The sequence below is a fragment of the Plectropomus leopardus genome, chromosome 19 (genome assembly GCF_008729295.1).
Source record: "Plectropomus leopardus isolate mb chromosome 19, YSFRI_Pleo_2.0, whole genome shotgun sequence".
Taxonomy (NCBI): domain Eukaryota; kingdom Metazoa; phylum Chordata; class Actinopteri; order Perciformes; family Serranidae; genus Plectropomus; species Plectropomus leopardus.
In genome coordinates this window covers 10356736-10428824 of record NC_056481.1, presented here as the reverse complement: position 1 = coordinate 10428824, position 72089 = coordinate 10356736, and the positions used below count along the sequence as shown (strand labels likewise).

At 38.5% G+C, this 72089-nt stretch overlaps 1 protein-coding gene across 1 annotated transcript; it reads right to left on the bottom strand.

Annotated features, from left to right (window-relative positions):
- Positions 1–25223: 25223 nt before the first annotated feature.
- On the bottom strand, positions 25224–67019 carry LOC121958757 (paired box protein Pax-2a-like). The gene is made up of 10 exons (XM_042507865.1): positions 66977–67019; positions 65337–65502; positions 64543–64740; positions 59192–59271; positions 57568–57687; positions 46095–46270; positions 41717–41831; positions 28867–28968; positions 26516–26602; positions 25224–25458 (listed from the first exon to the last, which is right to left on the bottom strand). The coding sequence occupies exons 1-10, from the start codon at positions 67017–67019 to the stop codon at positions 25337–25339; spliced, it is 1209 nt and encodes a 402-aa protein (XP_042363799.1). The 3' UTR covers positions 25224–25336.
- Positions 67020–72089: the final 5070 nt, after the last annotated feature.

The following is a 72089-nucleotide window of genomic DNA, read 5'->3' as shown; positions in this document are numbered from 1 at the left end:
CGTGGTAAGGGTTAGGACAAGACTGTGTTTGATGTTTGTCAGGTCAGTCAACTCAAGTGACTGATGACGTGTGACTAACTACTGATGTGACAAAATAAGTCTACTTTGCTTTTGGTTTCACATTGGACACAAACACTCCTGAGTCAAAGTCCATTTGCGTGTTGGGCCTACCCATCTCCTCTCCCACCTGCCTAAAGAGCATTTCTAAATATTTACACTATGCCCATTGCTCTGAATGTCTAATAATGATGTATAGTTGGCTGAAAGCACACTATGTTTTACACAAATGCTCATGGGTGCATTGTGCATCTAACATTGTGCACTGTTAGCTGCTAGTCACTGGCTTAGCCCCCTCCATGTTGGAAACTGTGTGCAGGCAGCCCCAGTCTAGACTCTAAACTATATGCTCTGGATGTTGAGCACTCCTTTAAAATAATAATTGAAACTGGCAGGTTTCAAATCCGCATGAGATTCAAAAGTTACAGTACATACGCATTACACTGTTTTCACAGGTTGTGTGGGTCAAAAGCTGATTTCACTGATGTTTGACAAGATGGCACCTTTTATTTTAATTTTAATATTTGGAGCTAAATAAGTAAAAAAAAACAAAGGATATTTTATGTGTCAAATATTTTATAACCAACTCTAACCCAGCACATTTTTTCACAAACGTGTTGCATTAGTATATAAACCTATGTACATGCATCAATATGCACACACACGGACTATATATGCATTCATATAGGCACACATTTGCACATGTATTCATACACACGTACACTCATAACAGCCAAACAAACACAAAAAGGACAAAAAATATGTATATGTCCATATATTATAAATACATTAGAACTGGTTCTGTGAAACTGGGATGCATTGCCCCGTGTCTGTGATACCATTTATTTTGAAGGGCACTGCACTGTAGCTCAATCCAATGGACAAAAACAAAACATTCATAATGACTTGCTCATGACAATAACACTGATTTCATCTATTAGAACTATTATGAGTTAATTGGTGCTCAGTTGCTGCCTTCATATCAAATCTCTTGTTCTGTAAATATGAACTGCTGACTGAGAAAAAAAAACGTCTCTCCGACTCCTGTTGGTAGCTACAGGAGGGATAGGTACAATTTTGACATCTTCCACCTGCATGGTGTCAGGAACTTTTCACTCAGAAGTTGTTAACATAGCAGGAAGTGTAATAAAAATAACATTTTTATGTAGAAGTTAATGGGGAGAAAAATCTTTTGAATGCACATTTTTTATGGTTACACCAACAAGATCACAGGGATAGAATATAAAAAGTCTCTCCGCATGTGCCATTTCAAAGATATTATGTGATCATTGTAATTTAAAACATGTTTAAACCTTTTTAAATTGTTGTCATGATGATCCTTATCCCAAAATCCAGCGTAAGTCTAAGACTTTGCAGGAATTCATCTTAAAGCTTTCAGTTTAAAGTTTCAGCACTCTAACTTGTGGTATAAACAATGTTTACTCCCTGAGAAGCTGCTTGAAAATAAGTGCTGGAGGAGCTTCCTAGCATCGCCACCATAAATAATTATCTGCTATACATTTCATCACTCCCACTCCTTTCCTGTCTCGATCAATCCTGAGCCGAGGAGCCTTGCATGCTGCTGTAAAATGACTGGGAGCTGATGGATACAGTCCCCAGCAGAGCACGTGACCTGTCTCCATCGGCGCTTATGGCACCACATTTAATCTAAATGTAGTCCTTGACAACAGGAGGATCCTCGCTTAGCTGTGTGGGATCTTGCAGTTGGAAATGTATTATATATACTATGTTCTTACTTGTGGTTTTTATTCTGAAAATGGACACTGTTTTATGTCATCTTAATATTGTTTAATTTAAAGGGTAACTTTGGTGTTTTGCAACCTGGCCTTCTTTTTCTCATGTTTTTGTGTCTAAGTGACTAATGGGAGAAACAGTTTTTAAAATAGTCCACTATGGAGAGAGAGCGCTGCAGCCGGCAGCTGTCAAAGGCTGCAATGTAAGCACTTGGGGCATTTATGCACCGTCAAGTTAGGTCCATTAAAAGTGCTTGTTTTTGCTGCTGACAGGCTCAGATTATTATTCTGACATTATATAAAGGATCCTTGAAAAGACAGACCTTTTTGGAAAGAGTAATTTCCTCTTTGTTTAATCAGGAACAGCCATGAAATCTCTATCACTAAACCGAGAAGACTCTATTTAAAAAGTGGTCATATTATCATTTGAAAACACACTTCATTCAAACTCAACAGAAACTAAATAAAACAAATAAAAAAAGCCTTGGTTTGTCTTTTCACTGTTCCAACAATAAACAACTCTAGAGTGACATCACTTTTCTTGTGCCGCTTTAAGATGCCTTTCAAATGTATTTAGACCTTTGAACCCTGAGCAAATTAATGCAATTTCTTTAAAAAAAAAAAAACATGGGGAAAACAGGCATTAAGCAACTTGTTAAGAAATGTTCCACAAAATGCAAGAAATTTGCAAATTGCAGGTTTAGAAAATTATTTCGAACAGGTAGAGAAAAATGTCTAGGGAAAAAGAAAAAAGCTAGGGAAAAACTATACTTATAATTATCCCAATTAAACATTTAAAATGATGTTACAGAATTATTAGAAGTTTTAAGCTCTTTTTCCACTATTTTACTCAGTTAGATGAAAACATACGCTGCCACCCGTAACAGTTTTTAAAAATGGAGTCTGGTGGGTTTGGAGATAGCATTTTCAGGGCTATTTCTCGTTAAATACACAGGATCTTATTCCTTAACACAAAAAAATCTTAAGGAATCATTTTTATAATACTGTAAGACACTTAAAAGAACAATCTGAGCCTGGCACTTGTAATGGATATATATTGACAGTGTGTAATTGCCCTGAGTAGTTACATCGTAGCCTGTGTTGCAGTTCTCTATAATGGACAAATTTAAAAAATTGTTGTTCAAATTTGTCACTCAGATACAAAAACATGGGAAAATCACGTTGGAAATTTTTTTTAAAAATCCCTTAAACATCCAGAAAGGAAGAAAACAAAATGTCATTTCAGGTTTTTATTATTTTATTGCTCTCAGACTAATAGTGACAAAGTTGTTAAAGTTGTATCAGTGTTGGCTCTGAGGATGCAGGTGGGAGCTGACCAATCCCGTGCCAGCTCTTCTCCACTCAGCTCCTTTCTCCAGGGCAAAGCGCCGGCCTGCTGAGAGCACACATGAGCGGTCCACGGAAGGGCCGGGATCCCGACAGCTCTAACCCCCCCGCCGCCATCTCATCCGTCTTGCAGTGTGTTGGCACTGTGAAGGGTAAACTGGGCTGATCTGTGGGACAGGCTGGGAGGGCACAGGAGAGCAGCCTTCCCACCGGAGCCCCGGACCAGCACGCTCAGATTAGAGGAAATTTGTTCCACAATATTGTGGCCTCCTGCTTTCCAAGGCTGGGCCTGCACAGACGGCAGAGGCAGAGATTTGGGCGGTGGCCAAGCCTTTTCGTCGGGCTCCTCGTTCGCGCCACATGTGCCGAGCTCGACTCCCCGCTGATCCTTCTAGCTTTATAGCCTCCCTGCCTGATGGAACAAATGCTACATCGCAGAAAATAAACTTATCTCATTTGGATGACAACACATTCCCCCAGGTTATAATGTTGCACCATTTTGAAAAAGCAGACAGGGTCAATTGTACATTTCCAGCTCAACCAGGGAGTCTTTTGCTGTGAAAAAGCTTGTCTCGCCACATGCCTGACAGTGAATTTGGAACAATTTGCCTTATTGACTCCCTTGGTGTTTAGTATAAAATATTCCTCTTGTTTGTTGCTAAACATATATATTTCGTCACAGATATTTCACATCTTCTTTTTGTGAATAAGAGGGAGTTGTTTTCTAACAGATATGTTTCAATCCATTACATCAGCCAGTGTTGTTTTTTCAGAGTGGAGGATGCATGACATGATTGATGACCTCAGTAGATTATCCCCAATACAAAAGCCATCATTGAACAGCAGGGCTGCCATTGTGTGTGGGATGTCTCCCATTGATTTAAGTAGTATATTTTCATGATCTATAAAGAGGCCAGCTGGAGAGAAAATTGTTTGCTCTCAAACATTTAGTGTCTATAAGCAATCACACTCGTGATTAGAAAATGATTATCACTCTTTGATCTCCTTTATGTTTGTTTTTTTATTTATTTTTGGAACAAGTATAGTTACATGCTTGTGCATAGTTAATTGGTTACAGCCAACCAAATTAAGTTAAATTAACCCAAATTACGAACCCACTTACTCCAGTGGTATTCAAGTAGATGGCTTTGTTTTTTATTTGCTGAGGTTTTGTCTCTTAGGCCTAGTCCAAACAGACGGGAGTATTTATCAAAACATTGCTTTTTTTCCATGCATTATTTTGGCATTTTGACAACATGTAAACTGTGTTTTAGGTCATTGAAAATCTGTATAAAGTGCCAGAAAACATGTTGGCATTGTACATTTTTTGCAAATAAGGGGTATGGTGCATTTGCTTGTTATTATGTAGTGGATACTTTCAAATACCTAAACAAAGAAGCTGCTGAAATAACAGTGATGGGTCGCTACAAAACACACATTTGATGCCTAAAAGGCCACTGGTGACAGAAATGTCATGATTTAACTCCTATGTTTTCTTTTCTTTTAAATTTTTGGTCTTGAACAATGGTCTGCTGTGGTCTGGAGCTCGGCAGGGATCTTGCCTAGGTGACACGCCATCCACTATCCCCTCCACAAAGTAAGCTCATTCACTTTGTCACTTGACAAACCCTGTTAGGACATGTATAATCTGAAAATGTTACATGTTTGTTGTCTGCAGGAAAGAGTATACCAACATTACCTGCTAGTGGATGGGCTGGCAGCCAGAGAAAACTGTGTGTACGGTGTTCGAAAAACTTGTTTTCAAAAATATCCTTGTACATGTGAGCTAGGCCTTGACTTGCCTCCACCCCGAAATGAATGTGGTTTCCTTTGTTGCACTTAAACAACCTTATCTACTTCAAAATATGCTTATATAACACTTTGAATGATGTGATTTGAATCTTAGAAGGAATCAACCTGCAGAGGTTCGTCCACTCGTCTGCATCCTTTCTTCTGGTCTCTTCAGCCAGTCCTCCCATTCATTCCCAAACAACCTTTTAATAGACCTCTTCTGTCCACTGAGGACCTATTAACCACAGATTTGTTTTCATCTCTCTGACAAGCCAAGAGAGGGGTGTACTTTCCACACAAAAGAGCCCAGAAGAGCCATGAAACAAAAATGTGAATAAAAAGACCAGAGGATATCATTATATACAAATTAATTCTCTCCTGAGCTGTAGCTGCCCCGTCCTTTGGCTAAGAATTGGACTGTCTTAATTGCTTTATCGCTTAGCCGTGTGCTTCCCAGCAATCAAGTGGCTTCCGTTTAATTCAAGTGCCACCAAGATGGGGAGAAAGTGGCCTCTCCCCAGCCCTGGAGCATAATAGACAGTGTAGAGTGAGGATACACCCTCCAAATTGGAAAACATTGGACCATAGATTAACAGAAATGAACACCATTAGCCTGGCGATGAGGAAATCATTTTCCCCCTCAGGTGTTTTGGAAGGCGCAATGAGACTGTGGCTGTGGTGGCAACTCTGGGCGATCCACATCTTTTTTTTAGTTGACCCTCGTGAATATTCAACAGCCGAGGGATTTTGTATCAATTTACAGTTTTAATAAAAGTCAGACAAGGAGATTTTGTCAAAACATAATCCTGATTAAAGGAAAAATATTAATTAAAGAAGGTATCTCATCAACAGATATGTTTTTCATGACAGTCTACTGGGAAATCCTTTGAGATAGTTTTATCTTATAGAGAGGAGAAATCACTTACCACTTACCTAATTATTATCCCTATTACCCCAGTTTATACTGAGAGTTTTACACAGGCTTATTGCTAAGTGAGACATTTAACTTTTAAATGAATGAAAAGTAATGTCTAGTGTAACACATGCTCCAGAAAACACATAAGGACAGGACACTGTAATTCATTTTACATGTAAACAAAACAAATATGTACCTAGTAACAACCAAATGATGTAAGTTCCCCCACATTACATTTCATGGTAACAAGCTCCAGAAAATACTACAATAAAAGAAAGAAAAAACTTAGTGAACTGGTGGTTCACTCTTTACACCATTATATTTTGTGAAAAGTGAACATTTCAATGGAACGAAAAAAAAAAAAGAATAAAAGTACGTTTTGGTCAAACTAAATTTCTGGATAAACTGTCCCTTCAACACAGTTACGGAGGCCCAGCAGAGGAATTTGGAAAATGAATATAATAAATTATTAACACAACTAACAAAAAAAAAAAAAAAAAATAAATAAAATACAGAGCAGAGGTGACTTGTAATAAATTAAGTAATATTGGCGAGTGGAATCACTGCTACAGTAGGATGTTGAGTTAATGTTAGCAGGTTAACCTAATAGTTTACTTTCCGACTGGAAGCTAGTTTGCCAGTTTGTTAGCTCGCTCTTTCTGAGTGAAATAAAAATGAACCGCATCATGGGTCCCTTCCAGATGTTAATTGTTGTAAATGTATGGCTTAAATCACTCTTGGCTGATAGCTTATGTTATGTGGGATGGTTAAAAAGGGGGAAAAATGCTTTCTATTCGGCTATTTGTAGCAATTGACCCTCAGATGTCAATCAACCGCTGCCATAAGCCAGCTCAGAAATGTCCAAAAAAGGAAAAACATGCACAATAGATATTTCCTTACAGTGACTGAACCAAACCTCTCTAGGATGCATGTTTCGTGGCAGCAGCCTGATGTGAAGCTGCTTTCTGATAATAGCACACAGCAGACATCTGCAGACATGAGACTGTTCACTGATCTTGATCAGCAAGGGCTGTTCTCACACTTCTGCAGCGCTCGAGATGGAAGTGACTGACAGGTGCATGAAATAAAATCCCTCAACACCGAGAGCTTGCATTTTATTTATTTTTTTAACGTGGCAACTGTATATGAGTTTAGCATGAATTCAATCTTTGTCCAAACCTTTAGGTTCAGGAAAGTTGACAGGTTTTGTGTCCACATGTTTCTTTTTAGTATGTCTGGCAAACTCTTCCTCTACTATCCCTTCAGGTTAATCAGGTGTAATTTAAAATCCAAAATTCCTGACAGTACATTTTCTAATGTTACTGCCTGTATGTTCTGCATGGCTGTTTGGATCAAAGACTGGTTATCTCTTCTATTGAGCTGTTCTAACCTCTGTCCACTCTCATTACAGCCAGGCAGCGGTGAATTTCCTAAGCAATCAGGACTAACGTTCCCGGGCAGGTATAGACTACGACACTTTAACGAGTTAAAATGCAAAGCCAAGTAGAACATTAAATCAGAGTGAATGAGACGACCGAAACCTGGAGTCATCAGGCCTCCAGGAAGAGACAAGAGACACTGGTTGACATGTATGCACATAAATACAGCACAAGGAAGCACATATGTTCGAGTCTGGATGAATGTAGGCCTACAGAATATTTCTTAATTAACATAATAATTCCCTAATCATGAGTTAAGCTATAAATTATAATAATTTCTCATATGCAACCCAATTTTTCAAACTGTTTGTGCTGCTGCCACTTATACATGTATTTACTAATTAGCCTACTTCTCTAGCTGCAGCAGTGGCAGGGTCCGCCATTCCCATGCACAAACTTCCGATAGCAATAGGTGGTGCAAGTGGGTATTTGCAGGCATTTTGTATGTAAGCGCAATAATATAATTTACTGCATACTGATGTAATCTGAAAGAGCAGAACAGACCGTCCTGGGCATCTTTAAGAGAAGACACAGATGTTTAAGTATAGCTAGAGGGATTTATAAGAATGCGTTTAACTGTCACCATGGTAGTTATTACAAATTTGTTATTTTGAACACATTGTATTAAGAGGTTGTTCTTAAATGTTGCTAAATCAGCTGGAACTCATATTTTAAGAATTTTAAATTTAATTGCTAAAACTCACCAAACCTTAACCACTTATACTTATACTTAACACTTGTAACACTTATACTCATTTTGACACACAATGATGTTTCGGTATGGGGACTGCAGAGGTATGGCGAGGTTAGAGCAAGAACTCATTCAACTTGATCCATATTTCTATTTTTTTAAAATCAACAATGAATATAAATGAATGAAGCTTTATTTTTTATATTTGACAGGGACATGTACATGGTTTTGCTTGTGATCTTGAACCAGATTCCGTCTGTTCAGGAGCCTTCTTTAAGTTTTAAACCTTGTTTACTCAGAGCTCAAGTTGAACTCAATCAGATTTGGTCTTGGACTTTACTTTTTTAGTCTTCATTTAAACAAAACATTATAAATAACATGGCAGACTCCATGGTTGAGGACCTAGTATGTAGATATAAACGGCTCATTCTATGGTTACAAAAACACAACAATTCTTTCAGGTAATTTTAAATTGATGAAAACATATGATTATTACCATTTCTGCCAAAAGATGTCCCTAAATTCTACACTCTGGACCTTTAAAGGTGAATGACGGAAGATATTTGGTTCCTGTTTGTAAACACATTCGCCAGTGAAAATGAAAGAAAAAGCCAAACCCAATTTTTTTGTGTTTGGAGAAGCATTTGACACCTGGTTGCTATTTTTTTATAAAGCCCCAACCTCACCTGAACGCTACACATCCATAAACATCCTGAGCACAAAAAATGAGAGGAAAATAACAAAATACAGGGAGAGTGCCTGCAGACAAATACACAACATACACACTTGCAGTGGGTCATAATTAATTATCGGGAGGTATTACTTCTTTAACATTGTCTTTAACATTGCTTTAATGTTTGCTGCACATTGAAATTATTTCTCTTATTTATGCTTATGTAAATGCATCTGTTGTTTGCTTGCAAACTCTAAATGTAAGTTATTGCTTTAAAAGGTGCGAACCAAAGAAGGATTTCATTCATTCTGAGAGTTTATTGTCCCATAACGGTCTGTAAGCTTTTTCAGCAGCTTTTCCACTCTGACAAATTTCTAAAAATCCTGACGGAAACACTGAGTACTCGTAATTAGTTGACATGAACTCCTGTTTTGCCTGCAGCCCCAATAAAAGCCTCAGCCAGCGTCGTGAATCTGGGTTATGCCTGGTATTCGGGGTAAACTGTGGGTTTTTCGGTGGGGTGAGGTGCGAGGTGAGGGTAGATCTGAAGAGTTTCGACGCTGAGACGCACCAGCTGTGTTTATAGATTCCCACTGCACCTGCTGGGGTTACAGAGCAAGTGCACTGAGGGATTAAGCACTGGGGCACTGGGAGTAGAACAAGGAACAACAGATTCATGTTAAGGAAGCATGTCAACACCTCCCTGGTGTCTGTGCTTAAGCTATTCATTGTTGCCGGTTGCTACGTAGGTTTCGAGCTTATCTGTGCTTCGTTTTTTTTTCTTAGCTGTTAATCAAATATATGCCCAGCTGAAGAGGAAATGTGCCACCATGCTCAAAGAGGAATCTCCACGGAAAGACATTAAGATGGAGATGGGGAAGATAAAACCTGCTGGACGTTTAAAGTTAGTGTCCATAGACATTTACGTTTTGCTGGAGTGTGCTAGTTCTTGATTACAATGTTGACATTTTACTCTGAATTAACCTGATTAATGTCATTGAGCGTAAAAGCCCATAGCTCAGCATTTCTCATGATCACAGGAGATGGATTAAGAAAGAAGGCTTTCAAATTGAATATACCTCTCCCTGCTCGGCCTGCTAATTGTGCCATTTACCACTACTTGAGTCACTGACCGACGCTATTTAGTCAAACTAATGATGATGCACAGTCCGAGCCATCCCTTGATAATTAACCGAAAGCTCCATCTCTTTTTCTGTATTAGTTTTTTTTTGTGAGTGTGTGAATTAACAGGTGCATGCAAAAACATATCGAGCTGCGGTCACTTTGTTCCTTTAAATCACTTGTGGCATTGTTAGCTGGGAAATGACTTTTTACTGAATCCATTCTCTGTCACTTGTTATTGATTACGCAAAGTAAGAACTGTTAACGTTCTTGTTTTGAGTGTTTAGTCAGGTGAGCCTGTTTATTGAGCATGCATTATCTACAAGAAAAAAAAAATCTCACTCACAAAGATATTTTGGCTGTCAGTGTTTTGGGGAATATTAGAATCTGCATGTTTATCATCTCATTATATTGTTCTTTTTTGCTGTTTTTTTGGCTGCTCTTAAGGTTCCACTTGTGATTATTTACATGTTTTTTGTTTAGCTCTGACTTTGTGACATATTTTGTGTTTTATGTTGTTTTTAGTATGTAACTCAGTGCTATTGCTCCCTATCTTGGTCTTGATACTCTTTTAAAAAAGATTTTTAAATTTTAATCTTAATGTGGCTCTGTTTGTGTAATCACCACTAGCATCTGTCATTAAAGGCCAGTGAAATTAAACAGGAACAACCCTAAACCTGTGCTCCTACTAACAGCCAGTTATTAGTTTCTTTTCATCATGACCATGATCTCCCACTTACTAAGTTTATTTAGCTTACACTTAACAGACCACACTGAAGCAAAGCTTAACCAGAGCAACACAATTGCCAGAATAAATGTTGGCATTGTGCATTTGTCCAAACCAAAGATATGTTGCATTTGTACATTTCACATGCAGCGAATATGTTAAAACTTTACATTTTAATGTTGTGACATTGAAGTGATTAACATGTGGTTAGGTTTAGCCACAAAAAAAACCTTGGTTAGGGTTGGGAAAACACCATGTTTGTCTTAAAATACCCGATTTGGTTGCTGCAAACACGACTGGCTGTTGAAATACACCTGCTTTTTTTGGTCTCAAAGCGTGTCTGTTGCTTTCTGCTGTTTGGCAGTCACCTCACCTATAGGTGCCACGCCATCCACTATAAATCCCTCCCTCTTCCTGATGAGAAACACAACTCATATACATGTAATCTAAACTACATCATGTATAAAACGTACAAATATAACATACTTGTATCCATGGTTTGGCTTTTTGTCATGTTCATACGGGTCACTGTGGACAACATCCTACACGTAACACACATTTTTCCATAAACAGTCATTACATGCACATGCTTGCAGGTTTATCTACACTTTATGGCTGTCTAAAAATTCTGGCTCCATCCAGGCAGGGAGAAGAAAAATCAGCTGTACTGTAATGCTTTCCCTGTTCTGGCCTGATTGACTCTGATATCACCCGTGCCTCTAAAACAAAATGCCCATGTGTCCCTGTAAACACACAGCATTTGTTCTGAGGCAGAGTGGCTCTGCAGAGCTCCTCTCCGGCAGCACTGAGCCTGACCGAGCCAGGGAATAAGTAAATGAATAAATAGGCTGATGTTGAATTTTCCCCTCACTTGCCTCCACTGACACAAATAGGATCTACAGTAATTTATAATGCTGTTAGAGAGGCGGCTCTCTCTCTCTAACCGTGGTGTCTGTCACCTCGCGCAGGAGGCCTCTCAGAGTGGAGGACCTGCAGCACCCTGACATCCTGCTTTGCTATTCCACACACACGGCCCAAAGGCTAAGTGACATCAAGCCTCATTATTGTCATCACATGCCACATTTGTAACTGGTTAGCGAGCAAATTGTGATAAAATAGGCTGATGCCCCTTCTGAGCGTCTCAGGCTGCACAAGCTGGACTTTCCATAAACCCCATCGTGTGGAAAGAAAAGAGGATGGAAGGTGCTTTTTGTAGCAGAAATAAAGGTTTTCTTCCAGCTTGTGCACGACTGATGTAACAGCTTCATATTAAAGGGATTTTTTTTTTTTTGGGTGGAGTTGTATGGTGTGCTTATGGACAGTATTTTGCATACAGTAAATGTCAGCAGGCACATGCTCAGTTTGGAGAAGCTGGCTGGAGTCTGACACAAAAGCTAAGCAATGTACCCCTGCTGGATGGGAGTCAACGACAAAATGTATTCTGGTGACCTAAAAAAAGTTCCACCTAAAAAATCAATATTAGTTTGAATGTTTGTTATATTGAGAGAATTTTCACTGCTCACTCACAAGCCATTTGAAATTACCTTTTTTGCCAAAATATAGGAAGAATGCAGGTAGCGACTTAGAGAAGAAAATACCAGAAAAAAAGAAAAAATACAAGAAAATCACCTAAAATAGCAAAATAAAACCCCAAACAAACAAACAAAAAAATATTTATAAGGTGCTAGAGTGCATAAAACAGCATCAAAATCGAGCTTGTTTATCAATTAAAGTGCTAGTGGAGGATACCTCGCAACCTCTGACCGAGATCCTAGCTAAGCCCCTAATATCCTTAAATCCTAGAAATGTCCTAAAATCCTAGACTTGTTCTAAAATCCAAGATATGCCCCAAAATCTGTGAAACATCATAAAATCTGAGAAATGACCTAAAATCTGAAAAACGTCCTAAAATCCTAGAAACGTCCTAAAATCAAAGCGATGTCCTAGAAATCCCAGAAACAGTATATGGGGCTGCTGCAACTGGCCCCTGCCCTCCTTTCATTTTGCAAAAGTGGCCCCAAAGCAAAGCATGTTGAGTATCCCTGATCTAGAATAACAACTAGTGAGCTGTAGTTCCGTAGGACCTATAATGCTGGGATATTTTTTTTATTACACCAGAGGCTGTGCAGTGCGCTACACTTTATATGCACTCTATATGCATGACATCTCTATGCTGTCTCTGGTGAGCTCCTGCACATGTTCATATATACTAGTCTCTCAGTCGTACCGCTTTTTTTTTCAATCCACGCGCGGAAATAATGAGGAGGAAAATCTCTTGCTTACATCAACCTCAAATTGGCGAAATGAAAATCTGTCTTAAACAAAGGGAAAGACCCCCATGGCGTCTGGGTCTACAGTTTCTGTCACATATATATTCCTTGGAGGTTTCATGTGACAAAACACAGAAAGTTGCTTTGTCCCTCCTCTTGTCACGTTACACCCCTTACCCATAGTTTTTTTTTCTTCCCTTCCTGTTGTCTGGCTGTCTGTGCTGTCAGCCCATAGCCTGGCACCTGCTCTCATGTTCCTAATTAGTCTCATTTAATTAATTATATACTGCAGCACATCTCCTTATTTCTGGCTTCCTCTAGATTTTATCGCCTTTGTTTCAAACTTGCAGAGATCAGCTCTCAGAGAGACGGTTTCACTCACTTTTTCAATGATCAACTCACTGCAAGCTGTTCATTTAAAGTGTGTGACTCCCATGATGATGGGTGGACTGGATTAGAAATCTTAAAAAATTCCCTCTTTAAGTTTCTATCTACATTCCTTCTTGTAAAGATGCTTTGTAATGCTGTTAGGGCAGGTGAGGTTGTTTTTCTGTGGGTTGTTGTGTCATCTTGGTAAGGAATACCTGAAGCAGCATCCCAGCTGCCGCTTGCATCCTCCTGTTACACCGGGATGCATGATGTGCTAAAGAAAAGGTTTCATCAAATATTTACCACCTGATCAACACCACACAATAGGGAAAGATCAAACCTTTGACTGAATAGGTCAACCACAGACTCATTGAGTTTCCAGCAGAGAAAACACAACCGTATCTGCTGAAGCAAGACAGCTCTTACAATCTATTTTTTAATTATTTTACAAAAATTTCTTTTTTCTTCTAAAGACGTCGCTAGCTTTCTTGTGAAAGCACCTGCGTACCTTGAGTTGACATCATCCTTTAGAGCAGTTTTCTTCAAACTGACCCTGGGCTCCACATTTTGAAAAGAAGGCACTAACCTGTGAAAACTGGGTCAGTCATTTATGCCACAGATCATTAGAATCAGCTTGTAGTTAAGGGGTTAATGGTTTGTATGACTCTAAATGAATTTTTTTTTGTAAAAATAAAAAAAGAAATTATTTGAAAAATAAAGGGACGAAATGAATAGTGAAGTATTTGGGAATTAATTTTAAGTTAAGTGTTTTCCTTAGTTGACGTGAAAATGCATTATATTGCAATAAATAAAATACATGCAGCAAAGACCTACATGCAGGGCAATGACAAGGTGTACAGTTATTACCATCTTTAATCCATTTAGGCAAAAAATGTCTATAACTAAAAACTATTCAAAGTCTGAAAAACGTGTAGGCCTTTATTTTCCCCAAATCGATCAGCAGATTTCTTATTCAAACAAAACAAAAACAAAAAACAAACAAGTGTAGTTGTAAGTAACAAACTACAATTGCTCTTCTTATTGTAACAAAGTCATTTTATTGTATACATGTACTTTGTAACAACTTTAAAAATAAGCCATTTACTTGCAGCCTAATTAAGTTTTTTTTTTTTTTTTTTTTTAACATTTTTTGTAATTTTGTAAAATATAGTTGTCTACTTTGTTGCATTTCACGTCACTTCCGTTACAGTGTATCAAAATGAAGAATTTCGTCATTATATGTTAAGGTTAGCGTTGTTATACCTCCTCGGTACAGCTCAAAATCCAAACCAAACCTCAGTTTAGTCGTGATTTAATGCTCCACCCACTCAGCGCGCTAAGTGACTCAAATCAAACACACCCACGAGTTACCTGAACAGGTGCATGCTGGGTATAGCTAACACCCTAGTATGCTAAACGCTCGCGCAGGATTGTGTAGGTGATTTCTGAGTTAATTTAGTAACCTTTAGTCTTCAGTGAGGTGTGTAAAGACTTTCTGCTTTTGACTGTCAATGTTTATGGCTGTGGAGCCTCCTTCAGCCCAAAAATGTTTCAAACTTTGAGGAGCGCAGTGGGAGAAGAGAGGCCGAAGCGGACTGGTTCTACTGGGACAGAGAGGCCTAAGCGGACTGGTTCTACTGGGACAGAGAGGCCTAAGCGGACTGGTTCTACTGGGACAGAGAGGCCTAAGCAGACTGGTTATATCATTCACCGAAAATAAACGAGCTGAGCAGCTGAACCTGGAGCAGACTGAGGAAGACTTCGCGTAATTGGAGAAACATAAATGCCAGGTGAGTACAACAACAACAAACTTGTTTGTCATCGTTGCTAGGCACTTTAGCGTCGCACGCGCGCGTGTGCGCATTATTCATTGCAGATGTGCAAAAACTGTGTTGTGCAGACGCTGTTTTGTGCTTTAAGGTTTGTGTTCATTGCTGCTAGTTTTTATTGTTGATACTTTGTGCTTTCTGCTTTGGTGAGATTTTATTCTGCTTTTCCCTCCAGAAATGTAATCTATATATATAGAGAAAGAGTTTAATATCGCTTGTTGTAACACCTGCCACAGGTGTACACTTGTTTGGCTCTTTGTGGCTGGCTTGTTGTGTTGAGTTTTCTCTCTTTACTGGTTAATTCTGGTCCGGCAGCATTAATTAGGGCAGTTGTATATTTGATATTGATCCATAGAAAGTTATTGTAGGCCTAGCTGTTGTTTGTTTGAACATAAGAGCTCTGTGGTGTGATGTGTTAATGCGCTGTGTTTTGTTGCTTAAATGGGTTATTTTCTTTAAAAGGTCTGCCATGTCTTATCACCATCATATACACGTTTACTTGACTCACCTTCTGTTTGAAAATGTAACGCAGTAACTTTACTCAGAGTAACTGACCTACTTTTTTACCTTGTCTAACTTTATTTGTACTTGAATTGAAAGTAACAGTACTTTTACCTGATTATGATAGTTTTCTCTTTACAACCTTGCTGAAGGCTATTCATAAGGTACACCAGGCATTTGTTAATTCATCAAAATGTGTGAATGATGTAAGTACAAAATCTAAACAACTTGCCTGTGTTTGCCGTAACATCAGATCCATATGTTTGGAAATGAAAGAAAGAATATTAGATTACTGTTCTCATCATGGGGGTTGGGACCCTAATAAGGGGTCACAATATGAATATTAAGGATTATAAGCTAATAACCCAGGTAAAAATGAGAAAATAACTACATTCTCTTACTAAAAACCATTTCTATTTCACATACTTTTCTCTAGACTCTAGCAGATGAATAAAAGGGGGGGGGGGGATCTTAGAAACCTCAGGAAGAGCAGCTGAGGGAGGGATCCCTCTTTCAGGGTGGACAGACATGCAATAGTGTACAAAATGGATTAACATAATAAAATTACAGTAATCCGTGTAAGAAAAAATGATACATAAAAAGAGAGAGAGAGGGAGAGATGCACAGAAACAACAATGATAACAATAATTGTAGAAATATGTATATTAATAGTAGTTTATGATAATATGTATGTTATATGTATATGCTAAATGCTCACAAACACTGGGTTAGATGCATTATTTTTCCAATATTAGTATGCATTCTTGGCGGGGTGTTTATGGTTGCGTTTTTTCCGTGTCAAGAGGTCATGAGAGTTTACCTGACTCCGCTTTCACTGCTGACAGTTGATCAGCTGACATATTGTTGCCTCAGTGACAATCGAGTAAAAGCTGTCGCAACACAAATATTTGTCAGATTTGTGAATAATTTCATTTTCTCCGGCTTTGATTCGGGAGGTTTTGTTTCTAAAAGGACCTGTTTATGGAGAGGAAATGACAAGAAGTCGAGTTGACAGGCCTGGAGTGAGACAGTTAAATGCCCCTTGCTGCTCTGGATAATTAATAAATAAAGTACCAGGGGAGTCCTGTCATGGCTTCCTCTATGACAGGGGCTGTCTCCAGTGCGCTAAAGCATTAAATGACCAATTCCTGTCAGGCTAACTTCCACTGCACTCCCTTGGCACCCTCTCTCTCATTCTCCCTCACACACACACACACTGTCTCTCTTTCTTCCAAAGAGAGCTACTTTGCTCTCTTTGCTCTGAGTTTTTCAGCGACTGATGGCTCTAGTTCATTTCTGCTGAATTAATTGGTCCCTGAATGAATTCTGTTGACAGGGCAATTCATCATGTGTTTGGCCTGACAGTGACTGGGGTGTTGGGAGTGAGGTGGTGGTGGTGGTGGTGGTGGTGAGGGAGGCGCGAGGGTGAGGGGAGCTGCAGGAGAAGCTGGGGTTACAGAGGGGAAAAGGATGGGGGTTGATGATTCTGCCCTCTCTTCTACCCGCTTCTATTATTCCCTCGAACAGGAATAGCCTGCATCAAATTCTTGCTTTCCTTCCTCACTTCTCGCTGAATATTTCCCAGCTCCCCCTGGTTGCAAACAAACACGCCTGGCTGACAGATCCAGCTGATTAGGGAGCTCCTCTGTCTGCTTTGGAGGATATCCTCATTACTGGCCAGTCAGGTAGCAAACCCCGTTTAGCCCGGGACTGCCAGCGCCTGTAATGTGGGACCTGATACATTCACTAAATTGCACCAACAAGGACTAACTTTTAAACCTGATTAAGTCATGGTGTACATTTAAATTCAGTTGAGCCAAACTTAAAAACTAGGTTAAAATGAAGAAAGATTAAATTTGAACCTCTCTTTATTAATCTCTCAGATTAGTTTTTGCTCTAAACCTAGATTAAAGCATCCAGAGATAACTTTTTTGTTGAAACATTTAATTTTGATTGCACAATGTAATGGCTATAGAACAATTTTAAAAAAATTGGTTTAAAATTGGTTGCTATTAGCAAAGCTTTCACTTTGTAATCCTGGTTTTCTCCGGGTATAATCTCCCGAGAAAAATGAAGGATTGATTTACAGCACAAAAGTAAGTGCATCAACTATTGTGCAACAAAAGCAGAAGAGAACTGTGTTGTTTGTCTGTCCAGCTCCAACACTGGCTATTTGCAGCAAAGGAGTAATTTAGCAGTGAACGAGTGATTTTCTAGTTGTTATTACTAGTCGTGAATTGATTGATTCAAGGGTTGATGTGTGTGTGACGTTAGTGTAACAGTTACTGTAGGGAATATGAAATGAACATCACATTATATGAGCAATTATTTTAATATGTGTCATGAATGTTAGGTGCAAAGTTAGATGAGCACTGCCACATTAGCTACAATCTTGCAACCGTCTTGCATATAACCCCTACCCTGCAATTTGAACCTATATTTTGGCTGAGTTATTTGTCAAAGCAAATGAATGTAGGTGATCTGTGATGAATGGACTCCATGGCAACGGTCAAAATCAAGTAACGCCGGGTTTCTTTCGTTTATTTCATTTTAAAAAGTAAAATATGAATATATCTAAAATAATTAATAATAACTTAACCTCTTCAGTGAACATGTTTTTTTATTATTTCTTCGATGTTGTGTGTGTTGATGATGTTGTTTAGTGTTTATTGCTCATCTGAGGATAGTTGAGAAGCTCTGAGGAAAACTGAAAGTGATCACACTAGTCTTCGCTACAGTGGCCTCAATAATAATGATACCACTTGGGTATGGGTAGAGTTGAAAAGTTGAAAACTTATTAGAGATGTAACGGTATTAAATTTTTATGTCACGATTATCGTGACCAAAAAAATCGTGATAATCGATATTATTGCGATAACTTTGAAATGTGCTGGAAAATGTTCAAAAAGTACTGATACACACTAAAATAGGGGGGAGGGATGGGCTGCACGTTCATCGTTGCTTATTATGTATGTATTTATTCATTAATTTAAGTATTTGTGTGTTTATTTTAATTTCAGTATGCTTGTCCCTATTGATTAAAATCCATTTAAATTTTGTTTAAATAAAAAACTTGGCTTTACTAAACCAAGATTATTTATTTGCAACGGCCCTCTTTTTAATTTTAAATCTAGATTTACTCATTTCAAACCTAGTTTTACTAAACTCTGACTAGAGCTAATCTTAGATTAAATTAATCCTTGTTGGTGCAACCCAGCCAGAGAGGTGCACTGCATTAGGCTTTAATTGCATCATGTATCACACAATAGCCATTAGGGTAATTATTTACTGGTGAAGGGTAAATGAGGTTTGGCGCTGGGCTGAGCCAGCCTGGTTTTTGGCAGAGGTGTGGCGATCACCTATACGCTAACAAATCTAATCACTGGTCATTTGCTTCATTTGGAAATATCCCGTCATCCAAACTCCACTTTAACCCTTCCCTGTTTTTTCCCCCCCCATTTTTTCTCACACTTGCTTTCAGTCAAGCAGCGCACTTATTATGTCCAATCAATCAATGCTCACTCATTAGGAACCTCCCCTCAAGTATCCTCTGGATGGCCTCACACAGCAAGAGTCAAAAATTGCCTCATAATTGCTGCTCAGGCATCATAACAAGCTAGGCTGCCCCAGTGACACGGCCATACAAACAGGTCTAACACAGGAATTGATGGATACTGTGGAATCGTATTATATATTGCCATATCCAATTAGATACAGCACATAAAGCAGCAGATCCATTCCCCTCTTTTCATAACGTCCAAACCAGATATAAAGACGTGAAATGCATTTTCATATTTTCTCCATACACACACACACACACACACACAAACCCTCCTCCCCTCGTCTTGGTGTGTCACTGCAAATGATAACATCCTGAGGATTTATTGTACATTTGACACACCAGTAACCAAATTATAATTCAGTTGCTGCAGCATATTCATAGAACCACTGTACAAATCGCACAGAGAGAGCGTTCAGTCAGCATGTATTAGTGCGCAGCGGCTCCGAAAGGTCAACAGTTAGATCTGACACTGTGGTTTCAAGTTATGCATGATGAGGTTCACTGTTACACTGTAATACCTGGAATAGAAGAGCTTTCTTATTACTGTCAGAACTATATTTCAATGCACATCCTCCCACATGTGGCGCTCCAACCCCTTTCTTTTCTGTTTCTTTAAAAAAATGAATAACAGAGTATTTAATGGATCACACAGTTCTGATTTGTTTTCTTTAATCCTAATAGTTTAAACCATTTGTGCCCAAAGTGCAGCCAGGGGGCCAATTGTGGCCCTCAGGCTGAATTTTAAATGGCCCTTGGCTTGTTGTAAGGGTGCTGTTGCTTGCACATGCATTGTCTTAGCTCAAATTTACAATTTAGGTCCCCACTGTACCTACTTTAATTACTAACACTGCATTGTCTAGCATTCCTGTTTACAGTGTAGTTTAAAAGATCTAGAGATCTAGACCTACCAATCACAACACAGCAGAGTGACACTGCACTATGTAAAATAAAGCTTACATACTTTATTAAAGAAATTGTTCCAACAAAATTAAAAAAAAAAAAAACATCCTGTCTAAACTAACTTTTTAACAGTTTGTTATCATTTGTAATGGGGTGGGACCTAGGGTGGCCAATCAGATTTCAATCAGCAAGATTACTTTGCATTTATTTTCATTAACCTTGTGATGTGAGGACAGTCGTACAGCGATTGTTGTCGCATTGTTGATTCTTGAGCTTCAAGTTTTCAGAATTTTGTACATAGTTTCTTTTTTGTGTGTCCACAATGGAGAATCGTGTTGGGCGCGGTTGAATAACTGAATGTGTGTGGGCAACCCTGTTATTTCTAACTGTAATACAGTGTTCAGCTGGAACTGACTGCCAAATAGGCTGTCCTCTCTGTTGTCCACGCTGCTCAAGTGTTTTCCCAGTACAGTCGAGGTCACCTGAGGCCTTGTATGCTTTGACACAGTTGTATCTAATAGTATCTAGTTTTATCTAGTTCTAATAGTTTTTAGAGTTCAGTAGTATGGAGGCTCGTTGTTGATACGTGAACTTCAGGTTTTCAGAATTGTGTGCATAGTTTGATTTTTTTTGCATGTCTTCTACAATAGAGACAAACTGTTTCATATGTACATATTTTTGTCCTGTGCAACTTTTACGGCATAATGATTCAACTTCCTTATGAGCAATCTACAGAATGAGGTCTACACATTAAGATAATTACTACTTATCCAATCATGAGTAATAAAATTAATGCCAGGGTTAGATATTGAGCAAAAAGTTGAACATTAAAAGAAGAAAATCACATCTGCGGGCTGTTTTCATGCATAAAATGTGCCGTAAATCAAGATTTCAGCACTTGTGCATTAACTTGATTACTGAACTAGTTTTTCATCTAAATGAAAATGCCTCTATGCAATACTTAATGCTTAATTTTTTAGAGTTTTTTAGTAGCAAATACTTAATTCTATGTCAATCTGAGAAAGGTAATTGTGCCTTGACTGCTGATTTTTAATTTAAACTGAGTGTTTGATGAGCAAAGACAGTGACAGGTGCTGATTAGAGCCAATCACGTCACCCCACTGCTCTTCTTATATACAGTAAATAATATATATATTTATATTCCAGAGGATGCTGTTGTCATCTGGCATGCTGCAGTCAGCTTGAGCTTGATTGACAGATACATCCAGGTTCACAGTTTATTGGTTTCGGAGGAGAGAGCCAGATATGCCAATTTAGACAGGAAAGTGACAAAAAAGTTTCCATCTAAATAGAATAATTCTGCTTCTGGGAATTCTCAGCTGGGGAGAGGAAAGAGTCAAGCGCCCCCCCACTTTTTTTTTTTCTCGCTCCCCCTCCTCTTCGTTTAACAAGGGCTGTGAATGACAAACATATACGACAGTTAGGGGCTGACAGAACATCAGCTTTTGATGCTTCACAGGGGAGCTATGAAATAAACAACAGGCAGAGATATTGAATTACAAAGCAAAAAGGGGGTCTCTCCTCGTGGACCCAGAGGCATCAGAGTGCACCAAAGCTCAGTATGTTTTAGAGGAGCTTATTTTCTATCTTCACATTCTTAAAACTTGGAAGAAAATGCGCAGTAGAACGATAAAAACACGGGTATTCTGCTGAAAAAATGTCATAATATTTTCATTTAATATCATATCACTGCTATCCATGCAGGACCAAAACTCACTTTTTCCATTAAAACAAGATTAAAAACAGTGTTCGAACCAAGAAATGGATGTCTGAATTAACAAATGAAAAGCTCGACAACTGTATTATACGTTCCCATTCTGTCTGACATCATTTCGTATGTACACGCTGCTTTATCGTGTTCTCCTGCAGCCCCCAAATCCTTTGCAAATCGCACAGCGCTAATCAGGACAGTGTCCACTTGTTGTAAATCAATAATGATATAACTAAGTCATACAAGGCGGCAACGGCGGAGGGATTACGGAGCGAAGAAAGAGTGAAATAAGCTCTAAAAGGGATTTCATGCATAAATCTCTCCCTGCAACTTAGCACAAATTGAATTCAGGCACACTGCTAGAAAAATTAATTCAGCTTTACAAAGCGAGGAGAGGTTAAACACTTTATGTGCTGCTCGGTGATCCGAATCATGGAGAAAACATTTAGAGGCATTCTCACTGTAGCCCCCACCGTGCACCAAGTGATCTTTATACCTGAAAAACAAACACATTTATCTCGAAATAGTCTCATTAGGTACCTGAATTCATTCTGCCATTGTTTATTTCAACTGGCTTTTTTGTTATTTCTCACCTTGAGCAAAAAAGTTGCAGACATCAAGTGTATACTTAACATGGTAACACTTAATTTTAATCCTGAAAAAAAGAAGATGACGCACACTTCAGCACCTAATACAAGAGTATTTTGTATTAAATTAAATTATAAAATACTCTTGACAAAGGCCCAGGGTGACTGAAACATTACTATAATCAATAAATTGTGATTCTGAGGAAGAACAGTGTGCAAGATTTTCTTTTTTTCAAAACTCAAGTAATACTCACCAATGCACCTGCATCTGAGAAGTAACTCCTTTAAAAAAAAACCCTCCCTATTTCATCCTTTTTTTGTTATTTTATACATATAAATACTTGGTGCACTATACTGCAGTTCTAATCAATAATAATCTTTCCTATGTTGTATATTAGTGAGACCATTCTGAGTCAAAGTGACTGAAAACGTGGTTTATTTCTCTTCGACTCTTTCATTTTTTTTACTGGGGAACATATCTCAAATATGAATTATATCAAAATATGCATTCTCAGTCATTATCAAAATTATTTTGAGGCATTTAGATACAATTGAAGCTCCAGATTTTAAAGATTAATTAAATGCAGTGGTAGAGATGGCAAAACAACAATACAGTCTTGAGGTTCACCTATCAAGCATCTTTTTAAAAAAAATAATAATTGATTCATAATACAAAACAGCTGTATTATGTTAACTATTTTGAATATTATTTTAAGATATTTTTGTGTGAGAAGCATTAGTCAGGGCGAATCCAATTTTAGCTACTTTGTATACTAAAGGAAAGTTTAATAACAATGTATCATTTTTTATGAACTGATTTTCTTTTAATGTGCAAGGCTTATCCACAAATTAACCTTAATATAAAAGAAATAAAAAAAATGTACCGTTCATGAGTAATTGTATCTTCTGTCAACCACTGGTGTTAAAAAACACCTTTTAGGTTTTGATATACTAGAAGTTTAAATAAAGTTTTACCCGTAACTTACCTTTATATCGGCAGATTAATAAAAATCTTATGAATGATGCATTTTGGATTTCGTAACAGTGACCAAATTGTGAAAGTTAAGGGTTAAAATGTAGACATCTATTGATGATATTCTAAATATACTGATTATAAATCTCGTTATGCTACAGTCCAAGCTGACGTCTACAAGTTGCTTTTCTGCTCAACTGACAGCCGCAAATCTAAAGATACTCAGTTTCCTATCATAAGCACCAAATGCTCACATTTATAAATAACTGACTTAAAAAACCATTTATCAGAAATGCTGTCACTAATCGTCTTTCTATCAGCTAATCGATTCAGCTCCTCTTCAGATATTCAGAAACACCATTCAGCCCTTTTTTTTGCGTAAAAGATTTCAGACACTTTTATTATTGTACATGTGAGACCAGCATAATGAAAGTGATAATACCCATGAACATGAAAGACATTTTTTCTTACTGTATTTACAGAGAAGTGTCTTCACATCACACACAAAAAAATCCTCCTACAAAATGAAACAATTTGTAAATAACATAACAATTAAATAAACTCCACCTACCTTTAGGTTTACAGCTGAATATGCATATGATGACCATCTCTGCACTGCATAGAATTTATACATATACTTTTCCTCATGAACAACGTGGGTTTTACCTAATAATAACAATAATAATAATAATACTGCTCTCATGATGCATATAGGCGGCCTGTAAATAAACATTAACAAGAACTAAGTCTTTGGCAAATGCAAATACATTCACGTAACAAATGAAAAAAAACCATCGTTTCAGCTTGATTCGAAGAAAAAACTTGGCCTGAAACATGTGAGGGAGCTGAAGTTAGGAGGGAGCATGTTTAAGGCATTTAGCTGAAATCGTCGCCCTGCTTTTTGACGTTATTGGAGTCGCCAGAAACAGAGTGGATCTGGCATCAAACGAGACGATATGATACTGGTTTGACTCGGGATGGCTGTTATATCCTTTTTCTGTGGTTGAATGCCAAAGACTTAATCAACTTAAATAAAAGCTGTGAGAACAAAGTAGTGCACATCAAGGCGGTGACATGATGGGCCTTGAATTACAGGAAAAAAAAAACTGTGAGACTGTAAGTGCCATTTCACACTGAGACTTATTAGACTTACAGTTTTAATGAAATAAAGCAAAAATATGCATCATCATTTTTCTGCATAATAACGCTCCAGTGTTGCAAACCTCCAACATAGTGCAAAAATTAACAAAAAACAGGTTTTGCCTGATGACCTCTTGTATCCTGACAAATAAGAAATAGTAAAACACTAGCCAAGCAGTCTGCAGTTCAGTTGTTACGAATTATAAAAACGAAATAAAAAAATCATTTTTTAAGAATATATTTACTAGTTTTCTTGAAATCTTGCAAATAGCGGGCCATGGTGATATATTGTCATGGCTCCCTCTATTCTCAGACGGATGTTTCTTTATTTATTTCATTTTCATTTTTACATCTTGATTGTGTATCACAGAGAACATGTCCTAATCTTCTCATGGCATCAAAAGCGATCGATTTTACTCATGCTGGATGTTTGGTCGGTGACTGTTCAGATGGATAAAAACAACGTTAGCCTGCCACTGCCTGCGTGTGCTGCTGCTAATCTCCTCTGATCTCACTGCGCTGCCATCTGAATCGGAGTGGGAGACGAATGGAAACAGGAAAAAACAAAAAAGGCTGCTGCTACATTTTAAGCTCCGGACAGCGTCCCTGCTGAGAGCCGCCAAGAAAAGGAATGTACAGTATTGATCCGTGATGGGATGAAGACTGTGACGATGCCACGGGGGGAAAATAAATTTGTTTTTAGTCTTTTTCTTTTTTCCTTTTTTTCTGCAATTAGTCAGTTTTCATTGTGTGTGTAGTGACGTCAGTGTCTCTGATGATCTTCTTGTAGTTTTTTTTTTTTTTTCTTTTTTTTTTGGCTTTGAATGTCCAAAAAGCTGCGGGGAGAGAGGGGAGAGAAGTCGTCTGGAATCCTCCCAAAAAAACGTTAAGTTTCTCATTGTGTGAGCCGGGAACATTTTATGCGCAGTTGCTCAGTGTCCAGTGGACCATGCCGCTCACACCGGGGCAATATGGAGGCTAAGCCCATGGTCCTGCAGGTTGATTTGGTTTCCATGGTAACTAGTGACGGTCATAGGCAGTGGCAGCAGTGGGAGGGGCGGAGCCTCTCGATGCGGCACTATAATAATAAGGGGAACCTGAAAGTTAACAGAAGAACGAACCATTTGAAACAACAACAAAATGTAATATACCAAATGTATTGTAAGGTACTTTCATGTTGATTATGGCAGAAAAGCTTCTCTTTCTATGGTAAAAACTTGTATTTATACTGTAAAATATGGAATCAAACTCCAAACTTAACCTTAGATTCAGCAGTACAAATATGGCTTTACCATAATAGTATAAAAAGTTCTGCTGTAGTTATTACGGTAAAATTCTGGCAACCACAAATGCCATTTTTTCCCATTAAAAACAAGTTGTTTTTTTTAAAGATTATTAATACGCTTTTGTTTTACATATTATTCTAAACTGAAAAGCTCTTTGGCAAACATAGACTAATGCTGTTCCGGTAACCTTGCCTTTAGCAAATGTTTAATGAAACATTAAACATCATATAAAAAATTTAAATAAAACAGAATACATACAAATAGCTCCCTGAGGTTTTTCAAAGTAAAAGTTCCTCCCATGCTTACAATTTCTTTGCACTTTTTAATTAATTCATTTATTGGCGATCATTAAAATAAAGAACTGATACAGATAATAGCAAAATGCCAAATATCGTCCCCAAAAATCAGCCAGGCCGATAATCTGTCGACCCCTACTGGATAGCATCTAGGACCAACTTTAGCACACTTGGTGTACTAATCATGACAGGGCTCTTTCTTTTGATGTAACCTGTAACTTCACATATAATAATGCAGCAAGCTGATGATGCGCTCCTGGCTTTAGAAGTTATGACTGTAACTAGTGAGATAGTTAGACGGACATGCAGCTGATAAAAGCAATGTTTAATCCATTCCTTACACTTCTCCTCCTGTGATTTTGGTTTTGGGAAGCTTAGAAAAACATCCTCGAAGCTCCTAAATGGCAGCGTATTGCTCTTATGACAGACCAAAGTTTGAAATCCAAAGCTGCTGTGCCTAGTTACGGTTGCCAAGGCTACAACAGAGCAATTGCTTTTGGGTGAGGGTTTTAGCGAACGGTCAATTAATCTAGTTTCTAACTGCTCTACTCACTTAGTAATGCTGGGTTGCTGAATCGCCAGGCGTCATTGTAGGTTGTGTACTGTGGGTGACTGTAGGGGTTCCCCGAAAACTCACTCCCTGCAAAACAAAACAACAAATCAATTAGCATTTCAATGCGTCAAGCCATTACCCCGTTCACATGCAGTCATTTCTCGTCATTCAAAACAGGATGCAATTTGAGGGGGAAAATGATAGTCATCGATGTGCGACCAGTCAAGCAAGTAATTTATTTCTTTTTCATTTCACTTAAGTTATGCAACACTGAACAATACAGGATGTGACACTGAAGGCGGCTTTCCCTGTCCCATTTATGGATATCTACCCATTCTTCTTCCTCCACTATATTCCAAACCGGTCTAATAAATACAGAGTGGTAATAAACAGTTTCATGCATACATTTTTGATATGCTGCAATAAATCCTGCAGCCTTTCTTGGAGGAATTTTTTTTAACATCCCCAATCTGAATCCCCTCCGGTCTGAGCTCTGGTGTTTGGTGCGACAGAATTTCATTGCAGGGGGAAACTAACTTGGAGCATGTCAGCGAACACTGCTGTTGGTTCAACACGTTTCTTTCTTTTACGAGACAATAAAGGCGAGATTTTATATGAAGCTGGTGAGAAATGGCTTTGCTTTAACAGTGTTTTTGCGCCTGTCACTAAATCTTAGTGGTTGTGTGTGGGATGAATGGGTTGTAACACAAAACCACAAGCCATGGGATTAAGGCCCTCATCTTTTGCTTTGTGCCACATAAGAACAAATGGCAAGAAAAAGTATGTTTGACTTGATGCCCTTTTCCACTGACATGATTTAACAGTTTTATTAGTTAAAATCCAAAAGTCAATCTGGACTGCACTGAGACTGGGTGCTACCGGCTTCTGTTTTTTACTGGTAGCTGTTAAATAGACTCAAATGTTAGCAGAAGTACGTCAGAATAAATGTAAAGGATCTATATTTTCAAAATAATGCTTTGTAAGAGAGGCAGAAAGAAAGATAAGAGTGCATGACTACTGTGTGCCAACGTTTATTTAGCCTGAGAGAGCAGTCTAAAGGAATTGTTTAGTAGCAGAAATTTTTGAAAAAATAAAACAAATCTGCATCAATATACTTTTTGTTGCAAAGCCTCGTGGGATACAAGTGGCTGATTTAGAGAAAAAACAAAAAAAAAGTTTTTATTTAAGTAAGTGTAGTTGTTTATGGGAAAATATGGCAAAGTTTGCAATTTCAAAGGGTCACATCACCCAAATTCCCTCCAATTTTTGTACAAATTGAACTTTTCAATAATTTGAACACTACATACAAAATTAAATTCACCTTAATTTTTATGATGGGGGAAATAAGGAGATAGATATCTTTAAAATCTGGACTAAATAAAACTGTAAAACTGTCATTCTTGTATCATGAAACTATGCTGTATCGATTTTTTCCATCACCCCTAACTCTTTAAAATCCTTTCACTAAAAGCACTATCTCCTTGTTCCATTATGTAATTTTGAAGGTTCAAAGAACTTATTTATCTATTTATTCATGTATTTTAAGAACGCCCACTAGCTAACATATGAAAACAAATGGCACAGTTAATATAACCCCCTTGGTTGGTCTGAGGTGATAACGAAACTCGTCATCATAAAGGAGAAAAGAGGAACAGCCAGAGCTTGTGATGGGTTGTGTGATTGGTAAATGATATGCAAACCCAGGACACACTCCACTGGTTTCCCCCTCCATGTGGTTTAATCACACTGAAGCAAAATGCCGGCTGCGGTTTGGTGAAAATGGTGATGCTGCAGCTGAAGAAGTGTATGAGCCCGACACCAAAACTGCATCCCTGGCAGTGAAACACAAGCCTGACCTCCTCAGAGAGACAGCGATTTGAATATTTACCAGGCTCCCATGCCTCTGCCTTTTGACCCTTAACTGTTTGCTGTGAACCTGAACTGCAGGTTAAGTAGAGGAGGGGAAGGGGATATGCTTTGGAGCACAAAGGCTGGGGAGGGCTGGCAGTGCTGTTTATCGACGGCCGGTGCGAATGGCCACGCGGGGAGATAATGAGCCAATAAGGCAGAGGAAAGCAGGAAGGACGGGAGAGCGACTGTCGTCTCTGCTGTCTCTGATCACTTATTCTGCCTGTCTAATCCAATCATACACACAGAGATAATATAAGGATGCGCGCGCCTTTTACTCTGCAGGTCAATATTTATCGCCTCTCCGTGTATTTTGTCGCTTTTCACTCTGCTTCTAGAGCTTCTACACCTGTTCATTTTGAGGGCAATGCCACCTGTAGTTAGACACATAGACCCCCCTCCCAGTGACGGTGTAAGGCAGCCACGTCATCTCTTTTACTCACCAGGAACCATTCCAGCGAGCGTGGAGGTCGGGTAGCTGCCCTGGCCTGTGGGGGGAACGTGAGGGGGGTATCCAGGTAGGGTTGTGTTGGCCATATCCCGACCTGGAGAGACAAAATGACACAAAACAAAAAAACACTTCATCAGTGCTTTCTGGTTTTAATTTGGGACTTGAAGCTCTGCAATCAAATAAAACATTTTGAACTGAATATTGTAGTGGAAGAAGACCCTTCAGTAAAAGTAACAATACAGCAATAAAAAATGATTTTATTACAAGTAAAAGTCTTCCAAATAGAATTCCACCTTAAAATAAAATATATCATCAAAATGTCCTTATTATAAGAAAATAGAAGCAAAACTTCATCATACAGATTGTTCCCTTTCTGTGGAAGCCCAATCTCTGCCAATGTGATGAACGAAACGTATCCTGTTGCTGTGAGGAACTTTCTCAGAATAATGACTAAGAATCATAAAATAATCAGAACATTCTCAAAATAATAATGAAAAGCTTTATTTATCATTATTTTGAGAAAGTTACTCATAATGACTTTAAAGTTTTTTACCTGCGTAAATGGGCTTTTATTCCTTTCAGATTGTTAGTGTTATATATATTGAGTCACTTGGATATTATTCTTGATGCGTTTAATGATGTAGCAGTCGGAGATGTAGCTAATTTTACCAACTATACTGTTTAATAAAATCTATTCAAATTTGTCATATTTAACTGATTTTATATTTGAAACCTGAATCTGCTTAGTAAAAATATAACTGGTTTAAAAATTTGTTTTTTTTTTTTAAAAAAGTAGTCATGTAAAATATACAGTGTTGCCCTTGGAAATGTTGAGATAAAGAATAAAGTACAAATATCTTAAAACTGTACCGAATGGGAAGCTATAATGCTCACGTTCATACTTTTGGGTTTCTACTACATAATGTTTACATTGTCAAAGTTCAAGACATGCATTATTTTCCTTGTACTTTCTGTCACTCTCTGTCTTCACTCTGTTTGAGCACTTGTCTCTTTAAGTCCCCCTTCCTGAAAAACAGCCCAGTCTGCTCTGATTGGTTTGCGTTCCCTGTATCTCGATGACTCTGCACCATCAGTGCAGCTGACAAATGACTGCCACAGGGGGAAAAATCACCAATAAAAGCTTCTAAACCAAAATATTCACAAATGGACATGCTCCAGTGGGAATGTGATCCAGAATTGGGGAAAAATTAATAAATTCAGCGGCCAAAATTGAAAATTTCCTTGATGTTAGCATATGTAGCTGTGAACTTGGATCCTGGGAATGACTGCAGATAGCAGCACTTTCTACCGTGAAAATCACCAGTAAAAGCTTCTAAACCTCACAACCGCACATGCTTCAGTGGGAATATGATCCAAAATTTGGGTTAGCATGTAACTACATGCAGCAGTGTACGTCATGTATTGCAGGAGCGTGCCTGAAGCAGATGACCATGTAAATAAATCCATCCCAAGCTGATGTCAGCTTCTGTTGATGGTAGAAAAAAAATGTAAGAAACAGTATTTAGAACAGTCTGAAGGTCTGAGGGTTTTGCTCACAGTAATTTATATAGTTTTATCTCATTATTTGAATCTTTGACCACGTTTAATATGAGCATCCAGTTACATTACATTTAAAGTAAGGAGACTCTATTTAAATACACTAACTTGAGTAAGTGCGCTTAGTAACTTTCCATCTCTGCTTTCAGGGTTTAACATCAAAATGCAATCCACCCAATGCACTTAGTTAACACTTATGGTATTTCGTATGACATCATGTTACTATAGACATTGTGACTCATCACCACCACCACCGCAAGTCAGTCCGCACAACAACTCGATTTTCACTGCAGTTTAGAGACACTCGACAAACATGTCAAGGAACGTAGTATTTTAAACCTGTTACTAAACTCCGAAAAGCATCAGTCGGCCTCTCTAACAGTTGAATGAAAAACAAGATAACAGCTGCTGCTTTGATGCAACTGAATACTGGCCACATAAATATGTCTCCTCATTACACAGTTCAAACTTCTCTAAATATGGCAGCCTCCCTCTTCTCTTGGCACACTGGCCCCTCTGCAGAGCGTCACCCGTCAGGCAGCAGATATTCAGCTCTGTAATTGAGAGTGACGGTTGGGTTGTCCTCGCTGGCCACAGGGACGTTTGCACAAAACGGCACGTAACCCCCGATTTGCACAGGGGCCGGGGTAAGAGAGGCCCCTGTTATATTGTCAGCTGTGAGGGCCACTTGGACTCAAAGGGAAAATCATCTCCCAATGGAGCATTAATGAGGGACAAAAAATGCACCATAAAACCACAAGAACACTGTTGTGCATGTTGTTGCCTTTACAGACAACTCTCGAACATTTAACGGAAAACTTTTCACCGTGATGATAAAAAAAATTAATTGCATTTCTCTTGTTCCTTATAAAAAAAAGTGTGCCTTTAAGTCAATTCACAGCCTGATGGAGTGTAGAAGTAATTTTTACATCCGTCAAAATGTTTTTCGTCACAAGATCCGAATGGTCAATGTGATTACTTTTATTTTTTTTAGTTTTGCAAAAACATGCATTTATACTTCTCTTAATTAGGTATTGTATGTACTCTTTTTTACTGTGTGACAGTGTTCTTAGTTATGTTGTTTGTATTTATTATTGCATGTTTATGCGCTGTTCTTTGGCCAAGTGTCTGCTGAATATATATTAAAATCAATAAACTAAAGGAAAATTAATAAATGACGATATATATTTTATGTACCCGATAGAGAAAAATCCCAAACCAAAGTGTGTCTGACAACTTTGGAATGTGCAAATAAACATATTAAATAAATAAAAGAAACAAATTTACAAAAAATAGTTAAAAACATGTGAAAGTAAAACCATTATTCTATTCCCACACTTCTCCTCCCATGTAATGTCCAAATATCGCTACAAATAATCATTGCTAATGAGAGCATAAACCACGGGCAAATGTAGATATCGACTCAAAAATCAAATTCATACATGTGCAATATCATGAGCAACTTATTTGTTTAATTGAGGGTGAGTGAATGAGGCCTCTGGGTATTTAAGTACCTGCTACTACAGGCTGGCAGGCATACTGGCTGCAGTGGGAGCTGCGGGGGGCCGGGGACTGAAACGGCTGGTGAATCTGGTGAACAGGCAGGGTGGCAGGCCTGGAGGTCCACGACACTCAGGCCTGCCAGGGACGAGGGGGAGGAGGAGGAGGGAGTGAGGGTTGAAGGAGCCATGGAGGCCTTGTTTGGCTATTACACTAATCTCGAACAATAAAATAGTCTTTAAACATGTGCCAAAATACTCAAATTGAAGCACAAGGACTTGTTTTCAAGGATGTTGTCATGTTTCACATGAAGTATTTTAGTTAGTTTTAGATATTTGCAGTGGCAGAAAGCCATGAAATGCTTTTATTTAAGTACAGTAATACATTTGACGTACTTGAAATGCACTACTTGTAAGCATATACTTTTTTAAACGTTGCGCTTTTGACTCCACTAAATCTATTCTAAAGCCACAGTTACTTGGCTGATTGTGATTAACAAAATATACAAAACCTATTTTATGATCAGGAAACAAAAAAAACTCACAAAAGCAATCTTGGCTTGTCTTTTCACTGTTCCAGCAATCAGTGGTTGAAATAATGCCTTAGTTCACCCACTTTGATGTGGAAATAAACCGGCTCTATACACACTAAAATTACTATTTATTTATATCATTTTTAGCAGACATAAATTGAAGGTGCACAAACGCCCCAATGGGTTACACTGCAGCTTGTTTTGTGGCTGCTGGCTGCAGCCCTCTCACTCGATACTGGACCAATTTAAAAAAAAAACTGTCACCATTAGTCACCTAGACACAAAAACATTGAAGAATAGCGTCCAGGTTGAAACGTTACTCTTTAAGTACACTTTGCTCATAATGCTCCTCCAGATCTAATTGTATATCATTTTTAACGCAGGACCTGTAATTATGTGGTAGTGCTACTTTTACTTAAATCATCTAAATACTACTTCTGCTACGGGGAATTCTTTCTTTTAATAGTTTTTTTTTAACACATAACGTCTACTTCTATATTAAAAAAAAATGTACCTTTGTTGTAATAAAACACTGTACTATTGTCATAAAGTCATAGGATTTGGAATCGGCTGTCTGTGGAGCAGCTCCAAGAGTTTCTGTCCTTTGCTTAAGTCCCTATATTACACATTATTATAGAAAATACATATGGGAAATGTATTTGGAAGTGAATTCTCCCTTAAAACACATGCCAAAAAAAAACTCAACTTCCCTTTGTGATCATGAGTTGTACGATAAAGAAACTGCTCTCTATTATTTGCAAATCTCAGCACAGATCTGTGTATTGTACGAGGCCTGCTGAGATGTGACTTTTGGTCAAAGCGCAGAGACTGGAGAGCTGCACAGCTAAAGAGCTTTACAGAGAAGAGTGAGGTCATGCCGGACCTTTCATTTATAATAAGAATTAGTTAGCCACAAGCCAGTGCACATAAGTCAAAGGGAGCCGTGGGAGTACTGTAGGTGGGGGGTCCAGCCGGGGTGAGGCCATTGTGTGTGTGTGTAGACATTGGTAACTATTGTCTAACTGTCTCAGCAAACAGTGACCCGCTCTTTTCTTCATTATTATTGCAGCAGCTACAGCAGTCGTACATGTTTAATAAAAGCAAATACTCTTATCTCTTTATTACCTCGCTTTGAAGAGATGAAATACATAATGAGCACAGGATCTCTGCCTGCAGTTTAGAGGGAAACATCTAGTTTAATCTCTTTAAAATGTGGCAGAACTGCAATGAAAGAAATGCAGATTTTACCCAGAAAGCTGCTTTGATTGTAACTAGAGTTGCCAATTGCGCTTTTTCCTCTCACTGATTCGGATTAGGGCGGCACAGTTAATCAAAAAATTATCAGAATTGCAATATGGCCAGGTGCAATATACAAATAGCAAAAGCTGCAATTTTTTGATAAAGGTAAATGTGCCACAACATGCCAAGGCCTACAAATCATATTCCAGATGTAAGGGAACAGGCTTGTTTGGCGAAAAATCAAATAAATAACCATAGTATTTTTATGTAATTTTTATGGTGAAAATGAAATGCAAACTCAGCCATTCCCAGTCAAATCACAACTCATACAGCAATCACAGTATCTGTAAAAGTAATTACAATATGATTTTTTTTGTATATCATGCAGTCCTATTTAAAATGTGGCAAAACCTTATAAGAAGAAATTCAGTTTTTGTCTAAAAACATGCTTTTATTGTAACTACAGCTGAAATGTGTGCTTTTTTCTCTTCAGACCCTGATTCAGATTCAGATTTTGTTTGTTCCACTTGTGGAAATGATAAATTTTGAGGACGCAAGGTTGTAAATTTTACTGTCATTCACCAAATTCCATTAGTGTTTCTGCAAAGTTTAATGATATTGCTCTTAAAGGCTTACAAAATTGAACTTTTCAATTTTTTTTCAATTTTCTAACATCAGTAAATGGCTAAGAAACTTTATTTAATGTGGGTCGGTCACTTTCAGCCAATATCTGATCAATAGTAACCCTGATATTAATCCAGTGTATCGGATCAGGGCATCAATACTTTCAACTTCACCCTCACTGGTGACTTCAATCTTCATCTAACGTTAAATTGCAATAGTAAACAGGGTTCCCACCATCATGGAAAACCTGGAATGGATTTAGTAAAAATCATTCGAAGTTTTGGAAAAGTTATAGTGTGTATTTAAACTAATTGTTATAGTAGTCTTGTGTCAGTAACCCTCTGCGTAATGTTACAATCATAACCATTTATTAGAGACTGGAAAAGGTTGCTGTTCAGTTTTCATACAATAATTGATATTTCAGTACAGCATACAGTTCTGTTCATATCACATGATGTGAATAGTCATTCAATTTTATCATGGGTCCTTGAAAAGTCATAAAAACATTTGAAATTTTATCCATGAAAATGTGTGGGCTCCCTGAGTAAAACACACATTTTTGTATTTCTTTTTGCTTCATTTTTTTCGGAGTAGAGGAGTGAAAACCAACATGTATTTTTGGTCAAAGCACAAGTTATTTTAATTTGCAAATATATGAAGCAATATGTGGAAAATATGTTTTCTTAAAGGTTTTTATTACCCGTTAAAAAATCTGTTCAGTCTATTGCCACTAGCTTCAGTCTTTTTCCATCACATATTGACTCTAATAATAATAATAATCAGAGCCTCTGTGGATCCTGTTTTTGTGTATTCCAGGATACAGTTGGCAGCGACTGCCAGCAGCTCTGTGACTGTTGCTTTATGTCCCCTTTAAAGCCCTCTTTCTGAGAGGCGCCAGTTCGGAGAACTCTCTGTACAGCAATGATAGCCTCATTAGCTGCTTCCTAGCCTTTTGTTGTTTTTACAACAGAGATGTGTGTCCAGATTCTCATTAAAAGATGGGCTTCTTTATATTGTCTGCTTCCTCTGACAGTCCCCTTAGATTGAACGCCAGCAAATCAAGCTATTTATTTTTCCTCTGCCCTCTTTTTTCTTTCCCGGCGAAAATCAATTCAAAGATTTTTTGGTTTGCTGTTACAAAAGCCTGTTGATTTCTGTCTTAATTTGAGAAGTGGCTTGTAGCAATTGCTGCTGAGCGGGGAATACGGCATTTCCTGCTTTTAGTTGGCCTTGAAACGTTTGATTTTTACAGACAAGATTGTTTGAGTGTTGTTTTTCTGCAGGTATTTGACAAATTGAGAGGAAATGACAGCTACTGACAGTACTTTGAACGACACAGAGTGACTGAAAACATACAGTTAAAACTACTCTGAGAAAGCAGAGACTCATGAGTTTAATCTCAACCCACCAAAACGTGACAAGAAACCACGTTAACATCGACTCCGTGTCTTAAAACACAAACAAAAAAGCAAGATGACCTTCTCTTTATTTGGCACGGACACAAAGTCATTTGTGAATGACTCTTTTGCTTGCAAGAGTATTAAATTTAGCATGACAGGGACACCTTCATGTTTGCTACAACAACAACCAAAAAATCTTTGACCTCCGTTTTCTAGGCTATATGCAGAATGGGGCAATTTATCACAAGCCAAAAAATCTCAGCACCCTAATTAATTACAACTAAGTAAAGAATGTTTGGAGAGCCAAATTGCTTTAATTCCCCAAGCACCGGCTGAAAGTCATTCATTATCAAATGTGTGCTCAAAGGTTAGTTTGCTTTTGTGAAGACGAAATAAGCATTAATTTCGGAGCCTGGGCCCGAGTTTCCCCTGTGGGGAGACGGGCGAGCGGTTTGTCATGAGGCCACACATCACTTACGGCAGGTTCGCTGTCTGATCTTTGTTCGCTGCTCACTGGACAACAGCAGGTCCTGCTACTTTTTGTGTAGTTCACGCTGAGAGCACTCACTCACCTCAACAGTATGTTAAAGGGGCAGTTCACCCAAAAATCAAAAGTGCATATTTTTCTTCTTACCTTTAGTGTTCTTTATCTATTGGGATTGTTTTGGTGTGAGTAGCTGAGTATTGGTGATATCGGCCATAGAGATGTCTGCCTTCTCTGGAATATAATGGAAATAGATGACACTCTGCTTGTGGAGCTCAAAAATGCCAGAAAATTTCCAGAAATCATGACTCAGTTACACACAATTATCCACAGACTTTGTTGTGAGCAGATTCATGTAGGAACCATTTTTTCTCTTCCAAACTACACCCACCAAACATATCACTACGCAGAGGGAAGAACGTCCTCCTCGGCTGAGGTGTAAAGTTAGCTCGCTCAGTGGTGCTAAGTGAGTTGATGAGTCGTAGCACGTCTTGAATTCTCTTTGTCATACTAGTTACTAGATACCAGTTTTCTTAAGTAATCTTCTGATATACTATAAGGTTAGTTTTGTAAATCTGTTATTGTCTGCCCAAGAGAGTTCAAGACATGCTAAGTGCAAAGGGAGGTCACACTGAATACTTGCAACTTCAGCCTGTTGAAGTTGTTTTATTCTGAATATTAGCATTTGTAATACTACAACTGAGAAATAAATATGTGTGATCATTATAACCTTGCAAAAAACCAAAATTGAAGGTGGCCTAAGACTTTTGCACAGTACTGTAGGACAACTACCTGACAAATGTATAAATTACCATATAATATCCTACATTTATACAGCAATAAAACATGTCAAATAAATGACCTTGAAAACAGTGATTAATCAGAGGTTTAGTGGCAGAGACAAAGAGGGACTCAGTGCACCAAATGTCACCGTAAAGTCCTACGTGAACACACAAGTAGGTATGTGGTGTGCTGAAGGTTTTTCAGGAGAACATGATCCGTGATGTCGTCACCTAACTACACCAGATTGTACCACGTCATATTGTAATCAGGGCTCAAAAAGGCCCCTGAATACATGGAACCAACAATGCCACTCTGGGAGTTTCACCCAGAGATTACCCACAGAGTCCACACATTTTGTTACACAGAGAAGCAGCAGATATATGAATTTCAAGTTCTGAATTGGGAAAAAAAGTTTATAATTATTATTTTGACATGAGCTACAAAAATAGGCCAAGTTAGAAAAATAGATGCTGCGCTGAAGTGCTACTTCGGCTGACACAGAGGTCCGTACGTGATTAAAATCCTAAAATCTGGTCTGCATGATATAAGTTTCTACTGAATTTGTTTTGGCAACATGTTGTAGTTCACACATTATTAGACTTTTTAAGATGCTATTAATTATTTAATTTATTTGTCTGGCATATTTTTACACTGGACATTTTGGCAGTTAATATTTTCATCTGCCGGAAAACTACACATGATAATAGCTAAAAAACAGCATATGATGGCCAATCATATGGGTCATGATTTTTGGAAAGATTCATTGCTGTGGAGTTTTTAAGTGTATTTTTGGCACTTTGAGCACCACACGCTCATTTTCCATTTGATTCCATCATATTGAAGAAAAGGCAGACATCTCTACAGCTGATATCTCCAACATTCGGCAACTCACACCAAAACAATCTAGATAGATAAAGAGCACTACGGGTAAGAGGAAAAATATGTATATTTGATTTTGTGCTGAACTGTCCCTTTAAGTGTGGGTGGTTGGATGAAGTTTCGAGAGTTGACAGGAGTGTACGGGAGCAGCTGCTTGAGGAGGAAAAGTGCCATTGACACGGGAGCTTTAAGCCATCGGAGGCCTCCATTAACAGGCCCAGCAGGGAATATGTTTAAAGAGTCTTCAGTATGCAGTCACTGAGTGGAGATGTGTAAAACTCCCACTGAGTGCTCAAGGGAATCCGCTCAGCGCTCGGCGATGGCTCTTCAGTCTGAAGCACCATCGAGAAAACAGGTGGGCTCCGACTAATTTCAGGAAATACAGAAACTCTCTATAGAAATAGTGGACAATTGGCCGTATCAAGGCCATCTCTCCATTTATTTCTCAAAATACACAAAAAAGTTCAGAGCTCCTCCTTCTGCTATTCATAAATTCACCCACGGCTCACACTATTTGAATTTTAAGCAGTTCGGATGAACAAGAATAAGAAGCACTTGAGATGAAATCCATCTCTCGAAGGGAATTCATCAAAGAAATTACTTCCCATATCAACAATAGAAATTACCTCACAATATGCAATTGTCCTATCCACATATTCATGGAACCCTTTGGTGTTTTTATGGGGTAAGAGGGACTATTTAGCAGGTAATACAGCATTAATGTGGAGGAGAGGGAGGGAGAAAAAACTGTTTTAATGGAAGTGGCTTCTTGCCTCTGAATTTCGATGATGTGCACAATGCCCTTAAATCCCTTTCTTATTTGAGCCTGCTTTGCAGGTACTTCTGAGCCTTAATAGGATAAGCAGAGGACACAAAAGATTTCTATCTCTCAAGTCTTTCAGTTCACTGAGAATCCCGATCTCTGGCAATGAGCACTTCATGAATCATTCATTTTTAATAGATTATGCAAATTCCAGGACATAAAATCAACAAGATCAATAACTGCGGGCGTTTTAATTGGTGTTGGAAAACATTTTAAGGATGAACATAATCTCCAGTTCTTTCCCCCGTAAAGACACAATTAATTTGAAATTGGATCTCGGCCTAAATACTGCAGATAATTTACTACTTTTTGCATGGCTTAAAATTCCTCTGGTAGGCTTATCGCTGCCAAGTAAACTGTAATACTCAGCCATTAGAGAGACCACACACCTGAATATCACCTAATATCCACACAGGGAGCCACTGAGGGAAAACCAAGCAGAGGAGCCACTAACCAAATACTAATTACCAAGTGGAAGTGATGTTTGTTCCATTAGTTTGACCTCTGAATGCTTTATTTCTCTGCCTCCACTGAGATCTGAGAAAAGGGCATGAAATAAACTTATATTCTCACACAAAAGCATCGGTGTAGATTTCTGGGGGGAGGACACATCCCCCTCATGACAGTAGATCACTTTTATTTTGAAGAAATTAAAGACATTTCCACTGTAGATTGATGCAGAACTATCATAAACTGTGTGTAGGATTTTGGGAGGATATATTAGCGAGTTTTAAAAAACTCGAAAAAGTTGTGCTTTCGATTTTGCTACCTTAGAGTGAAATTTGGGTTCTCCTCTATGGAGATCACCATGTTGCACCGCCATGTTTCTACAGGGCATGGGAAACACCAGTAGCCCCATGATACAGTATTATTACATTAATTAAGTCACGGTACATTTTTAAACATTTTGTGATACGCTGAGTATTGTGATAATATATATTGTGATATATTACAGTGTATTATGGATTTTCAACTGCAAATTATGTTCCCAAAGCAAAACTTTCTCAAGACTTGTTTTATCTAATAAGATAAAGTTTTCAAGTTCGTCTCACTTCAATTTTATTGCAGCAACATTTAGCTGAAAATACAGATCATTTTAATATTCCAGTATTGAGACTTCAGCCTTTATTTGCAATACTAATGATTTACATATTAAAACATTGATACTTTTTGTCTGTATATTGCTACAATGTTGCCATACAAAATATTAGGATACTATGCTGTATCAATGTCTTCCCGCATCCCTTTTTTTTTTTTTGTTTTACAGTAGCCCAGAACGGACAAACCAGATACTTGCTCTAGATATGACCATTTGCGTTTTTGCTTCGGCCATTGTATTTAGCAGCCACTTCACGTCCAGAGGGCCAGAAAACATTATTATTATTTTATTTTATTTTATTTTGTGAAACTGCTTTATTTGGTGCTTTGACCAGTTTAAATCACCTAGTCCGTTTGTTTTGGAAAGACAGTGACCTGCGCACACAGTTGCAGGTGCTAGGCTAGCAGCCCTTTGCTGACATGCCAACAGCATTTGAGAAACACAGAATCATAACATGAAACTGCTTTAATTAGTTGTTGTTTTTTCTGGTTTTAAACTCCTGGGCCATTTGTTTTGGAGAGAAAGAGACCTTTGCTAATAATTCAGCTCCGGAGAACCTGGAGAAGTTTCAGCTGCTTGCAATCTACAATCCTCACCACTAGATGCCAGTAAATCCCCCTAAATCTTACACACTGCTCCTTCAAGTCTTTGACGCTCAAAATTTACTAAAGGAGGACCCAAAACTCCCGTTTCGTAGGTGTCCCCCTGACTGTTGAAACAAAATCTTTGCGCAAAAGCAAGTCATGCTTTTCACATGCACACACACACACACACACACACACACACTGGTATGCATACAATCCCATCATTCTTCCTCTACATGTCTCTTTGCACCTGTAAAGCAGTAAGGAGACCCTCTCTAGTCTGCAGAGACCATCTAAAATATCCCAGGTGCAAACAAAGCCGCCTGCACAACCAGGCCTGCTTTTCTACAGGGGCCATCAGTGCACAAAGGACAAACACACACCTTTCTTCTCAGGAGGCCAGCCTTACAGGGGAAATCTACCTCCCACATATTAATGAGAAAAGGGCCCTTTCTTTTCTCATAAGACTGCTTGGCTATCATTTGAGGAGGGGGGCCGCAGCAATTTTCAATCACCCTGTCCTCCCCCACGCAGAACTCGTTGCCTTTGATGGCTGCTGCATAATTATATGAATTTTAATAAAAGCTCTGTATATTAATCTCAGGGCCCCCGACAGTCATCGTAAACTTTCAGTAAACTTAACCTTCTTCTTGGTAATAACACGGCAACAACGAAACAATATTTCAATTAGCCAGGCAGTCATTAACTGTGACAAGGAGAGGAGCCGACGAGGAGGGGGGAGAAAGAGAGAGAGAGAGAGATAGGAGGGCGAAATAAATGATCACGGTGTTAGAGTTAGGCGGCAGAAAATGCCAGAGCGTATTTACCGAGGCACATTACTCGTGCTTTCAGACACACAAACTGTCTCCTGGCGAACAAATCACAGGAGCAACGCAGCGGCAGCCAACAAGCAGTCAGTCCTGCATGGTGGCCCTTCTTTTTTTTTTTTTTTTTTTCTTTTTTTTTCACGAGACCTTGCTCTGATACACAGTCATAGTTCTGATGTGCTGACACCCAAAGGTCCTTGTCCAGCGGTGACTGAACAGCTCGCCCCCTCCCTGCCCCACCCCACAATCTCTCTTATCACCCTGCTTGCTCAGCAAAGAACCAGACGGAGGACAGCTGCTAAGCTTTTATCGCATCATTGTACCACCTTTTCAGCTCAGAGTGAAATGGTATTAAAAAAGTCTTCACACTTAACTTTTTGGTTTGCTTTTATTATCACATTGTTTTTTCGTCAATTGCACATTGTTTTGTTTTTCTTGTTCTTTTTACACCCCCTCAGCTGAAGCTGTGGCTCGGCAGCATAAAGGCGTACTGTATGGCACTTGATCTTACCTACAGGGTAGCTTTGCGACACGCTGGGGCCCAGGTCTGGGTTGGCGCTAGAGGATAAACTGGGCTTGACTTCGTCCAGGCTGGAATTCAGGGCAGGGAGCGAGTACTCATTAGCCTGGGAAAAGGACAGTTGAATCATTACACAACCAAACAATACCAAGATGGAAATCCTCCCTTCTCCTCCTCCATTAAGCGCTCCACACAGGCCTGTGCGAGTATAAATTTGTATGAGCGCATTGTGTGTGTGTGTGAGTGTGTGTGTTCAAGCTGCAGGGTGGCAGTTCAAGCATATCATGAATGTATTTTGGTATTGTCTGAGAGGAAGTGGGATTTTGAGATGAGTGAAAAGCCAAGGCGTCAGCTGGCCCTTTGTGCTTGACTGCAGTCCTACCCCTGATCAGCCAAGGGAGAAAGCAGTTCTGCTTTGTTACTGGCTCACCATGTGGCCCTGTTTGAGAGACACCAGTCACCTTTTCTTTTTTTTTTTTTTTGCCTTTTTGCTTTTACTTTGGAGTCTAAACCACCTTTTAATTTCATTACCTCTTATCTCTGAATAGAATCACTTGTACAACTTGCACTTTTTGTTAACGTTTGGCTGTTTGAGTTTTTGCCTCTTGTGTGAATTTAGATGTTGAATTAAAGGACTAGTTTGCCTAAATCACAAAATCCCAATATATTTTTAACACAACCAGTATCTGGTAATTCAAATAACTTCATGAAACTATTTCTGAAACCATCTCGAACCTAGTTTAACGACAGTGAGTGGAAATAATGAATTAATGCTGCTTTTATTTTAAACAATAAATTAAATTAAATTTTAAAAATCGCAAAACTAAAACAAAAAAATAAGTAGCAATATGAAAACAATAATTTTTACTTAGATTTAAAATTTTAGAAAATTTATTTTACTTTTTTTTGTTAGTTTAATGTTATGTAATTATGTTTTAAATCAGAAGATATCTGATTCAAAAATAAGTAAACAAGACTATGAATCTGACCGGCATTTGATGCCAAATTTATGGTTGATATTTTTGATACTCAATGCTAGGGATGATATTTTTCAGTTGGTGAAAAGAAGGCATACTCAACTTGCTTTGCACAATGCCATTTTTACAAAATGACAGGAAGCCAGGGAAAATTAAATAAAAAAATAAATTAAAAATAATTACACTGGAAAGTGTCAGGGGTTCAGGGTGTCCTCCTTTGGTATTTTTTCAAAAAAACAAACAAGCTCTGTCTGGCTACTTTTTTTTATGCACTCTGGCATCATATGTATATACAAAGTACAAAAAATAAACAAAAAACCCCATTGTAAATCAGTTTATTTTTACTTTAAATTACAAAATGGTCCACAGAATACCCCGCATCCTACTGCGAGTCGGAGTTGGCCCATTTGCTGTAAGTGCCACTGGTGTAAAATATATCTTGTCCTGGATAATTGACGGGGATCAGTTTTAATACAGTTTGTTTCCTGAGTAGAAAATAGTCCCAATAAAATTTTTTTTTAAAAAAAACACCCAAAGACATCTGTTTTGATGTAAATAAAACAAATTGCATCTTTTGGTAATTTTGGTGAACTGACCCTTTAATTTGAAAAAACAAACAAAAAAAAACAACATGTTTTTTAAATGCAACCTAAAAATAATCTCCTCCCAACTTGTTCCCCATCCTCATGTTTCCTTTTGTAATTCCTCTAAAAGACACTCACGGCAGATGCTTGCAGGGTTTTTTTTTTTTTTAATGAGATGAGACTTCCGGAGTCTGAGTGTTGACAGTGTTTGTCCAAAGCCCAGTGTGAGGCTGAGTGGCTCAGTGGGCCGCGCTCCCACAGGGGGACGCCCGTGACCCCGCTCTTGTCTGCCACTATCACCGATAAACTCTAATTGTCTGCTACAACTGTTCACTGGCACAATGTCGGATGTTTTCCTCTATTCTCGGAGGCTTCAGACGCCAAACAGACGTTTTATCATGCAGATAAAGGGCAGAAGGGGGAAAACTGAAAAGATGGGTCTGAAAGGGATGACCAAATGGCTAGCAGAAGTGTGGGAGGGGTGAATCCATTGAGTTTTGCATCTCCAGAATGGGTTTTTAATGCCTCGCTACAGAACCCAGACACTGGCTAATAGGGCCACAAAAAAAAAAAAAAGAAAAAACGTGAGGCGCCCATGAAAGAGAAAGTGCTCTGATTAATATTGCATTAAATTAAACCTGATTTTTCTAGACTGTTCCTGGCCTCCTTTTTTTCCTTACTTGCCCTCTTTTTTAGTCTAACCCTTTTCCCTCTGCCTTTTAATACTCTCCCTGACGCTCTTTGTGATTGCAAGTCATTTCCAATTCGTTTTGGTATTGATCTTCCAGTAGAAATCAGTTTTGTAATTAGCTGCAAATTAGGCCCTCTTCTGGAGGTGAGGCCTGTCCCACTGATTTATCACCTGCGTAATTCGCCCCGATTGGAGAGAAATTAAAATGAACTCAATTAGGCGACTGCTTTTGCTTTATGGGTCCGACTTGTAGTTCGGTGGGAGAAATTAATAGTCTCTTGTTGTTTAATAGTATAATGAAAGTAAATAAAGGTTATCCATTGTAATAAGCCCAGAGCTTTTAATAAGCGGTGGTTTGTGGCTGTCGTTTTGGCGTGGGGGGTGGCTGGTCCCCAAATGCCTTTTAATTTTTGAAATGAGGATGGATGGCGAGTGTGGTTTTAATATCAGAAGGAAGGAGCAGGAATACATGCTTTCACACGAACATTTCATGAATACATGTTATAATAAAGGCAGCCTTCGAGACTGCGTCAGTCGTTAAGCATCAAGATGTGACACAGAATTGGAAAATAAACAACAAAGGCAAGAAGCAGCGGTTGAATAACAGCAAAAAAAAAAGGACAAAAATCTAGGTATTGATTAATTTCATGTTGCCTTACTGTTATTCTCAATTATAGGGGATACAAGGAATGTGTTTTTCATCACAAAATCAATAGTGTGTGGGAGTTTTCCTGGTGATCCCTCCAGCATTATACATGCTTGGTTGTAATCCAGTGCTTGGACATCTCAGACGTCTGTTTAATTAGCTTTCTGGGTATGGGAATATTTGTGACAAAGGTGAGGTTTTTGTGTGTGCTTGAATAACAACCTGGTCTTACAGAAATACTTGAAATGACCACAACCTCTTAACACCGCATTGCGTGGTGGTTGCATGCATTGTGTTGAAATTATGTGCCGCCACCTCGTAAACACTGCCAATGGAAAATCAGTCAGAATTCTTTGTTATGATGGACACGATTTCCCTCGCAATGGTTGTTGGTTGATGTTACAAACCCACAGACAGCGAAAACTCACTTAAGGACGAGATGGTGGTCAAACAAACGCATAACTTTCACCTAGGAGACAGCTGTTTGTTTTCCCATGTACAACTAAAAGTCAACACTGACTTCTTTTGACTAAATGTGCTTAGTGCTTTATGTTTTTACATCATGTAACATGCTGTATTTGTGTCACTATGATGCTTTTAAGACTTATGCACAACAAACGTAGTTATGTTAACCAAAAACATGGACTTTTTCTAAATTTGCCATTTAGTTTTGTGCCTACACCCAGCTGTCCTGCACTGTACATAACAGACATAGTTATTTTAACCGAAAACCGTGAACTCTTTCTAAACCTAACCAAGCAGTTTTGGTACCTAAAACCAACCATTATTTTATTATAGACAGATTTTTCGGGTTGTTTTATACATAACAGCATGGTTATTTCAGCTGAAAACATAATCTTTTTGTAAACATAACCAAGCAGTTTTATTGCCTAAACGCAACCATACTGCTCCCAATCTAACAAACGTAGGGTTGGGTGATATGGAGAAAATTAAATATCATAATATTTTTGACCAAAAACCTCAATATCAATATTGCAACAATATTAAAGGGTTCACTGTTTGCGTTTAGACATGAGATTTTCAGTAAATAATTATCACTGATGTATATGACTAATTGGGGAAAATAAATAATAGAAAAGCTAAGACAGTCTGCTGAGTTCAGAAAATTACATCACTTTGCTGTAATGTAGCCTTTAAAACCAGGAAAAGACAAGACTTACAGAGTTACAATATCCAGATTCTAAGACGATATCTAATCGCACATCATGATATCAATATATTATTGATATTTTGCCCAGCCCTAAACAAGCGTAGTTATTTTACTCAAAAACGGGCCTTTTTCTAAACCTAAGCAAGTAGTTTTGGTGCTTTAACCAAACCGTGTTACCAGAGTTTGAGGTCATTTCATGTATTTCTGTGAGATCTTCTTGATGAATCATCACACGCACAATTTGGATGCATTTTTAATTCTATGTGAATAAGAGTGCGGAAGTGTTGCAGTGCTACTAACCTGTTCAGGTTTGATGTGCTCCGATGTGGGGAAGACGTCAGGGTACGAGGGGCGTTCAAAGACCCGGTCCAACGCTTCCAGCTGCTGCTGGGTGAAGGCATCTGCCCTAAGGTGTTTCCGTAAACTCTCCACACTACCCTGAGAATCACTGTTTGGGCCAGAACCATCTGAACCATCTACAAGAAGAAAGAGCAACAATCGAGACACTGACCCCGGGAAGCTGGCCTTCACTTCAAGCTACAGCACTTTATATTCTCCTCATGTGTTTTTGTGTACCACCTCTGTGGGGGATCTGAGGAGGACAAAAAGGGATGGAGTGCAGGTTTTCCCACTCCTTAATGGCTATAGTGAGCCACTGGCTACATCACACAGGTTTTTCCCCTGCACCCCCCCGCCACAGTATCACGATCTGAAAGCCCTCTAGTAATTGATGGATTACCATCACTTGCAAATGTATACATGTTGTGGAAAGCATGTATACTAATGAAAGCAGCAGCTAGCCCATTTTCATTCCAGCTAGAGGAGGATTTTTTTTATCTCACCAAAAGCCTCTTGGTGCAAATCAAGAGCGTTTTTTTTTTAAAAAGCACAATTTCCCTTTCACAATTCAATACTGCTTTCATTCTCTGCGAGTGTGGTGGTTCCATTTGGAAACAGCGGCGGAGGACAAGAGGCTGAATAAAATCGCACAGTCTGGTTCAATCATGCTGCTCTGCAAACACAGGAATTTTCTCCTGACTCCTGACCTGATTACCCGACTGTTGGGAGAAGGATGCCTTAGCTTTTCCCGTTGTCACTTGTGTGCGACGCTTTAAAGCCTTTACAGACCATCCTACCGTAGCTCCCTCCCTCTCCTTTTTTTTTCCCTCCCCCCCCTCCACCTCTCCTGGCTGCAGTGTCTGTAGGTCTCCTCCCTGGATCCCAGAAAGCTTCAGCTCCCTTACAAATCTGTCATTCTAAATTTGCGGCAGATTATGTTCTCCCCTCAGTGGGAGAGTGGTGATATATGATATGCAAGGCCCCTATTGATTGCCTGATCTGGTGGCAAGAGGGAGCTGAAATGAACTTGAAATGAACATCATGCCTCAACTCATTGTGCGTATAATACTCTACTTAATCCCACATTTTTCTCTGCCATGGAATTCAATTGATCAATCATGTCTGTGTGATAGTACCATTTGGGAGGGTTATTGCCATTCTACTCTGCTGCTTGACCTTTTTTCACCGGCTGAGGCCAGAGGATGAACCCGACTCTCCCGTGAAGGAGCTATAAAAGAGAGTGTGAGTGGGTGTGTGCGTGTGTGTAACATGAAATTGTGCTGATAGCGGCGAAAATGTCGGGGCAATAAATATCACCAGTTTGCTAACAATATCTTGTTAACTATTTATTCTGTTTTCACTGCACATAAGAATGCAGGACGTATTTACAAACGATTCGCCGATCCGATGTTTATCGGTGCTGATACTGATCTTATTAGGTTGAATGGTTTTGGCCCTGTGATGTGATGGATTTCATATCGTTGTTAGTGCCGTTATAAAAGGCTTTTGCAATCAGTTCATTCAGTCATGGCTGCCCAATCAAATTTTAGCAACCCTATGTCCAGAGAAATGTTGGCATTGTACATTTTTTTGCAAACTAGGGATATGTTACATTTGTACATTATTATGTAGAATATACGTTGAAACTTTATGTTTCTTTAGGTTTCATCAATGCTGTGGTTAACTCTTTGAAACCTGATGCGACATCATTTTTCCTTTGCTGCTGTCAGACGCCTTTCAAAAGTATTTAAATCGAAACATGAGCAAACTGGTGCGATTTCTTTCAGAAAGAAGGGAAAAGGCAATTTGGTAAAAAATTTGGTAAGAAAATGATTTTTAAAAGCTAGGGGAAATGTCTCAAAATTACATATTTAAGATTATGTTATAAAATTATCTATTACTTTTCAAAACACTTTTTCAAGGTTATTTCCTTTTTTTAACTTTCTTTTTCATTTTTTAATTAATTCAATTAATTAAAATTTTTGAAAAATCATTTTCTGGTAATTTTCATTTCCACTTTGGCTGCACATTGTTTTCTTCACGTTTTTTTTTAAAAGAAATCAAGCCAAGGGTTGATTGGTGGTTAGGTTCAGGGACAAAAACCACATGGTTATGTTTAGGAAAATACCATATTTTGGCGTAACGTACCAGATTTTGGGGCACGATCTCTGCAGGAAACACAGCGATGTCTCTGTAATAAACAAACGCTTTTCGTGGCACTAGCCCTGATGGAAAAAAAGTGGTGGGTCAATAAAAATCACCCACATTTGGAGCATAAAAGCTGACGAAAAAAAAGCAATGACTTTCTGAATCAAAACCTTTTTTTGCTTTTCTTTTTCAAGCCATGATGTTTTCCTTTCGCCATCCCCTCCATCTACTGACAAGTCAGCGCAGACATTACGTCAAAAACGTCAGTATAATATGTATGCAAATGTAACATATTTGTGGTTTTCAAAAAACGTACAATAACGTTGTACTGGTGACTTGGCAGATTTCCTCCTGGTGACTTGGCAGATTTTAGTCGCACAGTTATCCCTGTCCTCATACTTCCTTACATTAGAGTGAATGTGAGATAAACAGGGGCGGTAAACAGATTTTAAATTTGGGAATAAGACATCACCGGTACGTGGTATCAGGGGATACTTTAACTGAGGTTTCAGTATAGGGAGAGAAAAAGTTGGACCAGTTCATTGCTGTCATCTTTTATTTCGTTTAATGTTCGAAAGGTTTGACTTTAACCCTAAACGTCCTTTGTGTCTCCTCTTCACTCTCCAGCGAAAACCATTTAAAACCAAATTTTGTGACTGTTACCGTTGCAAACATCGCTTTTCTATTGTGTTTGGGAATGTAATAAAACATTTTCAAAAGTTGTAAAAATATGTGATGGAAAAGATTTTATCAATATAATTAACTACGAGTCCAAACTTTGCTCATTAGGTTGGAATACAAAGTAATATAAAATAAGGAAGAATCACAAGAATTACAGGCAAAACAGATGATAAGACTTTCGTGGAAATAATTTAATTAAATGGATAAAAGAACTGTCTGCATCCTCCTTATTAAAAGCATAGTGTTTTTGCTAAATTAACCGTCTCCTGACTATAGCTTCATATTGAATGCACAGGTACGACTCATCCTATCCTTGGGATGAAAGTGAACAGGTTAAACTGTTCCTTAAGCGGTTAACACAGCTGCTAAATAGAAACAACTCTGATTTTTTTGTCTTTTCTGAACTTTTAAGGAAAATATTCAACATGTTTTCACCTACCAGAGCTGCTGCTTGTCACTTTATCAAACTCAATTGTTCTCTTTGCTTCCAAAGCAAATAGAGTCATTAATTACTTTCCATCAGCCGGCCCGAGCCACAACACCTGATCAATACCCCCCTCCGCCTCACCCCCCCACCACCACCACCTCCAACATATTTGTCATTCACCACTGAGGAATACACTTCCCACACACAAGACAAACCATCCTGGGTCAACCTACACACTCTTCCTCCCACTCAGACTGAGGACAGTCCCATCTGTCCTCCCAGCCACTGACTCCCGTCTGACAGATCAGCAACGACTGTGTTTTGGTGATGAAGATGATTTCCGTGACATATGTAGACGTTTAATTGAGCTCTCTCGAGCGTAAATCAACTTTATGGAGCCTTAATCATTTTTCGAGACTGTCCTCCAAAGAAAAACTACGGACTCAGTTCCCCAAAACTACATTTCTTTGCATTCAAGTGACAAAGCCTTCTAGCAGTCTGAAATCTGAGAAAGTATAAAACGCTCCCAGGATATTGCTATGCTGTGAACGCAACAATTAACACAATTTCAAACAATTCTGGGCGACCTTGTAAATTTGTCTAATAACTGCGACCTTTGTGCATATTTGACCAATCATCGTATTTTACTGGATTTCACCAAACAAAGCAGTAACCCACACGTCACCAAACTCCCCCTCGTTTGTGGTTGTGAGGATGCAGATGTGCATAGTTAGTGTTGTATAAATCACAAACTAAGAATAGTGTGGTTTCATTCTCACAGGAACAAGTTGCTTTTGATTTTTATAGACTTATACAGGAAAAAAACAGCTTTTTTTGCAGTTTACACTTGCTCCCACTTACAAACAAACAAAAAAACAATGTTTTATAAAAGCTGCTGGAAATCAAGGCCACACATTCCCCCCAAAAAAGCCAGTGAAATTCTTAAGGGACTGAAAAAGGAAATGGTATGGTGTTATTATAGAGCCACTAAGTGCCAACCAAATGAATCAGCTGTTGTTGATTGTTGCAACCATGACTTTAAAGGTCTCCTAATGTTAATAAAGTATTCATTTTAAGCTTTCCTTAACCCGGACCATGTGATTTTTGTTTCCAATCAAACCTGTGTACGATTTTTCAACTGATATTTGTCTTCAGAAAATGCTTCTGTGTCGTACTGAAGTAGAGTTTAAAAACAGTGTATTTTGTATTTAAATGCAGAGGACTTGTTGTCATTTTCTCATAATAAGTGAGACATGAAAACGCTATATTTTTTTCCAGAGGCAGAAGAATATTAATTTTTTTTACATAAGAGATTTTTGTATTTTTTTCTGCTCTGCTCAAACTTGCCAGACCAGGGTGATGCTATAGTATCTCCATACACAAATCTGAATTCAGCAAAATGAAAAGTAGATGGATCGTTTGTTTTGTATGTCAGTCAGCAGACACCAGTGCTTAACAAATCTGACCAGACTTCACCTGCATAGACCCTTTAAAGCACAATGGTTGTGTTTTGTGGCATGAATATCTCATTAATGTGCAAGTAGTTATATATATATTTTTTAAACTTCACCTTTAATTTTTGCAAATTTAGTCAAAAATAATTGATCTTACGTACAAATATTTACAGTTTTTAAAAAGGTGCGGTTAAGCATGGATGAGCTTCTATTGTCACTACAAGAAGTCACCTTCATTATTTGGACGTTTCTAAACTGCCCATTATGCAGCGGTGATACTAATCTTTGACCACAGTGGCTTTGTTGGTGCGTTACACGCTTGTCCCGCTCTGTGGTCGTTTATCGATCATCGTCGGAGTTGAGTGTATTCATCTTGACATCAGTCTGTATTAACACTCTGGTAACGAGGGAGCAGCCTCCATCAGATCAGATAACCGGCTCTATAAAGCAGACTCCTCTCTGTGGGTTTGGCACCCAGAGGTCACGACCCTTAGCAGGAGGCTTCAGCCGAGGCAACTCTGAGACTGGGAGTGAGTCTGAGTGACTGCGCGCCAAACAAAAACAGAGCAGTTATCATGAATGAAGAGCAGGCTGAGTATAAATAGCAATAAAAACCCGATTTAAATACAGAAAAGAATGATTTCAGAATAAAAGTTTAATTTTTTTACATGGTAAAAAAATAGTTTCTAAGTTCCTGTTGGAGACACGGGGAGGTGACCCGCCACCTTGAGGTCATGAAAGCCCCCCTCAGATGAATGAGCTTACCCCCCCTCTCAGACGGCTCCTTGTTTAAATAACATGCCAACATACATACGCTCTCGTTCCCTCAACACATTGTTATGTATTTCACAATAATACACCTCTATGATTTCCCGCCTGATTCAATTCTCGGCTAAATGAAATCAAATTAAAACAAATTGGATGAACTCAGCTGCATTTTGTTTTGTCTAATTGAATGTTTTGATTATGTAAACATAAATGAAATACTGTGATACGTTTGTTCTGCATCACCAGAGATCTGGGATTGGTGTTTGATAGGGATTAGACGATATATTGAAGGAAAATTGATTAAAAAAAATAATATAATAAAAAAGTGGCCATACATTTTCTGTCTGCAGCTTCTCAAATGTGAGAATTTCCTGCTTTTTTCAGTTTTCTTTTGCTTTAAATCTGTTGTTTGGAGTTTTGGGCTGTTTATATAAAAAAAAAAAAAAACAGGACATAAGAAGGAGCAAAGGTCTAGATTTTAGGATGAGTTACAGGCGACATGTCCCCCCTTAATATTTAGAACATGAACAAAACTATTCATTATGTTTGGCAAGAGAGCTATTTTAGAGCACAAAGACAAGAAACCGGGTAAGGACTGTGGAGCCTTTTAAGGTGCAGAAATCAGATTTAGATGCTTATTTCTTTGCATGCGTGATTTTACGAGAACACTGGGTGACATGTCCCCTTCAATATTTTGTACATGTGTGTTGTTTTCCCCCAATAAAACAGACTTTTATTTTGACAAAATTAAAGACCTTTACACCTTTTAATTGATGCAGAAAAGGCACAAATCGGTGCATGAAAATTCACCAGAAAGCAGGAAATTAAGTGTTGAATTTTCTGGCCGTTCCATATTTGTCCCTCCCAATGCTGAAACGACACCTACACCGTTGAGAAGTTGTATTTTCTGTTATTTTATAGCTAACAAATGAAAATAATTAAGATATTCCGTAGGTGAAGCCATATTCCTCATAACCCAGCTGGCACTACATGTCAAAATAATGTCAGTAAGATGCTGGACTCTTACTTCGTACAAACGTTAAATTTCGATTGGATTCTGATTACTTAATGACACACCTTTGAACCAACAAAATATCAACATCATCTGTCCTCAGTACACAACTTCAGATTGACGTTGGCATTAGACATTGTTTTTCATCAGCTGACGTCATAGTGACGTTTGCAGCCAGCTGAGAGACAATCAGAAGTACTGTATGTATTGTTTGACATTATATAGGCCAAACAAATAAAAATAATTACGATATTCAGCTTTAGTCCTGTTCTTCATAACTCAGCTGGCACCAGACTTTAATATGATGTCAGATAGGTGTTAGACTCTTGCATGGGACAGGGCTCAAATTTTGATTCGAATGAAAATCAGGTTGACAATGTTTTAAATGTCTAACGATGATAGAATTTGATGCTTATTGGACGTGAACATTATGAGCCATCAAATTTTTACTTTGGACAAGTGTTAAATTTATTTTTAGTTTGTAAGATGCTGGATTTTGGTACCATAACACAACTTTAAACCGGCAAAATATCAACATCATCTGTCGTCAGTATTCTACGTCAACTGACGTTGGTATTCAATGTTGTACTGTTATTGAATAATTGTCACCGGATGTCACAACCTAAATTCAACCAAATATCATAATGTAATGACATTGGTGGCCAGCTGGGAGCATTCAGAGGGGAAACATTTTGGAAACTTACTGTCGGCCATCCATTTGCCATGATGTTCCCAAGCTTTTAAAGGCTTTATTAATCTAATTTGGAGGTTGCACTTAGGTGCTGACATTTTGCTGTGCTCTGAGTTCCTGTGTTGATTCACCCCCCCCTCCCCTCCATAACAGATGCTGATACACAGAGCAGGGTGTGACGGCAGCCTGCACCATCACTCATCTCCATCTCCATCCACACACACACACACACACACATCGGCTCAGTCCTCATGACGCTCAGAGATGAGAAATAATTAATTCAACAGCTACTGAAGCACAGAATCACATCCATTCTGACTGCCACTGGCTATTGTTGTTGGCTTTTGAAATATGTGATGATCATCTTATCATGAAATTTCTCTCTTTCTGTATCTCTCTCATAAATCAAGAAGAAAGCGCGACACAAAGCGAGAAAGCGGCCAGAATGGCTGAAATTAAGAGTCGTCTACGGGTCTGATTGTGCAATTTGTGGGCCGCCATGAAAGGACGCTGTGATATGACTTTGAAAGGCCGGACACACTTCATGGACGCTGCGTGTTCTCAACAGACCTCCAAGCTGTCTGCTGAGGTCAATTCAGCTCACTCAAACGCTCACTAATAACAAGACGGTGAACAAAAAACATCCATGAGAGCAGATTTGTACTTAAACATCAGATACTGTATGACAGGTTTTTATTTGACCCTGAGAGAAGCGGCGTCTCCTTTGTCTTTTCTGGAGCCTACAGTGTCAGAAGCAGTGGGGGTTGTGGAGGAGTTAGGATGTTAATCTGTGAGGTAATAGCTTTTCTCTGCAGAATTGCAAATTCTAATATATGTCACTTTGTAAGAGGTGCGGACAGCCGTGGACCATCTCCAGGGGTCTCGCTCTCTCCCACTCTGTCCGTCCGCAACAATGGCTGCCAAGTGTAACATGCTACTTTTAATTTGCAATAACACGTGACAATAGCAGATTAATGGCTCTTATGACACCTGTGTCCCTGAAGCTCCTCTTGCCGAGACCCAGTGTACATAACGTGTGTCACACTACATTATCTCTACATCCCTCCTGTAATGGGGGGACCTTTTTTTAAGGGCACTGCTGACTTGGAAACTTAGGAGCTGTCTGCCTGCTTGGCAGAGCGCCACAGTGACTGCCTAAAACAAATACTCTGGGCCACACAGCCAATCCATTCCCGCAAGCCGCCCTCCCCTTTCATAACCCTTCCCCTCCTTTTCCTTCGCTCAATTTTGTTCATGTTTTCAACCCTCAATAATGACTGCTTGTGCCACAATCATCATGAGGCTTACCGAGTTAAATAGGGCTCAGGCAAGCTACTGTGCGGTGAGGAAATTTAATCCAAGCATTAACTGACTATAGACTACTGACTACTGAGGGAGGCAAAATAGGTCTGAATGGCAAACAAGGCAACACTGAAACACAGTCTCAGAAGTCTCAATACTCAGGCTTCTTCTTCTTCTGGAAGTTAACCACTACCACTTGTTTTGAGCCTGTCCAAGAGTAAATGCTTTTCAACGCAAGATTTATACAGAATTAGTGACTAAATTTGGGATGACAATTATATTTAAGTGGAATGAAATCCTCTTTGGTCTTTAGTTTCAGCGTCTGGAGATATTAAAACAAAATACTTATTTGAAATACTGGATGTAGCTGCCATAACAGTAATTACAAAGAAATGGCTTCAGCCCATCTGTAGAGAACTGGTACGATATCATTTCTGAAATCTTTATGATGGAAAGAATAACCCTCTCAATGAGTCTTTTTGAAATTAAATTAATTAATAGATTAAGTTGTTTTTCTTCAATGGAAAAACACCTGATGTTCTAAGTTTGTGCCGAATGAAAAAAAGACAAAGGAAAATATACATAACTCTGCGAAGGTACCTAATTAAGGATGACTGTGTGACAACTTTTATTAAATGTAACCTAGTAAAGTCAAAAATATCAAAATAATGATAATTATTTAATAATTTAATAATTAATTTAACTCATTTTGACTTGTTTGATAAGAAAAAAGACTAATCTGTGTTTATGGTTTGAGCACAGACTAAAAAGAGACTACATTTCTTGTTTATTCAATGCAGATGTTACAAAAACTTCATGAAATGAAGCAAAGAAAGAAGGCTTCTTTGAAATACTTTGGCATCTATGGCCAAATGTGGCATGTGATGACTTTCTTTCAACAATATACCCCCCAAAAATAATAATACATGGTTCTATAGAGCTGTATACAACCTAGGTTATAACACACTGGAGCTGAAGCATACATTTCAAAATAAAATGTCACTATTTTCCTGACATGGCTCAATTTCCACCAAAATTTAAAGTAACTTGTGGTTGCAAAAATGTTTCACATCCCTTACTTCAGCCCAGGCGGTGATCACTATATATATAATAGGGGGGACACATCCCCTCCCAAATTTCAAATATGCTCAAAATGCTTCCCTTAAATATGGCGGAAAAATATATAATTAACAAATTTGCTATGCTGCAGCAGGCAACCATGCATCACTGTCCAAAATAATAATAATAAATACAAAATAACAATAATAATAATGCCCACCTCCCCCCCCTACAGATTTGGTCACCCCAATGTCGACTCTTTGGCTACGGCCCTGCTTTAGCCTGCCAGTTGCAAAATCTTTAAATTCAGGGGTTTTTTGGTCTTTTTTGAGGGGTAAGGTGCACTCCACTAAAAGGAAGACAGCAACAGGACAATAGTGTCTACAGGGTAACATCGTATGTAATATACTATTCTTACAAACTGTGGCTGGAGGCGAGACATTGCTTTTGCAGCCGTGTGTGTGCGGCCGAGGCCTGGGGTTTATGTTTTGGAAAGATAAAGTATCCCTGACCCCTTGCTTCCAGGTAGGCACCAGCTGGCCGTTATAAGAGAGAGTATATAAGAACCACAGCTCCCTCCGTCACCCTCAGTACAAGTCCTACCCTGACGCAAACACACACACACACACGGGCGCACACATCCATACACACACACACAGCTTTCTTCTCTTTCATCGTAATGCTGGCCGAGCACCTAAATCACAGAAATGGCAGCACATCAGGGGAATCATTTGAGACTGAATAGCCGTAGAAACATGGCGCTGTCACCTGGAAGACCTCCACAAAACAGGCCGGCTCTCCTTCCTCACACACACATACCTTATTCCCCTCCATGCCCTTTAATACCTCTTTGCCCTTCAGTAGCAATCTGCATAGAAATGTGTGCATTCTATCATTCGGGGACTAGACATTACACCCCGGCTAATATGAGAGGTCCTCGAACGACTGAAAATGAACCCTTGAAAATACCAGACGTTTGCATTATGCCGCCACGATTGCATCTCTTACAGGGAAAGACTTGATTATGTCATTTGCCATGTCCACGTCATGCTGGTTTTTATATCTTTGCCAGGAAATCTACCTCTGACAGGTCATTAGTCATCCCCTCCCTCCCCTGCACGCACATAAAACATCAATTCCACTCAATATCCCGCAAACCCCCGTGCTTCTCAACAAACGCCATAACAAAGAAGACGCTATGTAAACTGCTGCCGTGCTCTGATTAGCTCTCATTCCACAGCACTGCAGAAATAAGGCACTCATTCCCCACCCTGTTTGAGATAACTGCCCCCTTTTTTTCCAGCAGCCACATCATCCCTCCATACATGCTTTGGAGTGCATCTGTTTAGCTATTCTCATCAGCTACTTATGTAGTGACATTAAGGAAGCCTATTGCTTACAGAACCAATAATCTATATCGCCTCAGGCTCTCTTACATCCACTAACCTACTACTTCAGCAGCAGAAGTGGAGCCACTTTTGTTAAAGGAGGAAAAAAAAAACCCTCCACCAAGCTACAGCGGCTTTCTTGACTGACCTGGGTGGTTGGCTACATCATCTTGACATGTAATTATCTAAAGCCCTTTAATCACTTCCATAAAGATTAATTGCAGGAGACAACAGCGGAGGTCGTGTCTTCAAATCAAAAGACTCCTTGGCAGATTGACACAGCGGTGTAACAGAGTTCAGACTTAGGTGTTTTATAAGGGTCATCTGCTGGAACTGAAGTAGGTTTTAATGCCGTAATTGCAAGTTCAGCAAAGTGGGTTTTATAGCATAAAGCTGCACAGAATCCTACTCCATTTTTAAGCGTTTTTTTCTAAAGATATTTTGTGCGTGCTAATCCTAAAATGAGCTTTTTAAAACTCCTTAAGAGAGAAAATTTTCTCTTACCTTCATCTCTTTTCCTCTTTTCACCGTTAGATCGTGGAATACCCAGAATCCCATTGATGGAGTAGGATCCCGCAGGGTCATTGGAGGCGCTGGTTACAGGCGGAGAGGCTGTGCTTGGTACTGGGGGGAAAAAAAGACAGAAAAAATGAATACATGCATGTAGTGTTGCAGTGGTTTACCAGTTTCAAAGTGTACTGTGTTATGAAAACTGACAGTAATCATATCGTGTACATTCTACAACATACAGTATGTTAAAGCTGACACGACGTCTGTGTTTTACTACACAATTATCTTGGCTAAAATAATACGTGATAATGACAACATTGTGATATTTATATAAAATATATAATGTTATCAGTAAAATTAATCTTTAGCCTTTTTTGCTGATTTTTTTTGATAAATGAATTGCACTCAAAATTGCACTCAAAGTGTATGGAGAAGAAGACAAAGCAAGAACTAAAAGAAATTACACAGTGTAATAATATATGTGTTATTGACATGATGCCAATATTTCATTTTTTAAGTATCATGGTTATCGTCAATATCGGTATATCGTCAATACCGGTATATCGCAACACCCCTAAGTAAATAATCTCAATGAGATTTTTTTTATAACAAATCATGCATAATATATATATAATGTCTAAGTAGGTAAAGGCAAATAATATAATAGCTATAACAGTTTGGTAAGCTCAGCAAATGATGTAACTTCAACACAACACTTACGATATTACGATATGTAAAATCTGTGACGATGTCAATGCTCATGTCACAATATCGACATTATGCTAATATATTTCCCAGCCCAAATATGTGCTGTGATGTCATATGCAGTGTTGGGAGGTAACCACGTGTTATTAAATAACAGTATAAATATAAGTGTTTTCAGTTACAGTTACCGAGAAAAAATGTGTTATTAGATTATAGTTACTAATCATGATGTTCAGTGTGGTTACAGCCAATGTTTTCTTTTCGGGAAAAAGCTTTTATGTTGAATATAACGTTCATTCTGTCATTTTGCATCGTTTTACCCTTCAAGAATGCCTTTTTTTGGCATTTTGACCAACAGCAAGGGTCAGAGACCCTATTTTTGATGCCACACCATCAAAGATAAAAAAAACTATCCTCAAAATGTTAGTGCAGCTCTATGTTGAAGTAGAGCTGCACTAACATTTTGAGGATAGTTTTTGCGTCGGTTCTCATATTTGAATTTCCTCTGCATTTCGCCTGTTCCAATCAAATCAACGCGCACCGTTCTTAGCAACCTGAGTTTGCTGACCAAGCCAAGTTGAGTGGCCACGTTTTCAAACAAGAACGCCTTTCAGTACTTGAAATAAAAAAATAAAAAAGTAACTTGTAAAATCACAATTGGGATCTAACATTACCTCGTAGTGTAAAGCTTGTTTTCCCAGCAATTAAAATACTGTCAACATAATTTATGTTTTTGGACTTTTCAGCTTCATTGGTCAATTTATAACATTAGAAAAACATCAAAAAGTAATCAAATGTAAAAAAAAATACATTACTTAGTTGAAGTAATTAAAATCCTTACATTACTTATCACATTTTTTTTTCTAGTTGATTATAATCTATAACATTTCACAAGAGAGAGCTGCAGTATTACCTATAGTATGGCCTGGTGTCGACAGTGATGACCCATCAGGAGATGGATGGAAAGGCTGCTGGACTTTTGTTCGGATGATCCTTGAGAACAAAAGAAAAAAAGGCAGATGTCACCACAGCCCGACTTCACTTCCCGCAGATTTTCAAACTGCCTCTAACAGCAGCTACCGCAGAGATATTGTGTGATTAAGATATCAAACGTAACTCATACGTAAGCAGGGATCTGGTCAGTGGTTCTACCTTAAAGGTGAGGTGTGGAGAAAAGTCTTCATTGCACTTTTGGTCTGAGTGATCTTGCAAACAAAGCATGAAATCACATCAATTCACCTCAATGATCAGCTTCACTGACTCTACCTGGCCCACACTAATCAGCCTCCCCCCCCCTCGTTCTCCCTCCCGCTCCCCCCTCTGTGGAGGGGGTTTCACCGGGGCCGATCGCAGCCCTTTGCTTCCCAGATCAAACATCTCTGTAGAACCAACGGCCCCCATGTGCCAATGCGGATGAGGTTGTATTGATCGGGGCTTGGGGAGAAAAAGTTGGGGATTAGTCACACGGGCAAACAGATGCAAATAGAAAGCTATAAATTATATGTGACAGGAAAGCAATAGTTCCTTATTGCCTTGCACAAGCTTACGCCAGCATTAGATTCCTTTAATCTGAATGGCACTTGGGGAGAAAGGGAGCTGTCACAATAATTTGTAAACTTTAAAACTATTCATCATGTATGCCACCAGAGCTATTTTGGAGCACAAAGAGGAGAGGTTGGGTGAGGACTGTGGAGCCTTTTAGGTTGCACAATTCAGATTTAGTTCTTTGCATAGTGGGTAGATTTTGTGGGGGAAGCAGGGGACACGTTCCCTTCAGTATTTAGATCATGTGAATTTGTCCCCCCAATAAAAACATAAAAATAGTAGAGTTTTTTTTTTTTTTTAAATGAAAGACATTTGCAACATAAATTAATGCAGAAAATGCACAAATTAGTGCATAAAAAACACCAGGACGCAGGAAATAATAAAGTGTTGCTTTTAACAATACACTCAAAAATAAATAAATACAATAAAAAATGGTAAAACAGGGCCATATAAACTCCATCTTAAATTGCAGCCTAAATTTCAAAATAATATGACTCCCTATTTTTTTCCCCTATTTTCCATTTTCCTATTTTCCATGTTTCCATCAAACTTAAAATGATTGCAGAAACCTTCACAACTTCACCCCCATTTGGTGTCCTAAATGACAGCTGCCAAGTCTTGAAATTCAGTTTCTTTATGGGGGCAGTAAGGTGCACTTACACTTACTTACAATAGGCAAAAAAAGCATAAAATTCAACAGAATGCTGAAAATGAAGTGTTTTCGGAGCAAAATGTCTTTATTTATTTTTTTAATTTGACAAAATTAAAGACATTTACACCATAACTTGATGCAGAAAAGGCACAAATTGGTTAACCGGAACACAGACAAATAAGTATTTGATGCTTTTAAAAGTACACACCCCCAGAAATAATAGTACATGATAATATAGGACCATATACCCCCCAAGTTATGACATGCTGGAGCTGCAACCTAAATTTCAAAATAAAATGACTCACTTGTCTCCTCAATTTCCACTAAAATTGAAAGTTGCTTATGGTTGCAAAAAACTCCACATCCTCCATTTTTTGTCCTAAATGACAGCTGCAAAATCTTGAAATTCAGGCTCTATTTGGGTGGTGTACTGTGAACTTACACTTTCTTACAAAATGCAAAGAATTAGAGCATAAATATTCAGCAGAATGATAAAAAATAAGTGTTCAATGCTTAAAATTGTCACTGTAGACACAAAACCTACGCCCTTGTGCAAAGGGGAGACGGCATGGAGGGCACTTTCCCCTCAAGATTTAGAATTTGTATCTTTTTCCCCCCAATAAAAATATGAAATTAAAGACTTTTACACCATAAATTGATGCAGAAAAGACACATTTTGGTGCATAAAAATTACCAGAATGCATTTATGTGCCTGATGCTCAGAATTGTGAGACTTAGGATCCCCAAACCCACCTTTTCACATATGTCCCCCTCAGTTTTGAAACAAAACCTACGCCTCTGTCTCTGTGCATCATTTATTTCATAAAAATATTTACCCACTCAGATAAAACTCCACACACTAAACCAAAAATACTCCTGTTATATTTTCTCCATATTATCTAGAAATGCATCAGATGATTTGGATATTGATGTTACTGTAGGTGCCAGAAGGCTTCAGAGGAATAAATCCAACACTGTCACACACACACACAAAAAACTCCCCTCGGAGGCAAAGCTACAACAACAAGCTTTTCCAGAGAGCGCATATTGATGTTTTAATTTTTTTCACTTCTCCCCATAACAGTTATTCGACCCCTTTGACTTGTGTGTGCTACATAAATTCAAAGACTTTATTTGGTATCCATGTTCTTGATATTGAATAAGCAATTTGGGAGAATGAATTAATGACCTGGCTGTTGCTGAAAATCCCCTGAAGAAATATTAAAATTGCTTTCCTTCTGAATCAATAATATCGAGCGCCATTGAGGATTTTTTTTTTTTAATGTCTACCAACAGGGTGGCGTTACTTGTTGGTTGTGGTGGCCCTATCTCGTAGTACTACGCTGTCTCTGTGGCATTTAATAATGCATGCAGGCGAAAGGTGTTTAAATAGAGCGTCCTCTTTTGTCAACAGTCCTGAGGTCAGACTGTCTGCCACAGAAACCCACGACTGGCCCCAGTCAGAGTCACCCAACTGGAAAAGTCTTTGGCTCCAGTCTTTCGGTTGTTGTTGTTTTTTTTCTGAATTGTCTTAAGTGGTAAAACTCTTGTTTTAACACCTGGGGTGAAAATGTCTCCTGTCATTTATTTCTCTTTAAAGGGATTTTAAACCTGAAGTAGCATCACATGATCTGGAGCAAAGTGGCTGAAGCACTAAGGATGATTTCATTGATTTTTTTTTTTTTTTTTTTTGTGGACTGCTCCTTTAGAAATTCACTGCATTGAAATATTAACCCCCAACTAAATCAAAACAAATATGTCTCATTTGTGTGTGCTCCATTGTGTGTGTGTGTGTGTGTGTGTGTGTGTGTGTGCGTGTGTGTGTGTGTGTGTGTGGGCACAGAGCAACACATTGAAATCTGCTTAAAAAAAAAAAATCAGCATTAAGCCGTAATAGAAATTCAAAGTAGCTCTCATATTTGGCTGATAGAATTACACTTCTTTGTATTCACAATTTAATTTCCCACATAAACAAAGACACATAAGGCTCCCCAACCCCCCTGGGCTCCAAAATAGAAAAGCTTTAATTGGAATTGAAAAAACTTTATAGGGCTCTTTTAATGATATTAATGTACATTTTGAATTTATCACATACATGTGTCTGAGCCTCCTTAAATGGGGCTTTTTAAGCAGCCACGAAGCATGAAATGAATTTTCTTCAGCCTTTTTCTCTATTTAAAAGATGTCTTGTGTGGAGCTGTCCATGCTCTCCCATCAGCTCATTAAAATGTAATGCTGATGCTGGCTCTATGGAACAGTGCCTCTTAACCAAAGTTCATCACCAGGGATCTCTGGTGGTGGAGGAGGTGAGGAGGGGTGAGGGTGGGGGTGCTCTGGGTCCTCCTGTAGCTGCCACTCTATAACTACAGCAGGGGCGTATGTTTCATTTCAACATTGGAGTGGGGGGGGTCCTTAATCAGAAAATTTGGAGCATCACACACTTAATTTCTTGCTTTCTGGTGACTTTTTATACACAAATTTGAGCATTTTCTGCATCAAATTATTATTATTGTCTTTAATTTTGCCGAACTAAAAGTCTTCTGCTACTTTCATGTTTTTATTTATCAAGGTGGCTTGGGGGTCCTCTGACCGAAAATTTGGTGCATTTAATTTCTTGCTTTCTGCTGAATTTTTTTTTTGATGCAGAAATTTGTGCAATTTCTGCATCAGCTTAGTAAATGTCTTCAGTTTTGCAAATGTAAATGTCTCCTGCTTCTTTCATGTTTTTATTTATGAAGGGAGTTCTCCATCAGAAAATTTTGAGCATCAAACACTTAATTTATTGCTTTCTAGTGATTTTTATACACAAATTTATGCATTTTCACTATTAATTTAGGGCGTAGATGTCTTCAGTTTTGCAAATATATAAGTCTCCTGCTTCTTTCATGTTTTTATTTATTAAGGAGGTTCAGGGGTCCTCCACTGGGAAATTTTGAGCGTGAAATACTTAATTTATTGCTTTCTGAATTGAATTTTTATGTACACAAATGTGTGCATTTTCAGTATGAATTAATACTGTAAATGTGATCAGTTTTGACAGAATTAAATGCCTCAGCTTCTGTCATGTTTTTATTTATTGAGGAGGTTTGGGGTGTCCTTCGACAAAAAATTTTGAACAGTTTATTGCTTTCTTGTGATTTGCTTATACACAAATGTGTGCACTATATGCATCATTTTGTGGTGTAAAAGTCTTCAATTTTGTCAAATTAAAAGTCCACTGCTTCTTTCATGTTTTTTATTTAGTTGGAGGGTCAAATGCTCATACCCCCACCCCACCCCCACCCCCCCCCCCCCCCCCACCCCCTTTACCATAATGCCGTTTAGGAATTCCTTTTAGAAAACTAAAGGTTTGCAGCTGGACTCTTGAACTGTTAAATATGGATATGTCACCAGATAAATTGCCATTGAAGGCAAAATTGATGCTGCACTCTTATGCATCATCATAATTTTACATCAATATTAATTACAGCCGAATATCACCACGAATTTTGAAGCGATGACTCAAATCAAGAAGGGATTTAAAAGCGTTTCCCCCCTTGCTTTTACTATGTTTTTATTTATCACCTTATTTTACAAATTACAGCCAATCGGTTTCCCCTTAATACTTCAAAATAAAATCCTGCAGAAAGCCACGAGTCTCTGTGTGCAGCAGCAGCAGCAGCAGCAGCAGCAGCAGCTCCAGCACATTAGATGTGCTAAAGAAAATTGGCCTGCTTTATAGCGCCACGGGATCTGGTCACCGAATATTGATCGGTTTTCATCTCGACAGATTCACTCAGTCCTGGATGTACTGCTGATTGTTGAGGGAGTTTGGTCTGAAAGATTGAATTGCACCTCTGAGACCGCGGGCAGCCTCGGCGTGCCGGGCAGCACAAAAGTTGGCCAAACAATATTCTGCTGTGGGTGGTGCGCTTACAGCACACAAATACTACCATAAATGATTAATTCATTTAGAGTTGCATCCTGCAGACCGGTGGTTAACCCAACTATATTTAAAACAAGGAAAAAAAAAATGCAAAATTCAGATTTTGCATCTATTTTTTGAGGTTTTAATTGGTGCGTCCTACCTGTTAATGGATGAGACGCTGGGAACGGTGTCGTTGTCGCAGATGCCCTCTGCCAGCAGTCTGTCTCTGATCTCCCACGCAAACATAGTTGGGTTTTGTCTCTTGTAGTCCGCGATTTTTTCCACCACCTTTGGCGTGGCCACTTTAGGTTTAGACCCACCAATCACCCCTGGTTTGATGCTGCCAGTCTCGTAATATCTGCAAAAAATAATATTCTCCATTGAGATGACAGCTTGCAATTTTTAAGGCGTAATTCTGCAGATAGCCCTGTAAGATAGGCGTGAAATGTCATTTTAAACGCAATAATACACACAGATGGTGCAAACTTTGCAGAGTTATTGTATATTGGGACTACTTTTTTGCTGGACAGTCAAACTTTTCTCCAGTAAAACCAACTTTAGAGCTTAACATGCGTCTCATGATGTCTCAAAACAAACAGAACTTTGCTTAAAAACGAATTAAAATGCGAGAAAACGCATTGCGCATGCATGCATGCACGGCACAAGGATGTAATTCGGTTTAATTCAGATTAAATCTTCTCAAAAAAACATGTGCATATAAAAATAAAGGAAAAGTCCGCATGAAAATGCTCTTAATCTATAATTTAGGACCACTTAAATACAATTAACCCAATATTTAAGAATTAAAAGCTGATTTTCTAGCTTGAGCTCTCTCCTCCACCACCATCGTGCACATGTAAATCCATCCACCTCCTCACACCCAGCGCACACACACACACACCCACACACACTGTGCACCTGGCTGCAGGGCTTGTCCGGACACCGGTCACTCACCTGCCCAGGATCTTGCTGACGCAGCCGTGGCTGACCCGCAGCTGTCTGGAGATGTCGCAGGGCCGGACGCCCTGATGCGCGAGCTCCACTATCCGCTGCCTCACCACGTCCGGGAGGGGTCTGCCGTTCACAAACACCCCGCCGAGCTGGTTCACACCTCCGTGCCCTACGTGGGATACAACAGCAGCAACACACAACCGTAACATTACATAAAGTCGTAGTGGAGAGGAAGGCGCACGTGAGTTTGTTTGTTTCGATAGGGGAGGCAAAAATGACGGAGAAAAAGCCTAAATATTATAGCTTAACGTGCATTTACATGGATTTATGGTATTATGGAGAAGTGTTTAAGGACGCATAAAATGACATTGTTTAGAAAAATAGTTTTATTTTATTTTATGGAATCAGAGAGTTGTTTAGTACCATTACGCAGGCGCCTTTTGTGTTTTAAAGCTTTTAAAATGCATCACAGTGATACAATAATAGCAATTTATCCCAAATGATAAATAAAAGAGAATTTGGATGTTTTAAGAAAAAGTATAACAGATACTGTAAACTAAGCGTCTATAACAAATACACATATTTTATTCATGTCATTTTTATTTTATTTTTTTGATTAAACAAAGCAGCTGAAAATGTCTTATTTTTATGGTAGTTTTCCTCCATGCTCGTTTTGTATTTTCTCCTCCCAATTTACATCTCACTTTTAAAATTCTAGTTAATTACAATAATTTCTTTAGGATAGGCCTTTTGTTTTATTTTATGACTAAATAAAATAAAAGGTTACGTTCAAGTGCTCAACACCTACTGATGCTGCATGTGATTTTTCACCTGTCACACTGTTATTGTGCAGCTTTTACAATTAGTACAACAACCTGCATTTGACCCTATGAGTATACGACTATTTAAATTCTGAAAATAATAATGCATTTTAAAAAGTAACTTAGTTTAGGCTCCAGTAAAAGTTTCTCACAGCCAAAACACAGCCCTCATATTTTCCCAGCAGCCTCGCGGGTCATGTTATGCCTATTAAGTTACACGCTCCCTCATTTTCCCTGCACGGTAATTTTAAATAATTGAACGAGCTTTGATTACTCATATTACATATTATTTAGTAAACGAAGAGGTCATCAATTATTCACACACCTTCACCAAATTACAAAAATAGCACTGTGCGTGTGGACTTAAGCTGGACTTATTACTGTTATTTGAATTATTTGAATAATAGATGTGTGGCTGACTTATTAGGGCCTAAACACACACAGACACACACACACACTGCATGCGCGGGAAGCTGGAGGCTGATACACGTGTAAATTACAGGGTACCTGCGTGTTCTTTGTTTACTATGGCAAGTTTAATTTCTGCACATCGCTGCTTTGTTTACAGGGGTATTGTTGCATTTTATGATGTTTTAGAATAATTTTCACGCAGAATATGTGTGTAAAAAATATATGACTATTTAATCCAAAATGTTTGCATGTTTGGGTGCATGCCAGTTTATTTATGCGCCAAAAAAAAAAAAAAAAAAAAAAAAAAAATGTTGTTCTCTGCTGCAGGCCTTTAATGTGCAGAAATGTTTTATATTCTTGTTATTTCTATGCGCGTAGAAGCTGCAGATGAACTCGGGTTGTGCTACTTACGGTGCATCGCTGTGAAGGGGTCTGCTTTGCAGTGAATATCCATTGGATAGCAAAGGAAAGACAGATAATCAACTGAAGTCGCCGTTTCGCCTTCCGATCAAGGATGAAAATGTGAAGAAAAAAAATTCGACTCGATGGAGGGACTTTAGTTTAGCCCCTCCACCCCCGCTTCAACAACCGATCTGATGGCAACTTCTTCCCCCAAAAGTTGCCTTGTGTTTTTTCTTCAACAGTCCGGTCCGGGCGCGGAGGTCTGGCAGGTGCGCAGCATGACCGAAAGAAGGATTGTTTCAGTAACGCGACCTGTGTTTTAGTTTATTTTCTTCCTTGCGGAGGTGTAATTCTCAGCCAGCGAGGTTGTTTCTCTCAAATGCAACGTTGATGTCCAGCGTGCAGGGGCCCGGTTTATCTCCTCAATCCCTCCCGGTGGCCTTGATTCACGCGTCAAAAACGGCGGAGGAAACACGCGCACGCACACATCGGGGGTTTCTCTTCGGCGCTGGATGCGTAAGGCTGGATCTTTGGGGCTGGGAATGAAGCCTCTCTCTGTGTCTGTGGTTCTAAAAGCTGCAACCCTCCCCTCCTCTCTCCCCCTCCACCACCACCACCTCCCCTCTCCTCCCCTCTGCAGACCCCCCTTTTGCTTATATGGATGACTTGTCAGACAAAGGCAATAGATGCCAACACTTTGTGATTCGCCAACGCAAAAAAAGAAAAAAAAAACGGGGTCCAAATGAGGAGGTCTGTGGGTCTGACACACCGGCAGGAAGGGGCGGGAGATAAATAAGGAACAGAGTTAGAAATTTCAGTTTATTAGACATTATAACAGCTCTCTGAGTTATATGCGCGCTTACTGGAAGTTTTGAATCAATGAAATAGAGATTTTTATTTAATATTTTAATTTGGGTTTCTTTCTGATCTTTTTCTCTTTACTAAACGGTCTGTCTCTGGGAATATGTCCTCACAACCCGGATTTAGCTTCTTTTTAATAATAATTTTTATTCAATTTGTTTGCTCATCTGTCTTTATGTCCGCTCTGGAACCAAAGTAGGCCTCAAATAATTCGTTTGTTGCCTCAATTTTTTGCTGCAATTTAATATAAAATTTGATATAAAATGGGAACTAATATACTGCAAATACACTGACAGTTTTACATCCAGCTGATGGTGTGATGATTGCACTGGTCCAAACTGGGCACACTGGTGGTTTTGGAGGTTGGAGGTGAAAGTGTTCTGCACGCAGCAGTGCCGCTCAGCTTCTGTAGATGGCGCTGTATAGTTTCTCAAATTTAAAGACGCTGTCAAAGTCTAAAAAAGAAAAGTAAAACTTGGGGTGCACTTCAGTGATCAGACTGAGAAGTCAAAATATTCTTCTGGAGCAATAATCCATCAGCTATAGATCCATGTAAGGTGTTGCGAAGAATTAAACAGCAGATAAGACCTGCAGTGTAAAGACATCTGAATGGGAAGTAAAACTAAACAATGATGGAGCTAAAGTTAAGCTGTTTCGTTTTTAATCCTGATAATATCTATTTTAACCATGCATTTATAATAACTCAAATAATAATAACAATATTAATAATAATAATGATATTGAAATGCATTAAATCACCTCACAATTCTTTGATTCTTTAGGTAAATTGATGACGATGATGATGATCATAATAATAAAATAACAATAGTTAATGATTAATAATGATTAAATAACAATATTAATCATAAAGTTTTTCCATAACAACGTTATTAAGTGTTTTACAAGGGAAAACAAAAAGGAAGAAAAATTTTTTAAAAAAAAAAAATTAAAAAAGAAATACATATAAACTCATAAAGATAAATATATTAAAATCTCAAGTTGGTTGAAATCTCTAGTTAGTCACTGAATATTTCTGCATGCCAGTCACATATCTGCAAGTGACAATACTTTTTTAAAATGCCTTATTATAATAATTCTAAAATGATAAGAATAAGTTAAAAAATGAAAAGGAATGGCATACACATTATATACACATATATATATATATATATATATATATATATATATATATATATATGCACATTATTTAATTTTTCTTGCTGTTGTTTGATGATAATAAAATAATTAAAAATATAATAATATTAAAAAATATTAATGATGGCATTACATTTCAAAATAGAATACATAATTTCAGGTGAGTGTCTTATTTCCCTTGTTTTTGTTTTATACACTGGCCACATATTGACCAGTTTCTGGTTTTTGGGTGGGGGTGTAGGTAGAGTTTGGGGGCAGACGGCCACATCTCTGCCTCCTGGTCAGGTTAGGGGATGATTTCTCTTTTTGTTACTGTTTTTGGAGTGAGCTTCTGGTACAATATGTAGCACTATAGGCTGTAATTTCACACCCGGCTGCACATTTCCCTTAAAGCTACATTCTTTTTTTTTCTCCCCCCTATAAGACCCCCACCACCACCATCACCCCCTCCCTCAGTTTTCTCTCTCGTGCCCTCCTGCTCCCCACAATTTGATCTCCCCACTGCAAAAATTAAGCAGAGGGAGGAAGAGGAGGGGGTGGAAAACAAAATGCTGGTTTTATTTTATTTTCTAACCAAACCAATACACCGTTTTTACGTGTTTGAACAGCACGTGCGCTTGTGTTTGGCTGCGTGGTCAGATTGGCCTTTTTTTTGGGAAGGGGGGCCGCTCCATTCATCTGCTACAACACGAGGTCAAAGAGCTCCTAAAAAGCCATTTAAACAACACAAAGGCTGAATCAATTAGCACCTCTTCTTTTTTTTTTTTGCAATTTTACCTTTAATAATTATACTTTAATACATTCAATCACGTGACCTCTTAAGCCTGAAAACAGCCCTTTTTCCCCCAGAAAAATTAAAATCAATTACCGACTCATTCCCACTCTGCAGTATTTAAGACACTGCATGTCAAGAGTTTGGAAAATGTTTTTGGAGCCCGGGTGCACCCATTAGGAGAGGTGTAATGTATTGACAGAGAGCAATTTATCTTTTGCCCCGCTTCCTAATGGCCTGTGCAGAGAGGAGAGAGGAGAGGTGGCATGGAGGAGGAGGAGGAGAGGAGAAGGAGGAGAAGCAGCAGCACCGAGGGTCCAGCATGCCGAACATCAGCTCACACTCTGAGGCAGCTGTGGGGAGGATGATGTCTGTGTGCTGGTATAAACTTTTATTTGTAGAGGTGGGAGAGGTGTCATTTATGTTTTTTCTCTCTCTCTCTTCTCTCTCTCCTCTCTCTCTCCTCTCGTGCAGACTCTGCTGTGCTTGTCTCGCGTTATTCCAACGTCACCAATCGATCTGAGTTTCCCTGCAGAGGGGAGCTGACACCACTGGTTGTAAGTTGAATATTAATCCTTTTCGATTGAAGGGAGGGGTCTGTCAGGAGAGTTATATGGTGAATTTGTGGGCTGATTTAGCACATTTTGTAAATATGAGAAAAATGGCAAAAAAATAAATAAATAAAATGCACGAGTTTTGCATGCTTAAATACATAAATAAATAATATATTTCAGGCTTTTTATGCGATTAAATGTGTCAAAAATATGAAATAGCTCTTAAAATGTATGCAAATGAGTACTAATTGTAATATTTTAGATCTAATATATATGACACCTGCCTCCACCGACATATATATCCACGCACTAACAGACACATCTCCTGACACTGTTACTGTACATCGGATTTCCTCACTGTGTCCATGTGCTCCAGCAGCGAGCAGCCACAAATACTCCCGGGCTACAAATCCTTGCTGGCGTGAACAGATGGAGCATCAATTTGATTCCATCCTCGACACCGTGAAAGATTGATTTTGCACTTGCTTTTAATTTTGCCCATAATTAATTGGATCATTACAACTGTTTTCCATCGATCCCCTCGTTTAAATGCAAAATTGGAATGTGATCTATGTTTCTTATCGTTGCTTTAATTTATTTATTTGTGTATTTAGTCTGCGGAGAAACGTGCCTCAGCAACAACAAAAAAATCTTTTAAAATAATACTCGTTTATCGACAGTTATTTGAGCGTCTGTTTCCTGTATGCACTAACTGTATATTCATTTTGCAGAGTTATAAACTCATTATGACCCCAGAATGTGGCCTGTTGGTTTAAGCACACACACTGGTCCTCTTCAGCATCTCATAACGAAAAGTCGCGTGAATATTCATTTTTTTCTCTATTTTCTGATAGTCTGTGTGTATGATTTTACAATAATCTCCCTCTAATTTTACAGTAAAATGTGCATATTCGGCTCGGTTATTATGGGCATTATTATAATACATCGTTAAACTCTTTTTTTTAATGTACCATACCATTTATTTATTTATTTATATTTATTTATTTATTTTTACAAATATTCTGTGGCAAAGTAAAAACTTTGCTTTCATTGCCTACAACTCATCAAATATAAAGTCCAAGCATATTTTAAACTTCAATTTGTTCACGTGTCAGGCAGTATCGTCGGAAATTGATTGAGATGATCGATAAATTATGTTTTTAGTCGTATTTTTTCCTTTAGTGTAGTGACGTTTGATGAGTAAACCTGATTATTTTTAGCCGAAATTGTTGCTCTGGAAATATATGCTGAAATACATTTTTAAAGGGTGGATTCAAACACTATAATATGAAACAAAATCGCATTATTGTGTTTCTATCAGTAGTTCGTTCTCCAGTTTGAAGCCACCTTTCATTTCAACCCGTTTTTTTTTCGAAGTGCACTTATAAATAAATATGTCAGTTTAATGCTGCCAATTTAACCGTTTACTGTCTTTGATGGGGAATCATCAAAAATTAAGAATAGACGTAAAAGTCAATGCGGAAGTTTACAGCAGTCAGGGTCGTATATCAGATGATAAAACACACACAGGGAGCTGCTCTCACTCTTTTTTTTTTTTTTTTTGCTGCTAACTCCAATTAAATTATTTTCTTATATGTCTGCATGTTGGCAGGCTGGCTGTTCAGCTGATGATCTGTCCCGTCATTAGTACACACACACACACACACACACACACACTGAGTGGTTCCAGTGATTTTGCATTGTATTAAAGATCCAAATGCAAGTGAGATCAGGTTACATTACTTTGATTAGAAAACACTTTGTTAAATTACTTTTCATA

Coding starts and splice junctions, on each gene's coding strand:
- LOC121958757 (XM_042507865.1), bottom strand. CDS start 67,019: ATGGATATTCACTGCAAAGCAGACCCCTTCACAGCGATGCACC. Junction 65,503..66,976: donor CCCCTTCACAGCGATGCACC/GTAAGTAGCACA, acceptor TATCCCACGTAG/GGCACGGAGGTGTGAACCAG. Junction 25,459..26,515: donor CAGCAACCCAGCATTACTAA/GTGAGTAGAGCA, acceptor TTATTATTATAG/TGCCGCATCGAGAGGCTCCG.